Consider the following 72089-nt stretch of genomic DNA (forward strand, 5'->3'; position numbering starts at 1 on the left):
CTGATTCAGTGTTTTAAAACCTTCATGTTTTGATGAAGACCCAATTCTCAAGTCTGGTTGGTCGAAAATGGGGAGAAAGGAAGTACTTCAGTTCTGCCAGGCAGTTCTGCGCACCTCTGTTAAGAAGATCATAACTCCCTGCTCCGAACTCCGAATGAAGAACCGCTTGAAGATTTGGAAAGCTAATTCAGAGCTATAAATCTTTCATGTTATGATGGAAGTCCAGTTCTTGAGTTTTCAAGGTCAAAAATGGCGACAAAAGTCAGGTTCTACTGCTGCCAGAAATTCAGAATTGGCACCCTTTTTGTTCAAAATTCCACAAGGCATCATTTTTGCTTCCTTTTTGCACTTTAACCTGAAAATGCATAAAAACATGCAAATGGAGTTAATCTACATAAAATAATCAATTAATGGACTTTGTTAATGTAATTTAGGGCGCTTGAATATACAGTATTCAGCGCTTATCACACCCCCAAACTTACATTTTGCTAGTCCCTTAGCAAAACCAAAATGCAAAGCTCAATGGAATGAAAACATGGGAATGCTATTATAAAAATATTCACCATGGCAAAGATAAACATAAACATAGCTTAAATACAACTTGAAACAGATAAAGAGCTGGAGACGGGATCATTGGGAAGATTACCTTGCATATATGAAGCATTGATACAAAAATTGAGAAAAACCATTTCAATATGCATGCATCAACATCATAGTCCATATAAATAATTCAATTGTCATCTCTTAAATGGAAATAACTCAAACTCCAGTGAAAGTGAATTGAATTCTCAACATGCGGCTTTTACTTTCTTTTCCAATTCCAAGGCACAAGTTTTCAAATCAATGAATTCCCCTTTACATGAAGTCCCTAAGGCATGATTTTATTTTCAAGACAACTTTTATTGCTTGTTGACAATTTATTGTAACTCATAAGCGAAACATAGAATGGTTGTGCAATGCTGAAGTCCCTTAAGCTTTCTAACCAACCCTTGTAGCAAGCGTTAGGCCAACAACTCCCAAACTAGATGGCTTTAGGGTGATAAGTGTAGAGACACTCCTAGGGCTTAATAGCTTAAGTTGGAAAGGCTACGAACTCCAACGAACCATGTTTATTATAATTTTTTTGAATGACCGTGCAATGTTTAAGTCCTTTAAGCTTTCTAACCAACCCTTGTAGCAAGCGTTAGGCCAACAACTCCCAAACCAGACGGCTTTAGGGTGCTAAGTGTAGAGACACTCCTAGGGCTTAATAGCTCGAGTTGGAAAGGCTACGAACGTCAACTGGTCATTTTTTTCTTTCTTTCTCAGTTTTTTTTTTTTTTTTTCAACTTAAATCATGCCAAAGATATTCATCTATCAGGTTCATCAAATCAGATTAACTAGGCCAAGGTCAAGGTTGATCAAGTTGCATGCCTCACAGTTAAGTTTCCAATGTGCATCTGTGCATTGTGAAGCTTATAAGAGTGTAAATCCAGCAAGAATCTAATTGAGACATTTATACGGACTAATTTGAATCTACATGATCATTTCAACTCAAATTTTTCTTTATTTTCAAAAATGTCAATTGCTTCTATACACAAGATATTAAACATATGCTTCATCTCCGACAAGTGTCAAGTTATACTATCATTGCTTAGCAAAAATTATGAAACCAAAAATGCATAAATGCACCCCCAAACTTGAATGTCACATTGTCCTCAATGTGAGAAGACAAGTAAATCAAAATAAGAGCAAAAAGGGGGGAAAGGAACAATAATACCAAGTGGAGTGACAAAGGCGAAGATGTTCAGCTATGTGAGTACGCAACTGCGTCCCCCAAACTTGGACATGAAGACCTATCAAAATACAACGAATATACACAGGTAAAAGCATAGGTCTCTTAAGAAAAATCAAAACAGAAATGAAAACACTAAGATGAATGTTATTGCAAGGTAAAAATCCATACAAAATAAAAATTGGCACACATGAGTCATAAGTTTAAAATGGAAAACAAAATAATGCCAAAAGCTGTGCATTTAGAGGGATGAAGTTGGCTTAGGCAATTTGTCAAACACGTGGTGTGCAAGACAAAAAGGAAGAGGACCAAAGGTTGATATGGTTGGTGCATGGTGAGGGGCATGCATGCATGGGGCTTGGGAGTTGGTTTGGTTGATGTGGTGGTATGCAAAGATGCCAAGAGGGGATTGTTTGCTGTGAGGATTGGGTTGGCATGGTTTATGGGTGGATGCCGAAAGTGAGTGGTGTGCAGGTTGGTGGAGTTCGAGCATGGTTTGTGAGGTGGGTTGGTATGTGGAGTTGTGGGTGGTGGCTTGGTGGTGGGTTAGTTTAGTGTGTGTAAGGTGGTGTGCCGAGGGTAGGTGATGGTTTGTGGTTGATGAGAGGGTGGCCGAGAGGTGTGGCTTGGAGTGTGGGATGAGTTAAGAGGGACGGGTTAGTGGAGATTGCATGGTGGTGAGGGTTGCTAGGGCTCGGGGGTTTGTATGGTGGATGAGTTGGTAGATGCCGAGAGTGAGTTCGAGGGCTCGGGATTTGTGGGTTGAAGGCATTTCGAGCACTCGAATGGGATCTTCGAGTGCTCGAAGATCCGGCAGTGGGTGCAGCACTTGGAAGAGGACAGCTGCGAGCACTCAACATGGAGCTGAGATTGCTCGAAATTGAGGCAGAGGGTTCAAAATTTTGGGTTGGAATTTTCAAGCACTCAACTGGACTTTGGAGTGCACGAAATTGGCATCAGTAGGTGCGGAAATGAAGTTGCACACCATGGAAATTGAATGGTTGCAATGTGAAGGTAGTGAGCTTGCATGGATGCATCGTGAGCTTGCATGATTGATGGTTCACATTTAGAGCACTCCAAATGGGAGCTAGAGTGCTCTAAATGAAGGCAGTAGCTTGGGATGAGATTGGTTCACATTTAGAGCACTCTAAATGGGAGCTAGAGTGCTCTAAATGAAGGCAGTAGGCTCAGCATTGTGGGTTGAAGAATTTGGAGCAATCCAAATGGAATTTAGAGTGCTCTAAAATTAGGCACTAGTGCATGCAAGATTGGTTCACATTTAGAGCACTCTAAAATGGAATTAGAGTGCTCTAAATACAAGCAGCAGCCTCGGAATGATGGTGGAGAAGTTAGGAGCAATCTGAATGGGATTTGGAGGGCACAAAATTGGCTCAGTAGCTTGGAAATGAATTGGCACTTGGAGATTGAATGTTTCAGCCAACTTGAATGCATGGAAGATCTTGCATGGATAGATTTTGAGTGCATGGATGAAATGGATTGAAATTTTTGCATGGATGGAAATTTTTTTTCAATCTTTGCACTGCACACAATGCATGTATAAGTTTAAGAAAATTTTCAAGCTTTTTGCAACATGATGATAAATGGATAGAATTCTCAAAAATGAAAATTTTAAGCATAGAGAATTTTTGAAAATTTGCATATCAGTCCTAAATTCAAGCCACGCATGGAAAATTTGAAACTTGACACATTATTCCAATCCAATGCATGGATGGATTTTGAGAAAATTTTCAAGCCTTGGAACATCTCTTCAATGCATGGATGGGATTTGGTCTCTTCAAATGCATGGATGAATGTAGGAAATTTTTTTTTTTTAAACCTTGCACTTCATCACACAATGCATGAATTAAATTTCAGAAAATTTTTAAAACTTTACAAATTCATTCCAATGTAATGCATGGATGGAAAATTTTGAAAACTTTTCAACTTCTTTCTAATGCATGGACAATGTTTAAACTTTTGAACTTCAGTTCATTCTAATGCAAGGAGGGAAAAATTGAAATTGCGCATCATCTCAAATGCATGGAAATTTTTTTTTAAAAAAAAAACTTTGCAACTTCATTTTAATCCAATTCATGGAAAATTTTGAAAATTGTTCACAAGTTGCAATTTTTCTCTAATGCATGGAGAATATTGAAAATTTTTCAAACATTGCAAATGCATGGAAAAATTTTAAACGGTGCAAGAGTTTCAATGCATGGATGGAATTTGGGAAAAATTTTCAAAAATGCATTAAAAATGAGACATTATGCACATGAGTAGCATTCCCAAGATGCGGTGAAATTGCTAGAAAGCGATGGAAACTTCCGGGAATGAAAATTAGAGTTGAGAAGGTCTAAGAAACCAGTCTAAAATTTTGGAACACGACTGAAGAGATTTCCAGAAAAATTAAATTTTTGGCTTTTCTTAACCATTTCCCAGAAAATTTCAAGGCACGAGCAATTTGAGAAGGTAGGGAAGCTTGGAACATCGAAAGAATTTCTTCCCTTGCTTTGCTAAATTTAATGTCGATAGCTAGACGAAGTTAGAGCAGGTACTAATCCTCAAAAATCTCGATAGCTAGACACACCGAGATCAGGTTAGTCCTCCTTACCCTATACCATGTCTCTCAAGAGATTCAAGCTTCCCCAAATAGGATAATTCTTTTAAAAGCGAAGGAGGAAGAGCTTGAAGACAAAAGTGGAAAAGAGGTAGCGGAAAGACCTCAACCCACTCTTCATCCTTAATGAAGAACTTTGGATTATGGGGCTTATTTGGATTATAGGAAGATGGAGTAGGTGAGAGTGCACCTAGCAAAGGCTTTTGAAGGGTCATATTGAGCACGGGAATGCTCGACAACTTATCCTTCAAAATTTCAACATCCTCCTCACACTTATCCGGCGGTTCAGGCTCAACAACTTGAGACAACTCAAGTGAGGGAATGGGATGAGATGCAAGCTCCCAAGAAAGAGATACATTTGATGTTGATCAAGGAAGATAATGAATAGGTGGATGAATATTAAGCAAAGAATTCACCTCCGAAATGGAATTGTCAACATTAAAATCCTCACAATTGAAATGAGCCAAACAAGCTTTTAGAGGATCCTCCATTGAAAGAGGTGCATCAAGCAAAGGATTATTTAGGGGTTGTTCTGGAGTTTTAAAGGATGCAATCTCATCATCTTTTTCCTCATTTTTAACCACAAATTCTTCCATTTTATGAGTGGCAACAATTTGATCTTCAACCACCATTTTATCATTTTCACATGTAATAACCACTTGATCATTCTCATGATGAAAGTTACTAGGAGTAATCTCATCATTCATAGAATTTTCTTTTGGATTGGCCATAAATTCAAATGAAAATGTTTCCTCCTCTTCATGATTTTTAGCATTAATCCTTTGTTGAATTTGAGATATTTGGTCATCTATCATTGCACTAACTTGGGACTGGTGATATGGTACCACTTGATTGATAGACTCTACTGTGGATTGCATGCTACCAAGGGAGGCCAATAGTTGATTGTTGGAGTCCATCATTTGCGTGTGCATAGACTTCATCATTTGTTTGTTAGCAACAATTAGCCCATCCAATGGAGACGGTGGAAAAGGAGAAGAGGGCAGGAAAGAATGATCATTGGGTTGAAAAGGTTGCATATGAAATTGTGGGGTTGAATTTCCTATGTCATGCCACAAGAAGTTTTGTTGGTCTCCCCAACCCGAGTTATAACCATTGAAGTATGGATCACTACCCGGTTCAGAGAAATTTGCATTTAGTTGCTCTAGATAAAAATCCGAGAATTGTCTCGTTGGAAGACAATCTCTTGTATGATGTGTATTACTAGAGCAAAAAGCACAAAACGCATGCGGTGTGTAGAATTGAGTTGGGAGATAATTATTCTCCATCTAGGAGTTAAACATCAACAACACACAACATAATCAACATAACAATTCTTTATCATCAACTCCACATACAATGATATTCCCTTTCTCCTCAATTATCAAGACAAAAATTAAAATGGTCACGACAAGGACCGATGCTTGAACACGAAATTAAAACAATAATATAGCCTCAACAAGGGCTTGCAAATAAATTAACTACTTCTAAGCTTAACACATGCACAATATCCACAATTCGAACCTAGAAGTCACGAGACTTACCTGGGGTCTTCTAGACTTACAATTTGCTAGCAATCCCACAGCGAGCTTCAAGTCCCTAGAATCTTACAACACGAAGATGATCAAAACACACAAGAAATATTCACAAGACACAATATTAACAATCAAACTAAAATTAACCCTAGAACTTTGGTCGCTAAACCGTTTGCAGTCCCCGGCAACGGCACCAAAAATTGATCGGTTGATCAACTATACATCAACCTTCGCAATAGCATGAATCATTGTAAAATAGGGCTATTGGTCGGGTAAGTCAAACCACTGGGACTGCGCTAGTCTAAGGCAACCTAAATGTCTAGAATCATTATAGAGTGATGAGGGGTTTATAAAGGGTTTGTGTGTTTGTCACTAAACTAAGAAATTAAAATGCATAAAACAATAGATTGCAATGAAATTGAAGAAGTGAGATACAAGTAGAAAAGACTAAGGAGATGAATCCACACTACACCCTAAGTACATGCTAGATTAGGTCTAAATTTTGGGGATAAATAGCATATATGCAATGGTCAAGAAATATGAAGCAACTCCGTTGCTTAATAATCATCAAGAAGTTCACTTAATCAAAACAAGAATGATCCATCAAAAGCTACCATAGTTGAACTACTTAAACTAAGGTGTAGAATCAAATACACTATCTCAAACAAAAGACCATCAAGCTTTCAATCAAATAGTGAAGCACATGAAGGTAGGAATCAAGTATAAACCATCAAAGGAGGTACCTAAGCAATGGAATATCAAGTTTCAAAATCAACATGCCTTGAAAAACATTCATAGTCTATATTTTCATTGTCACTATGAAAATAAAAGCAATAAGATTGATCCAAGAATCATCAAAGATATGACAATGAACTTACATCAACCATTTACACATTAAAATTCATTACAAGAGGGAATATGCTCTTAGACTATGAAACTACCATACATTATACATTATAGTCCCCAAAAGTATAGCCTAATCTAGAACATGATCAAAAGAGGAGGCTTCATCACCTCCCTAGAGAAGATTTAGTTACCCATAGGAGCAATAGAAGAAGGAAGAAGCTTGAAGACCTCCTCCATTTTCATGCTCCCTTCTTCAAGCTTGAAGAACTCTCCCTCCTTGCTCTCTTCTCTCTCCTCTAATCTTGTAGAATGAAGCTTCTCAAATGTGTGGCCTTTGGTTGCCTTTTGTCCTCCAACAAAACCCTCTCTCTCCTCCAAGGAACACCTCCAACCACTTCATAAAGAAGGAAGATGGCATTGAGGAAACCAATGTGCAAGTGGCTAAAATTGAGCCATTTCCGAGTGCAATCTGCCTGATTTTCGAGCACTCGAAGAGTGGTCTCGAGCACTCTAAATTAGTGTAATGTGCAACATGCTCTTCTTGCTCAGCACTGACCTAATTTGGTAAAACTACCATAACTTTGTACCCCGAACTCCGAATGATGATCTGTTTGAAGATTTGGAGAGCTGATTCAGTGCTTTAAAAACTTCATGTTTTGATGAAGACCCAATTCTCAAGTCTGGTTGGTCGAAAATGGGGAGAAAGGCAGTATTTCAGTGCTGCCAGGCAGTTCTGCGCACCTCTGTTAAGAAGATCATAACTCCCTGCTCCGAACTCCGAATGATGAACCGCTTGAAGATTTGGAAAGCTGATTCAGAGCTCTAAATCTTTAATGTTATGATGGAAGTCCAGTTCTTGAGTTTTCAAGGTCAAAAATGGCGACAAAAGTCAGATTCTACTGCTGCCAGAAATTCAGAATTGGCACCCTTTTTGTTCAAAATTCCACAAGGCATCATTTTTGCTTCCTTTTTGCACTTTAACCTGAAAATGCATAAAAACATGCAAATGGAGTTAATCTACATAAAATAATCAATTAATGGACTTTGTTAATGTAATTTAGGGCGCTTGAATATACAGTATTCAGCGCTTATCAGCCAGTGTCTGCTGATAGGATGCAAGCCTTATTACCGCAGCATCCCCCTTTTCCTCTAACATGTCAAGGTTAAATCTCAACATTTGGTCATTCCGTTCCTGATTCCATGCTAAGCTTCGGATAGTCGGAACCAATATTTAACCGGTATGACTGCCTAGGTTCCGTAAGCTATGGCGAATGGGCTTTCCCCGGTCGGCTGTCTAAGGGTCGTTCTGTAAGCCTATAGGACGTTCGGGAGTTCGTCCAACCACTTCCTTTTATGGTCTTCCAGCTTCTTCTTGATACAAGCGAAAATTGTTCTATTCGTAATTTCTGCTTGTCCATTGGCCTGGGGATGACTTACTGCTGCCAATTTTTGGTTAATTCCATATTCTTCCAGCAATTCTCTGACTTGCTTGCTGTCGAGATTAGTCCCATTATCCATAACGATTGACCACGGGACACCAAAATGGCAAATAATATTACTCCAGATGAAGCGTCTTACATGAGTTTGCGTTACGCTTGGATATGGCTCTATTTCTACCCATTTGGTAAAGTAATCTGTTGCCAGTAATACATACTTGTTATGAGCTCTTGCAATTGGCAGAGGACCAACCACATCCATCCCCCATTGTGCGAAAGGCCATGGTGTGGCCATTACGTGCAAGTCCTCAGGTAATTGGTGGATCAGTGGTCCGAACCTTCGGCACTTATCGCACCTTCTGGAGAATTCCTCCGCATCTCATGACATGTTCGGCCAGAAGTACCCTTGCATCATTGCTTTATGTGCTAAAGATCTTCCCCCTGAATGATTTCCACACACACCTTCATGAATAGCTCGCAGTATCTGCCGAGCCTATGTAGGGGTGACGCACTTTAAGTACGGCCCAGAAAAAGACCTCCTGTATAACTGGTTATGCACTATGGCGTACTTTGCAGCATTTGATTTGATTTTCCTAACCTCATCTCTTTGCTCAGGCAGAGTACCATCCCAAATGTAAGTTATGATCGGATCAATCCAACTTGGCTCATATGGAATAACATTCACTTGCTAAGGATCTGGGCCCGAAGGTTCTTCAAAAATGGATGGCCGGTTCAGTATTCCTACTGGAATCACCCTTGCCAATGTTTCTCCAGAACCCGAGGCACTACATGCTAGCCGATCGGCATCTTCGTTATGCTCTCTCAGTATTTGGATGAATTCAATTTTTTCAAAGTTTTTGGTTTCCCGCATAACAGCAGAATGATATGCTTCCATCATTTCATCCTTAGTTTCATATTCGCCATTCACCTACCGAACAATTAACTGCGAGTCACTAAAGACAGTCAAATTCCTGACCTTCAGCTCCTTGGCAAGCTTAAGTCCTGCCAGCAGTGCCTCATACTCCGCTTTATTGTTGGTGGCTCTGAATTCAAGCCAGAGCGCTTGACTTAAGGACGTACCTTCTGGTGTCTGCAGTTTGATCCCAATGCCTGCCCCCATCTGATTTGAGGATCCATCGACAAAAAGTTTCCCCAAGCATCCACGAAGGTCTTCCTCCATGTTTTCTGAATCACATTCTAGTAAAAAATCTGCTACTGCTTGCCCTTTGACTGCCGTTCTGGGTTCATATGTTATGTCGAATGAGCTTAACTTTATGGCCCACTTCGTCATCCTTCCTGATAGATCTGGCTTGTGCAGGATTATTCTGATAGGGAAAGTGGTTAGAACGATGATATGATGGGATTCAAAATAATGCCTAAGCTTTTTTTTTTTCGCATGTACTAGCGAGAGTATCACCCGTTCGGCCTTTGAATAACGTCGTTCGGCCTCAGTCATCATTTTGCTAACATAGAACACTGGATATTGCTTCCCCTCTGTACAACGGATCAGAACGCCACTTGTCACGATGCTGGATACCCCGACGTATAAAAATAGTTTTTCTCCTGGTTCTGGTGCAGACAGGACCAGAAGGTTCTGCATATATTCTTTCAGACCAGTTAATGCTAGGCGTTATTCATCCCCCCAAACTTGTCTGCCATGGCTTCATATTGTGTCAAAAAAATGTTTGCAACGATCTGACAATTTGGAAATGAACTGGCTCAATACAGCAATCCGTCCCGTAAGTGTTTGCACTTCTTTGACTGTCATTGGCGCTGCATTCTTAGTCAGAGCTTCTGTTTGGGCAGGGCTAGTTTCTATGCCTCTATGATTAACCACTTGTCCTAGGAATTGACCAGAACTCACGCCGAATGAGCACTTGGTTGGATTGAGCTTCATTCCATATTATCTCAACACATCAAATACGTCTTGTAGATGTTTCAGATGGTCAACTTTCTTCTTGCTTTTTACTACCATGTCATCAATGTAAGCTTCCACGGTCTTCCCTATTTGACCCTTGAAAATTTTGCTAATAAGCCTTTAGTAATTTGCTCCGGCGTTCTTCAGTCCGAATAGCATAACTTTGTAGCAATAGGTCCCGCGCTCGGTAACGAAAGAAGTTTTCTCTTCAACAGCAAAGTCCATGGGGATCTGACTATAACCTGAATAAGCATCTAAAAAGGTTAAACGCTCATACCCAGTAGTAGCATCCACCATTTGATCAATTTTTGGCAGCGGAAAGCTATCTTTCGGACAGGCTTTCTTCAAATTGGTGAAATCAATACACACTCGCCATTTCCCATTCTTCTTCTGTACAACAACAATGTTTGACAACCAATCAGAATAATACACTTCTCTTATAAATCCCGCATCAAGCAGCCTGTCAACCTCCTCGGCTATGATCCGGTTACGCTTTGGAGCAAACCTTCGCTGCTTCTGCTTTACAGGTCTTGCATTGGGATTAACGTTCAAGGAGTGGCAGGATACGAAAGGATTAATTCCAGGCATGTCTTGGTGGCTCCATGCAAATACATCGGCGTTTTGAGACAAGAAATCAACTAACTCCTGTTTCTCCTCCACAGCAAGTCGTTCCCCCACTCTGATTGTTCGTTCTGGTCGGAACTGATCGATCTGTACATCAACTAGGGGTTCTTCAGTCAAGTCCACTGGCTCCTCCTCCTTATTCTGCTTGGGGGGAGGCTCCTGTAATTGCTATCTTGGGCTTGCCGAATGGATGGGTGCTTTCCCTTTTTCCAGCATACTTCAGCGTTACTGAATAACATTCCTTAGCTGCAACCTGGTCCCCATGAATGTCAATCACCTTGGCTCCGTCTGGCCCCAGGCATCTCATTACTTAATACAGAGTGGAAGGAACACCTTGAACTCTGTGGATCCACCCTTTGCCTATCAGAAGGTTGTAAAAGGGATGAATCTCGACAACTACAAAGGTCTCCATCAGAACCCTCTCTGCAGCATGTACTGCTACCTCCACCGTACCGATGGGCTCTACTCGTTTTCCATCAAACCCTAGCAAAGGATTCCCAGTGGGCTTGAGCCAATCCAGCTTGATCTCGAGCCGATCAAATGTGTCCCTCGGCATGACGTTCGCACTACTTCCAGGATCAATCAGAACTCTGCGTACCAAACATTCGGCCACTGTCACACTGACGACCAACGGGTCCTCATAAGGGATCTGAACACGCAATAGATCTGTTCTGTCAAACTTTATCTGTGTTGATGTGCTCTGTTGGTACAGAGTGTTTACACTGCCTATCCTCCTCTTCATCCGTGCCTGGCGAATGCGTGTTCGAAACAGTTCATCTGACTCCTCAGTAGGTTCAGGCCGACCGTGAATTGCATTGATTATTCGAAATGGTTGCGTATTATGAGAGTTCGACTTCTGATTCCTCTTTACGTGCTCTATCGGTCGGTTCTGTTCCAGCGCCAGGCCTTAAATATAACTTGCGAACTCCCCTTTGGCTATCAGCATCTCTACCTATCTCCTTAAGTTCCTGCATTCATTAGTCTGATGGCCAAAGTCAGAATGGAATGCACAATGCTTAGACTGATCCCTCTATTCGAGGGGTTGTCTGATTGGTAAAGAAGATCGGAACTTATCTTTATTTTCTTGGTACAGCCTTGCTAAGGTGACTTTCAATGGAGTAACCAGCTCTTCCTCCCTGGGCCTCTTCTCAGATTTCCACAAGGTCTGACGCTGTGGCTAAACCTGCTTTTGTCTGATCTTTGCTTTGGTTTTCTCTTCTGTTGATATAACGGATGTCTTCCGAGCGTTAGCTGCCTCTTTTTCTTCCAAGCGCACAAATCCATCAGCTCTTTTATTAAGTTCATCTACAGTCTTTGGCGTATTTACTACCAAGCTTGTGTGGAGTGGAGTGCCACGAGTCATGGCCAATATAAACGCTTGAACCGCCGTAGAAGGATGACATTCAATCACCATACTTTTAGTAAAGTTAAACCTGGTTAGGAAAGCTTGGAGACGTTCATCCTCATGCTGCTTCATTGTGAATAGGCTCGAAATGTCCTTTGCTAGATGTTTATTTCCATAATATTGGCTTATGAACTGATCACACAAACTTCGAAAACTATCCACTGAGCCCCTTGGCAGGTTCTTGAACCAATTGAGCACTGGTCCAGCTAGACTTGTAGGGAAGCACTTGCACATTAAGGAATCATTCTTAGTGTTCAGAGCCATTTTCAACTGGATGTGATACACATGATCAATTGGATTGGTCGTTCCATCGAACAGAATGAAAACGGGCATGGAAAATTTCCTCGGACTCGGAGCATTCAGAATTTCATAGGTGAACGGCGAATCAACCATTCGAGCTACTGAACGGAGGGCTTCATTTTCCCTCTGGAACCCCGCGATTGCTCTCTAATCTACAAATCTCCTTTCTGAGCTGTGATAGTCGAGCGTCGCCATGGAAGGCCGATAAGTCGGATCGAATGATCTTTCCTCAATAAACTCTTTGTGCCACGGCGGTATAGCTTTGTGGCAATCAAACTCCATTGCTTCTCCTTGGCTGAGCGTTTCTTGATGTGGATCGAAAGTCATGGCTTCGTTTCGCCAGATCTGTTCACGCCGTGGATCCACGTGAGTTGATCCTTCACGATCATCAACACGAAGAGGATTTGGCAGCAAACCGTTTGGCCGGACCTCCTGGCGGTGAAGATCTGTCTGATTATTCCCTACCTCTTCACCGTGATGTGCCGCATCGGTACGTACAACTTATTCTCTTGCCGGGAGCGATCGCGAAATCACCAGAACTTCTTGACGCTGCATTTCAGTCCTTAGATCTGCATTCTCTCTCCTGAGAGCTTCGATCATGCTCATCAACTCATCAAGTTTCATCTGCTAGGCATTCTCTACCGTATGGGAGTTCTCACCCCCAGTAATCATTCCAGAATGGAACAAAGGCATGAATCACAAATTCTAATTTAGATCTGAGTCTCGCTGACGCGAATCACGTTAGATCTGGACTCAAATTTTACGAGTTATGTTCTCCCTTCGATAGATCAGAGCTTTTCCAACGTCTGAGCTTGCTGGATTGAGCCGCGATAGAGTGAATCACAGCTGCGTAAACCTAACGCCAATTTCTCAAAATCAATCAAGAATCAAGAACTTCTCAAGAGCAAACCGCAATCTCTAAGATCTGGATTAAACTTCTAGAAATCAAGCTTCGTCATCACCAATCAGTCTGAATCAATATGACGTTGATCAAACAAGAATCAACCTCCAACGTTTCCCACAGACGGCTCCAATTGAAGATGCAAAGAATTTTCTCTCTCTATTTGGACAGAATCTCATTACATTTTCAATTAAAAATAAATCCCCTCTCTTTCACTCTCTTCACTGCCATTTTATAGGCAATTACAAGTGCTGCTGGACTATCAGTTTTGGGCCCTCTTTCCAATGGGCTTGGTCTTCTTTGGTGGATCCTCCGAGCTCGGCCCATTCTGTGGTGCTCTTGTATGGGCTATATTTCAATTGTTTGCCCCTGTGCCATGTCTGCGGACTATAACTGGCCCATGTCACTTATTGTATCCTCAATTAGCAATTAGTAAAGTCTCAGTTATGTCAAAGAATGATTTAATATCATTTCGGAAACCCACAGAGCATATCACATTCAATTATATTTAAGAATAATGATACAAATTCTTTTAACTTGCTAGCATTACAACATGCAGTTAAACATTCCCTATCCGTTTACGGTCTGTGATTAAATAACCAAAAATCCAGTTACTGATATATTACAAGTCAGATAACCAATAGAGTATATCATATCAAATTACCTTTAAAGTATAATTATACTGACCCCTACTACTTACTAGAACAGCAACACACCGTCAAATCCTTCCCTCTCATGGACAACATACAATTTAACCATTAAATTTTTCGAAGTTAGTTAAGTTTAACTACAGAGACTAACCATCCTGGGACTATAACAGATTAATTAAAAATGCTTAGAAGCCCATTATACTTTCAGAATCACACCACAGCCCCTGAACCTTAAAAAAAAAAAAAAAAAAAAACACAGAACTACACATACTGTGTAGTTTTTTTCATAGAGCAGGTTCCCCCACAAGAGGGAGCCGGCTCTCCCACAAGGGGAGCCGGCTCTCTTTGCCCTAGAGCCGGATTTCTCCTTTGGAGAGCCGGCTCTCACTCATTTGAAAGCCTGTTGCCCTTCTGCAACTTCCATGGCCTTCTTCTTCTTCTTTAGCCACTTCCACCTCCTCTGTTCCTTATTAAAACTGACCCTAAGTGTCTTAACTTACACCCAGTTATCATGTAAGTCCTTTGTTTACCACAATTTGCATTAACAGAACAATCAAAACCATTACCGATTCAACATGCTCAAACATCTACAGGTGAAACCAAACTTACACAAACAATTTCAGTTTAAATTTCAAAACATACATATAGTTAATTTAACCAATACAAAGCATGCATGATCTGTTTAATATCTGTTTAAGATCCTAGAGAACATCTAAGAATGCACAGATCACAAGCCAAAGGGAGAGAGAATAGAACTTGCCTCTGTAGTTTTGGTTTGAAACCTTTAACCGTCCTCTGTCCAGACTTTCCGATGACCTCTCGACTGTCGTCCACTCCTTTGTTGCCTTAGGTTCCACCCATGATCACACCCCTTCTTTCCCTCCTTGGTTCAGCCTTGGTACGTGGCTGAAACCCTAATTCTTCCTCCTCTGTTTTCCCTCTCTGTTCTCTCTATATTATACTGTACGTGTATAGTGTTCTAAACCCTTTTGAAAACCTATAACAATATATATATATAGGCACCCAATAAAACCCTAAACCCAATCCTAATCCATCATGGAAACCTAAATGAGTCTTAGTCTTAGTCGGCGTGAGATAAAACTGCCTAGAACCCTAATCACATTACAATTTAATACACTAATAATTTATACCTAATTAACTCATAAAAAATGAATTTAATTCAATTACAATATATATATATATATATAGACACACACAATTAAACACATAAATCACTCAAAAATCAAGTAACAAACCTTCCAATTCACACAACATGTAATTTAATTTCACATAAAAGAGGAAACCACCAAAACACCTAGCCACGTAACCACCTATAATACTAAAATAAATAATGAAAACAATAAAATAAATAGTAAAATTCCAATGATATCCCTTTTAAAACTAGGGGTATTACACGCCTCCATTGAAGGGTGGAGCCGCCTCCACTATTCCAGCCTCCATTTTTCCTTCTTCGGTGTGTTCCAGACCCTCTGTATTCCATTGCTAGGGTTCCTAGGTGTCTGAACTAGATCCTAACATATTCCCAACATGTATACAACACAGTATGCATCACAAATTTCAATTGAAAACATATAATTAGGTATCACAATTTAAGATTACACAATTTACATAAAACTATTGTAGTTTAAAATTGACATGAAATCTAGATCAGTTTTAAAAATAGCATGCAATCCAACTATCAGTTTTAAAAGTTGAATTAATCCCTGGAGACTATAAAGAATGCGCAGAACACAAGTTTACAGGAAAGAGATAGAATGAAACTTGCCTTTAGGTTTTGATTTGAAACCTTTCAACGTCATCTCTAAATTCTCCGACGACTGCCAACTACCGGTAATCCTCCTACTACTCGAGTTCAATCCCACAAGCCATCATTTCTTTCCTCCTTGGTACAACCTTCAGTCCACGGCCGACTTCTTAACTAGTTCTCTCAGTTTTGCTCTCAAGTTGTTCTCTGTCTCGGAATAAGGTTCTGTTGATTTCTCCCAAAACCCTAAGCCGACGTCTAGTGTTATACTTATATAGGCTTATACTAAAACCTAATTTTAACTACCTAAGGAGAAAGAAAAATAAAATCAAATATATCTAAGTCGGCTACAACGTGAACTCATAATTATATCTATATAAAACCCTAAAACTACATTATATTTATATAATGAACAGTGACCTAATTTAATCATTAATAACAATTAATTATTAAATAAACCTTATATACATATATACCCATATATATATGTATAACTATCCATGGGTATGAATTGTACTCATTTCCATAAATCCAAGTAATCCATGTGACCCCAAACGGTTGGTCTATTTCTACTGTCCATGTCCATTCTTAAATAAAATTTAAATCAAAATACAATAATTAAACAATTACACACAAACCTAAAATTAAATTAAACCAAATAAATCAAATAAAACAATAAACCAATTAATAAAAAAGGTAGATAAACAAAACCTAAAACGCACATCAAATAAATAAGCAATTAACATACACATGAAATAAACAGTCAAATAAAATGCACATTGAAACCAATTAAGCAAATAAGCACATAATTCAAAGAAAATTGAATTTAAATTCCAACTACATCCTTTTGAAAATTAGGGGTATTACATTCTTCCCCCCTAATAAAAAGAATTCCGTCCTCGGAATTCATGAATCTCTGAATTCTTTTATTTTAAATTCATTTCCGTTCTGTTGTGGACTCTGCCTCTATGTACGGGCTCCACTGAATTCCAAATCTTTATAGAAAATTTATGGTACCGTTATTTAAGAAATACCTAAAAAACTACACATATGTTGTATTACACAACAATTCATCCTTACCCAATAGCCATACCAGGGTACTAATCTATAGTCCTCCAAATGCCATAGAATATACGCACAAAAGTCCTATGCATGCAGCGCTTAACAAATTGGTAACGCTGAACTATAGGTTATGGCCTAAATTGATAAATAAAATCCGTGAAAAGTCAATTTAAAATTTTAAAACTGACCTTCTTTTTTTTTTCCAAAAAAAAACATTGTTTCCTATATGAAAGACATCCCATCCACCATTTCCTGATAAAAACTCTAATATACGAGTTCAACTATGTACAAAATTCGACTACCGCCTGCAAACCGCACAATCCTCTACAACGAATCCTAACATGGCTCTAAGTTTTAAGAGATGCAACGCGGAAGTCATATAACGAAAGACACTCCTAAGGACATTAGAAGCTGGAGTACTCTGATACCGACTGTGATACCCCTCGATTCTAGAGCCACGGGTGATCAAGTTCGAGCACAGATCCGAGGGATATCAAACAATCAATATGTAAACAAACAAGAATACAAAAGAATTAAAAGATAAAATAACAAGTTGAAAAGAATTCTAATATGAAAAATCCTCAAACGAATAAATATTAATATAACTTAATCTTTCCAATCCGTACAACTCGGGAATCCATCAAGTGGACCCCTAATAATCCCCAAATGTAAATAAAATACAAAACCAAAATCCAAAACTAAAATAAGAACGAAAATCCTTGTAGTCGGAAGAGTGAGTGTCAGTATCTGCTTCATCACGATCAAGCTCTAAGCCTGGTACTGACGAATACCTGAAAAATAAAAGTGGGTCAGGCCCACATGCAAGTTCTATCCTACTACAATCCATACATAAACCCGATACGTAGACACATCCTTGTGATACCCCTCGATTCTAAAGCCACGAGTGATCAAGTCCGAGCACAGATCCGAGGGATATCAGACAATTAATATGTAAACAAGCAGGAATAATAAAAAAAATTGAATTAAGATTTAAATAATAATAAACAGAAAGAAAACTAATATGAAAATCCTCGAACCTTAAATAATAAATTAATATAATTTAAATCCGTACAACTCGAGAATCCACCTAGTGGACCCCTAATTCCAAAACTTTAAATAAATTTACAGAATTAAAATCCAAAACCAAAATAGAAAGGAAATCCTATGTAACCGGAAGAGTGAGTGTCTGTATCTGCATCAACACGATCAAACTCTAAGCCTGGTACTGGCGAATACCTGAAAAATAGAAGTGGGTCAGGCCCACATGCAAGTTCCAATCTACTACAATCCGTACATAAACCTGATACGCAGATACATCATTGATAGCTCGGCAATATCTACAATAGTCCATATATATATATACATACTATAGGATGCTCACTAGCCTATAACATAGTTCAGCCTGAGTAGAAGGTGACATATAAAACACGCTTTTCAGCGGCCAAGTATCTAGACCTACCAGGGAACATTAGCTATATCTAGCTACCCAACCTTTGCAATATACGCACCCTAACCGTGATCAGGAGACTCAAGCTCATATCACGGTACCATAAATATATATATAAATTCCTTCCTAGTGTAGAAAGATAAAACAAATATCCATTATGTTGTTCAACTATTTTAGTTGACAGGACATGCATTCATATAGGATTTAACTGTTTTAGTTAATCCATTCCTTATGTATGAAGGGGTAGGACTTAGCTTTTTGATCTAATCCATCCCTGATATGTACCGTCCCATACCGGTACATATAATGCAAATGATCCTTGAATGATGCAACATTTTCAACAGTTCATCAAATCATACCCACGTAATCCAAATAGTTAATATACAGAGTTTAAATAGTTCATCAACTTGCAATCCAGAATCCATCCATGTAATTAACGAGACAAAGTTTAATAATTCATCAAGTTAAGATCCAGCATCCATCGATGTCATTGACAATTTAATTCATTTAATTAAATTTCAACTAACCCATAGTACAGTCCAGCAGTTGACAATATTAACAATAGTAAGAGTCAATTATAAAGCTGACAATGCCAAACTATAACTCAGAAAAATCTACAGTACTAACCAATAGTTGCTGAAACATAAAGAACAGTTTAACCATTAAAATAACAATCTCCATTTAATTAATGGAACCTAAATTATTAGTTCCTTAATTAAAATCCAACCTATGCACAAATAAGGTCTAATAAATACATGACCCTATTCTATATCTAACATAGATTTTAAAACCATCCTCCAGTCATCTAAGTTGCTAAATTAAGTTTACACAACTAGATACTTTATAATCACCAACAATGTGCGTCATTACTTAAAACTCTCACACTGTGAAAACCTTTAGCATGTTAGAATAAATTATGCATTGTGAGTCCTAATATAGCATAATATCTTATTTAGACACCATTCAACAGTCCGTTAAAATTTTAAAACAAGACTTAGCGAATTAGTCCTTTCTATTCGTTAGCAGCGTACAAAGTCGCATATTTTTTTTACCTTGTACCGTTGTATACTTCCCTACAGTTAATTCCATGAGTACTAAGACATTAATTTATTAGAAGTGGCTCTAATATAGCATGGTGTAATGTTTGGAATCCATGTTCCAACTCTTTTAATTGCTAGACACAGTTTAAGCAATTAAACCTTTACAATCCGTTATATTCGTAAACAGTCTGTGACTTGTCTTAGATTTTCCCACCGTTTAATACATTAGCATATAAATAAATTAATGCATCCTAGGGCTCTAATATTTCACGAATTAATATATAACTTCATCTGCCTAGCCCAAACATAGCTCAGAAAAATCACCAACGAGCCAAACAACGCACAAACCACTCCAGTAAATACATAGAATCACAGAGCCTGCTCTTAGAAACGTAGAGCAGGCTCTAACCTACATAGAGCTGGCTCCCATAACCTTTGGAGCCGGCTCTAATATAGGGGGAGCCGGCTCTTTGCTTCCTAGAGCTGGCTCTCTCTCTTTGAGAGCCTCATTTGCTTCAACTGCTTCGTTCTGCTTCGTCCGGTTGTCGTCTGTGATTCCGGCGAAGTCCAGTGTCCTATTCCAGACCTTTTTAAGATTATTAGGGTTCCATTAAAGCTCTTAAACCCCTAAAGACTCCTCCTATTCCAGTGTGAACCAATTGACAAAAAAACTTAAACTACACACAACAGCTTATGCAAGAATAAGTTTGAACGTTAAAAAACACAGAACAGATTACCGAAATCATCTAGCATGCATAAAGTCCATTTTTAAACGTTTAATTAAGTTCCTGGAGTCTATAAAAGATGCACAGAACACAAGTTTACAGGAGAGGAGTAGACTGAAACTTGCCTTTAGATTTCGGTGTGAAACCTTAAGCGTCGTCTCTAAATTTAAGTTTCAGAATTCTCTAAGTCTGTTTCCCCTCTGCTCTGCTCACAGTTCCCTTCCTCTATTGCTTCTTGGTTCCATCCAGAAGCAGCCCCTCTGTTCTTCCTCCAGTCTTCATCCTTTAGCCTCATATATTATATTCCGAGACTCTCTCTGTTTTCCTCTAAAAGAAACTATTTCGTGAATAGGGTTTTTTTTTCCTAACAGACGCAAAAGAACATAAATATATATAGCCGTCTATAAAATCCTAACCCTAATTCCAATCCTAACATGTGACGGCTAAAACTCACAAAAGAAAACCCTAAATTTACACTATGTATATAACCAAATAAAACAAATAATCCATTTAAACCATAAATTAATCAAATAATTAAATTAACTCACAAATAAAACAATTACAGTAAAACCATAAACTAATCAGATAATTTAAATTAAAATAATTTCAATTCAACAATTAAATTAAACACATAAATTATAATTAAGCAATTAAGCAAATACACATAAAATAATTTCACCAATTAGAACAATTAATTTAAACAACTAAGTCATATAATTAAATACAAATGAAATCAAAAATCAAAATCTAAAATTTAAATTCCCATTTTATCCTTTTGAAAACTAGGGGTATTACAATCCTAGATAGCTCGACAATAACTAAATAGTCCGTAATTATAAATATAAATATATCCACACTACAGACACTCACTCTTCTGACTACATAGGATTTCCGTTCTTATTTTAGTTTTGTATTTTATTTACATTTGGGGATTATTAGGGGTCCACTTGATGGATTCCCGAGTTGTACGGATTGAAAAGATTAAGTTATATTAATGAATATTCCTTTGAGGATTTTTCATATTAGAATTCTTTTCAGCTTGTTATTTTATCTTTTAATTTTTTTGTATTCTTACTTGTTTACATATTGATTATTTGGTATCCCTCGGATCTGTGCTCGGACTTGATCACTTGTGACTCTAGAATCGAGGGGTATCACAGTCAGGCCCACAAACAAGTTCTAATCTACTACGTCCCAAACAGAGACCCGATACATGTATATATCCTAGTTAATTCAACAATAACTAAATAGTCCATATAGATATATATACACACTAAAAGAACCTCACTAGACTATAGAGTTGCCTCAACCTGAATAGTAGGCAACATGCAAAACACATATATAGTGGGCATAGGTACCTAGACCTACCAGGGTACACAACTACACTATATCTAGCTACATATCTCTGGCAATTTACGCACCCTAACCACTGATCCTGAGACTCAAACTCATATCATGGCATAGTTATATATATAAAATCCATCATATCCAACCATCAAAATAAACTATCCAAATATTATTTTAATAATATGTCATCTAACTGTTCCGTTGACCTGACAGGAAAATATGTAGGATTTAATTTTATTAGTTAATTCATTTTCTTATATGCCCCCATCCCATAATGGTGCATTAATCCATAATATAACCACATAAAGGTTTTTATATCCATATAAAGATGCAAACAACATCTACATTTAATAATCCACACAAATATGATGTAAATCATATCTACATCATTTACATTTAATTGAGCAAAAATAACAATTCTAAATATCATGCAATTAATTTACCTCATAAGAAATTAGCATGCGTCTCAATTAATTGTACTCCTCCACAATCTGATTAAATTCATTTAAATCCAAATAATTGATTTAAATAATTTAACCCAACCCTATTTAATTAATTTAGCCTTTTAAATTAAATTTCATACTTAACATGAGTACTTTAAATCATGCAACCCAATTCTTAATGAATTTATTTAAATTAAATAAATATTTAATACAATCCATCAATCAAAAATAACAAACATTAATTTAATATTCTATCATTAAATAGATTAATATTAAAAATATTTAATGCATAACCAATTTTTTTTATTTTTTTATTTTTTATTTTTATACCAGATTCATTCCTAACCACCTAACCATATCACTTTGTTATATGTTACTTTTCCTTCCTAGTGTGGCGTGTATGCCTTAAGAAGAAAAAAAAAAAAAACAAAATGAAATGAAATTAAAATTAACAAACTAATGCAGCCTTTGACTTTATTTTTCCTTCCTTGTTCAGTGTGTATATGATATGAAGCAACCAAAATTCTAATTCCAACAATACATGCAACAAACATATTCTTTCTTGGAACTTTCCTCATTCGGCGTGCATTATGAAGCCAACAATTTATGTCTCTAACTTCATATAACAACAAACTGAACCATATCATGCTTAAAATCATGCTTTAAAAAAAATAATAATAATAAAAAATAAATAAAGAATCCAGTTCGGCAAAAGGAAAAAATATTTAAATCCATTATTAACACACATAATATATTAACACATGAAAATTCAATTTATCAAAATCTAAAAAAAAATTCATCACAAACCTATTATTAAAACACATGAACTGTAATTTCTAAGTTAATCCATGTAATTAGATTCAATTAATTTATTTAAAGAACCTAGAATTAATCTAGCATGCATAGGATATGAATCAAAGGAGAAGAAAAGAATTAAAACTTGCTTTTATGGATTTGATAAAAAACTCTAGTCTCATTCTTCTTCTTTCTCTTCCTTCTTTCTCTCTCTAAAATATATTACGTGATTTATTTTCTAACTCCTTTTACAACCCTATAGTTATATATTTATAGGCAAATAAACTAACGATAATCTTTTTCCCAATCTAATTATAATTAAAAGAAGAAAAAAAAGAAAAATATAAAAGTTAATTTAAATAAAATATAAAAAGGTAACTAATTAAATTGTATATATATACACATCAGATTATTTAATGTTATAAATAATATTAATTAATAAATGTCATTCCTTTTATACACACACACACACACACATACAATTATCCACGAGTAACTATTCGTACCCATTTAACCTTCTATCCAAGTAATCCATGGGACCTAATTGGTTGGTCCACTACTACTATCCATATCCAATTCCTTTAAAAATGAAAAATAAAAATATATAAAATTAAAGTAAAAATAAAATAATAAAATTTCTAAACAAATACACATCATCACACACAATTTAATTTAAACAAATAAATTGAATACACAAATTTTAGCACACAATTTAATTTAAGCAAATAATTCAATTAACACATAAATAATTAAATCACTTAAACAAGTAAACAATTAGCCAAGAAATCAAATAACCAATTGAAATGCAATTAAAATAATACCGAGACTATCATTTTGAATTTAGGGGTATTACATAAAGTTTGTAAATCTGTTACAGATTACTGTAATATATTAGTAATATATTCTACCATTAATCCAGCTTAAATTCTCCCACAATCAGATTCAAAAAGCAGAGCAGAAGATAGAGAGAGGAGAGTACAAATGGATCTAGCTTTGTGAGAAGAGGTAAGCTCCATGCATGTGGAAACCTATCTCTCTTTTCGTGTTTCTCTCTATATTTGCTGAATATGGTGGTGAAATTTTTGACCTTTTGATTCGTAAAACTCCAATATTAATAAACATAAATAAAAAAATTTCTCTCTACTTTTGCTAATATTTACAGAACACACTAAGTTCGGCTTCTCGGTGGGGAGGAGAATTGTGGGCTTGGTGTCAGATTCCGGCCAATAATTTGACGGATCGCTTGTCCAAGGCCAAGTTTGCCCGAACTGAGGCCGAGATCCGGCAAGGTCAAGGAGGTGGCAGTGACAGAGTTCCAACGAGGTCGAAGTTGGGGGTGGTGGTTACTGTGGTTGTGTGTGTGTGTGTGTGTGTGTGTGTGTGTGTGTGTGTGTGTGTGTGTGTGTGTGTGAAAAGGGTAATTTGGTCATTTAAATATTTTGATATTTGATAATTAAAATAAATAAAATAGTGAGGGGTAAAGTGGATTTTTCACATATTTTAAGGCTCTGTTTGGATGACAAATTTCACAAAGGGGTGTGATTGTCAAAAAATAAGCAAACTTTCCTCTATATAGCCTTTCACCAAACCTCAGGGGGTGTCTCTGTACTTTACCCTTGATAAAAAATATGAAGACTTAAATGACATAATTGTCCTTGATGCATTACTATGCAATACCTCCCTCTCTCAGCTCTCATCTCACCACCTACATCCGCGTCATCGGCGCCACCATCACCATAACTGGTGACAACCAACTCCATACTCATACCACAATCGATGATAGCCACCACCATCACCATTCTCATCCCATAACTGGTGACAGCCACCGCCATCACCATTCTCATCCCATAACTGGTGACAGCCACCGCCATCACCATTCTCATCCCATAACCACCAACACACCCTTGCCATCACAACCACAGCAGGAAACACCTCCGCTGACCCCCAAATCAAAACCCCACATCGGCGTATTAAACCCAACACAAATACGTACACTTGTAGATTCCTAATTGATCCCCAACACCGGCCATCATCACTGATTGTAATTGAAACCCACCACCACCACCATGTGATACCAATTGCAAAATCCTAATCAAACCCAACACACCTCCATTGCCGACAATGATTGTAAAGCCTTTATCGAACCCAGCACCACCACCATCACATATTCATTCTGCTTGTTTGTCGAATCAGGTTAGTACGCTTCACCGGACTGAAACGAAAGTGGAACCAAAACTTTTGGGTCTCACAGGAACGGTTCTCACTTTAATATGTAGCGGTGATTACGGCGGTAGGCTTCCGACAATGGTGGTGCCACCGCCGCCGACCTGATCCAGGCCTGTCCACCTCCGCAGACCTAATCAAGATCCCTTCTGCCTCCACAAACCTTATCAAGGCCCCTTCCGTTTCTACAAACCTGAACCTTCCACTTTAACGCAGTTGATCCGGCCAGTCACTTCACCTCAGAGCTTAACCACATCATTGCAGTGAACTACAGTTGGGGAAACTTAGACAGAGGCATGACTTTCTCTTCTATATCCTTATCCCACTCCTACCCCTCCATCTACTATCCCAACCCACTCCATTCCATTTACGAAGTACTATGAGATTTCATGGTAAGTTTGAGTATACCAACCAAGTTCAAACTGCGGCGATGATTTGGGTTGGAGAAAATACCAATCTGGGATTTCCATCTTATTTCACACACTGACCTAAGCCTAAACTGAACTTCCTTTGAATAAAGCCTATTAAAGTCCTTGCTATCCTGATTGTTGAGCATTGAAGAATTTTTGCGTTTAATTTGGGGAAGGTTTGGGGCAGTGTAGGAGTAGATTAAATTGTAATTGTATGTGTGTGTGTGTGTGTGTGTGTGTGTGTGTATATATATATACAGGCAGGCTTTCATGCAGTCCAAAAGAACAGATTTTTCAGCGGACTAAAAGTCAAATAGCCAATTAGCATTTTTTTACTTTATCAGACCTAACCATAGTTAATATTTGTTACCTTAATATTCAATTTAACATAGTTAATATTTGTTATCTTTATTCAATCTCTCTCCTCCTTAATCTTTTCCATCTTCCTTACCATCTCAACCACTTCTACCATATCCACACCATCACATCCACCATCTTTACCACTACGACCACAACACAACTACTATATTCATTCTCCAACGGTCACTCTCTCTTTCTTTCTTTTCTTTTTGCACTTTGATTTTATTTATTTTTTATTTGTTTTGCTCTCTTAATTTTTTTTCCCTTGATGGCCTGACTGTTGCTCTGTTATTATTATTTTTTTTTTTGCTTTCTTAATTTTTTCTTGGACCCATTATTCCACATTTCGTGAATAATGGAGTCTCAAATAGAAAGCATATATTGCTTAATCCTGGCATGGAAACAGTAAAAGGTTTCCAAATTTGGATTTTCTGAGACAAAAATAAGAAAAATTTCCAAATTCTGATTCTGACAATTTTCTCGTTTTCGTTTTCACGCATCATAATTTCCTTCAAATTTTATGTCACAAATACAATTAAATATTCAATCTCATCATCCCAATTTTGGAAATAGTTTATGGTATCTGAAAATCGTGCATCTGAGTGATTAGTATCTCCTCCATGCTCTTTCAAAGGATATACTGGTGTTGGAATCAATTGGCCTCCACCTACCTCCATTGACCTGGAAGTCGATCTAGGGAATGAAGCTTCGAAATTGAGGTGGCTAATGCTTCTTGTTATTTGGAAAAAGTCCAGAGTGAAGGATATATATTTTTTATATTGTGTTTAGAGGCAAAGGGTTTGTTTAATAATATTGGCAAATGAAATTCTCTCTTGAAAGAAAAAATAAAAAAATTGAAAGGACACAATGGTGAATGTAATGGTGTGGATATGGCGGTAGTGATTGAAATTGCAAGGAAGATGGAATATATTAAGGAGGAGAGAGATTGAATAAAGATAACAACTATTAACAATGGTAAATTGAATATTAAGGTAACAAATATTAACTATGGTTAGGTCTGATAAAGTAAAAAAGTGCTAATTGACTATTTGACTTTTGGTCCGCTGAAAAATCCGTTCTTTTAGACCGCATGAGAGCCTGCCTCTGTGTGTGTGTGTGTGTGTGTGTGTGTGTGTATGTATATATATAAAAGAGAGAATGAAGAGATGAAAGAAGAGGTGGTGGTGGTAGTAGTGCTAAGAGGTGGTGGCAACTTTATGGGTATGTGATTGACATGAAGAGGTTATTTTGGACAATTTAGAATGGGTAAATTGGTAATTTTATAATTCAAAAGTGTCATTTGACAAGTCAAAGGGTATTTAGGTCATTTTATCACATGTTAGAGCATTAAAGGGTGTTTTTGTCAAAGGAAGTAAATTTGAGGAGGTGTCATTGTCCAAAAAAATTCTAACTTGTATCTGGGTGTCCCTATGACAAACTTCAGGAGGTATCATTGTACTTACCCTAAAAAAAAAAAAAAAAAAAAACACAAAAATATAATTTTAGTGACTAAAAGTGTTCTAGGAAAAATCTTAGGAAATAAAAAAAAGGTGTAGCATTTTATTATAATTAAAGGGGTAAAGTGCAAAAAAAACCCCTGAACTATTGTCCTTTTGTAAATAACTTCCCTGAACTTAAGATTAGCCTCCTCAACTATTAATTTGTTGCAATTAAGGACAAACCCATCACAATAGACTATTTTACCATTTATTATTTAAATTTTCATTTCTTATTAAATTATTTTTTAATTATATTTTCTCTTATTCAAAAATTAATTATACCATTTACCTTAATTTTAAAATTAGTATCAATTTATCATAAAAATAGAAAATAATAAATAGATTAGTATCTACCATTTTCTAAAATGATTAACTTATTATAATAAAACTTATTATAATCACTTTAAAAAAAATTAGTGTAAAAAATACTCTTTTTTTTTCATACAATATTCATGAAAATTAATAAATTACGTAAATAAAAAATATCTTCTTTTTATGCAATATATTAATAAAATTTAAGAAAGTACTTTAATTATTTCAAAATTTTATACTTAAGATTTTTATTTGAATAATTAATTTCAAAATTAAAGACAAAATTATGCAAATTTAATGGAGAATATTTCATCAAATTAGTATGAATTTTTTTTAATAATTTATTTCAACAAGAAAAATAAATCAAGTGTAATACAATAGTAAAGGGTACTATGGCCATTTAATAAAAAATATTCAAGGTAATATGGCATTTTGCAATTAAATGTGATAGTTCAAGGGTTTTTAAGCACAAAAAATATTTCAGGGGTTATTTGTAATTTTGGACATAATATAGGCCCTTTTTTTTTGCACTTTACCTTAAGAAATTATTTTACGCCTAACTAATACTCGTATTTAGAAGATGATGACTATGAGACATTGATCGTTGATACTAGGGCGCAACTCGAGCTGGCCTAAAACATTCTAACCTGAGCCCAACTTCAACCTGACTTCGGGTTGAGTTAGGTTGCCCGAGGTAACTCAAATTTAGGTTTCAAATCATGAAACCCAACCCAAATATTTCGGGTTGGTTGGGTTGTCTAGGTCAACCCGTGTATATATATGTATATATATATATATTTTCTTTTCAATGGGTTAGGCCCCCCTCCTCTCTTTATCTCTCCACACAAATATCATATTGTCAATATATACTTATATATAAGTGGACAAAAAATCTAAAGTTCAAAAATAATAAAATAAGGAGAAGTTTTGGGTACCATCAAAATATAAAAGAATAAAAACTAATTGGTCTGGAAAAATCGGCAAAAAATTAGGCCTTTCATAAAAATATGGGTTATATTTACTTTTACATATATATAAATTTGGATTTTGAAAAATAACACTTAAAAGATTTCAAATTGATATTCCTCACCTACTATTAAATAGGAATTTCAAAAATTTGGGGGGCTTAATATGTATTTGATAAGTCGTAAGTCAATTTTATTTTATTTTATTTTATTATTATTATTTTTTTACAACAACTGTTGGTAGGCCTAATTTTTTTTTTTCCCTGTTTAAATTTAATTTCAAAAACATTTTAAAGATAGCATTGCAAAGTACTTGACATCTTTTCTTTTTAAATTTCTTCAGTAACTATTGAAAAGATGGTGTACACTTACCATTGAAATCTTATAAAAATATAGTAATAAAAATAATTAATACAATAAAAAATAATAAAAAAGAGAGTTCGAAATATTATTATTATTATTTTGTAAAAAAATCTCTCTCCTTACCTGCGTATTCGACCTATCTTGCAACGCTCTCATCAAACCTAGAACCAAAAAAAAAAAAAAAAAATCACTACCAAACAACCTCTCTCTCTCTCTATCAAAAATTTTGTCCCCAAATGTTCATCTCACAAACTGTGATTGCCATTATACTGGGAATCAAGGTCAAAGACCACTCACAAGACCATCATAAAAACTTTGTTTGCAATCATAGTTGTGGTTTTGGCGGCGGTGACAACAGAGAATGAAGACGGCAGCAGCGGAGGCAGAGGTGGAGGAAGACGGTGGCAAAGGAGGCAGAGGTGGAGGAAGATAGACTCGGCGGAGGAGGAGGGAGAGGGAGACGACGGCAGCGGCGGAGGAGGAGGCCAACCCGAATTAAAATACCCAATTCGGGTTGGACGGGTTGGGCTCGGGTTAGAACCTTTCTAACATGAGGTCAACCCGAATTGGGCCCGGGTGAGCATTATTCAGCCCGAGCCCAACTCGAAGCTCTAAAATTGGGAGCCCCAACTCAAAACACTTTGGGTTGGGTTAGAGTTGGGCTGGGCTAGCCCGCCCAACTTGCACCCCTACCAGGGGTTTTAAGTTTCTTATTCTCTGTTGGCTGATAAACTAAAGAAGAGCGATTCAATCCGCGAATACGAAAACCCTGCGGTTCTCTCTCCACCCATTTGCTTGCTCTCCAGTTCAGTACTTTCTCACCCTGTTGACATATAAATGTATATGTATCTATTGTAATCGTGTATGTATGAAATATTTAAAGCCTTTTTCTGACCAATTTGTTGTTAGGTGGGCCTATTCATACTTGTATAAGTTCTGAATGTTTTTCATTACAATCAGCAATGGAAAATGCATCAATGCTTATACATATATATACAAACACACACATATGTGTGTGTCCTTAGTTGTGTGTTTTGGATGAGTAGCTATCAATAAATTTGACAGCTTGCATTCAATCTTGATCCTGTTTTGGTTGTTTCTTGATAATCTCTCATTATTTGCTTTTAAAGTCCCCCGGCACTTACATTTCTTAGTATCGGTATTGTGATCGACACTTAGAATGATAAATTCCCTTTTCTGTTTTTCACATTCTTTTCTTGTTTAGGATACAAATAAAAATAAATAAAAAAAATCATATTGGCTAGTCCAATATTACTCTAATTGCTTATTTGTTTTCACATAAACCTAGAAGATTGCCTTAACCTAATGAGTAAGGAAACCTAGAAGATTGTATTAGGCTTTCCATTCTCACTTCCCTTTTCTTCCTTTCTCTAGTATCTCAGCTGGTATTAGGAGATTAATAAAATGGAATTGAGAACTAAAAAAAAGCTAGCCCAGTGCACGAGGTTCCACCATTGCGGGATTTGGGGAGGGTCAGATGTACACTGTACAAATTAAATATGTATAACCCTTTTTCCAGAATGCGTTTGTTTGTTAACAAATTGGTGCTATAAACCTTTCCTACACTGCATTGTATTCGTTTTCTTTATTTTTTATTTATTTTTGCTAACTAGGTAGTTGGACCTCCTTGAGCACCCTGCTAATCCCTGTGGCCACTTGTAGTCTCCTCGTCTAAAGAATATTGCACAATTGCTGGAGGATGGCCCAAGAGGGGACTGTACTATATTAATCTACTGTATACCTAAATATTATCCTCCATTTAGATAGCTGGATTAAGAATTAATAGATTTGCATTGGAGTATTCTGTGAAATTAGGGATACGGGTAGTTTTGAAATAATATGTGCATGAAGTATTTGGAAATTCATGCATTGTATGATTTTAATTGCAGATAAATCAAAATAAATTATACGTCCCCTAAATCCAAGGTCCTCTGCTCTTTCCTCCTCCTTGATTATTCAATCTGACTCCAAAAGCCAATCCCTATTTATATTTGTGATTTGAGCCCCAAATTCCTTATTTCTAAGCCCATTCATCCATATGGACCTTAAATTTCTTCAACATTAGTTGTTGAACATTTATATGTGACATGCTTTACTCCAATACTAGTTAAACCACAATACTGATGGCTTCATCAAAATGAAACCTCTTTTAAGTGCTTTGCGGTTCCCAGAGTTCCATGTGAGACTAGATCGAGCATGTAATCCTACAGAACCTTATATAATGTTAGTAGGAATTAGAAATATTGCATCTGTGCTCCAGTCAGGAAGTTGCTTGAAGACATGCACGAGCAATTAGATTTCCATGTACAGAAGGACTAGGCATCACTGAGCAACATATTACGAGAGGTTTATTACGAGCTCTAGATTTTCCAGTTTTCTGAGTATTTTAATTTTTTTCCTTGATTTTGTTTGTGTGATTTGAAATGGCAGAATGAATGAACTTTAAAAAAGCAGGGAATTGGTAATTACTTTTTCTAATATCATTTTTATGTGTATAAGTGGATAAAGTTTCTGTTCTTATGGTCGATCTACTTAAATTTAAATTGTGATTTAGTGGCATGTGCTGCAGCCATGTATCTTTAGGGAACAACTACATTATATATATTTCATCAAGTTTTTGAATGTTTTCAGGCGAAGCATTTCTCCTTTATTTTTATTGTGTAAATGGGGAATATATTGAACTAGCATCATCTTTGCAATTTACCAAAGGTGTTCAAGTGAAGGCATGGAAATAATTGATAAAGGCTGTTGATGAGCTATTCTTTTCTCTTGTTGAAGTGAACTTATTGTTTTACATCCAGATGGAAGAAAAGGAAAACATTACTTAAAAAAAACAAGTTGAGTAGATTAATGTGTATTTATTTTGCAACATCTGTCTTTTGGTGCCTGCTACTCAAGTACCTGCTTATATTGAGTCATTTATGTATTTCATGGATTTGCTGTTTAGCTTTCATTAACATGGCTGTGATTAGGATTCTAGTTGCATGGGCTATTTTCTTGTGATAAAGTTGACGTCTCTTTAGCTATAATGATACCTAAACATGGATTGCTGTGGCATGCAAGATAGTTTTGCATATTGCTTATTAATAAGGTAGAATGTAATAAGGTAGAATATTCAAATGCTTTAGTTTTTAAAAAAATTTTCTATTTAATATATGATAGATGGCTCTTTAGTTTAGATGCACACTATATATATTCCACTTTTAAAAGCATATTTAATATTAATCATGGAATGGCTCAGCATAGTCATTACCTATTTGTTTGTTGTTTTGTTGTGTCATGGTTGAGAGGGCCGCAATGAACCAAGATGTTCATTGGCAGCTTGAGCTTGGCTAAGTTTTGGGCTCATTTATGATTTTAGTGAACCAAGTTGAAGCATTAATGTGACTCTCTTTTAATAAGCAAGAGTCAAAAAAGGCCCAAGCCCGGATACATATGTAAGGAGGACATATCCATAACATGTCCGTGTGCAAGAATGGCACTCATTGAATTCTCGTACATACATGTCCGATACTGCCTAAATATATTTATAACATTATTACTTTATTTTGAATGTGTATATGATATTTCGTCAAGACATAAAAAAACCACCAGTTTAACAAGTATTTGAACATTAAATGTAACTTTTCGAAGTATAACATCATAATATAATTGTTAAGAAAAGTTTGGATTTTTTTTGAAAAAGAAGAATTGAGATATAATGAGAATATATCATGACTAATTTGGTCCGAAGTTTATCTATGCAATATAACTCTCAATTCTCAGCTTGTTTTTCGAATTTTCTTTTTTATAAGGAAATATAAGCACCGGATATATAGTATGACAAACAATGATTTTGAATTTATACATATATACCTATATATATTAATTTTATATGTAACTACATTAATATAGTATATATTGTTGTGTCCTTGCTGTATTCTTGTCCTATTTTTAAAGATTTTTTCATATCACCACATCCATATCATGTCAAGTCCATATTGCTTATCTGTATCCATTTTCTGTAGTCTGAGTTGAGCTTGAACTTAGATTCTAAACTCATACCAGGTCGGAGCTGAACTAACACCTAATTCAGCCAAGGCAAGCCAAGCCCAAACAGATACTTGACTACGCTCAGTGTTAGCCCATTACATGGTCCATCTTTTGTATCGTTTTACTTGTTCTTTTTTTCTAAAAGAAGAAAAATAAATTCAGGTTATTGTCATTTTTTTAAATATGCCTTGCAGAAAAAGGAAAATATAGGATTATTTTGGTGGTGCTAAATATAGTATGTTGGAATGGAAGTGTACCACATAGGATTATTTTGGGGGTGCCAAATTTAGTACCTTGGAATGGAAGTGCACCATATTCATGGTCACGTGATCCAGCAATCAGATTGCTGATCGGTAGAGTATTAGCAATAAGGCTGCTCTTCATTTAATGCTGAATTCCGGCTATGCCAATCATTACTTTCCTGTCAGTGGAAACTGTTTGGCAGGAGCAGCTCCAGTGGCTGAGAAATTCCCATGACATCATTTCCTGGAGCGAGGAACTTTTGATTTAGCATTGAACAGAGGGCATAGCTGCACATCTGGCAAAAGGGAATGCTTTTTAAAGCGAAGAAGTACACTGACAACCAACAAAAAAAAAAGTGACCAATCGAGATTAATGTGATGACATCACGTACGACCCACATGAATGTATCTGTATGCCATTTTTCTTTCATACTGCTTAGTCGGCCTATATTTCTGGCTTGAGTTGCATTACTCCTGTCAGAAATAGAGTTGATCAGGCTCCTTTTATCATTGATCAGGTAGAGAATTATTATGGGGACTTCATTCCCATTATTAGTAGTCAAGATCTGTTCAAACTGCAGAGTAAAGTTACATTCCTTCTGACAGAAGCAAAAAGGTCCTTAGATGATCTATTGCTGCTGGCATGCATCTGGCAATTGCAGAAACGGCTGAATGAAGGTGTCTCTGGTGCAGTGGTGCTCATTATTTCAGTCATTGACAGAGTGACCAAGATTTGATAAAGGCGGTTAATGAGCTATTGTTTTCTCTTGTTGAAGTAAACTTACTGTTTTACACCCAAATGGGAGGAAAGGAAAACATTACGTAAAAAACAAGTTGAGTAGATTGATGTGTATTTATTTTGCAACATCGGTTTTTTGGCTCCTGCTATTGAAGTACCTTCTTATATTGAGTCATTTATGTATTTCATGGATTTTCTGTGTAGCTTTCATTAACATGGTTGTAATTAGGATTCTAGTTGCATGTGCAATTTTCTTGTTATAAAATTGATGTTTCTTTAACCTATAATGATACCTTAATATGGATTGTTGTGGCATGCAGGATAGGAACATGGTGCACTTTTTTTCCCCAGATGTGGCACAGCAATGATGGCCTTTTATAGTTTTGCATTTTGCTTAGTAAGAAATTAGAATGTGACAAGGTATATTCAAATGCTTTAGTCTTTATTTATTTTTTATTTTTTTCCATTTAATAGATGATAGATAGATCTTTAGTTTAGATGCACACTATATCAATTCCACTTCTAAAAGCATCTTTGATATGAATTAATCATGGAATGGCACAACTATACTCATTTCCTATTTGTTTTATGTCTTGATGTGTCATGGTTGAGAGGGCTGCAATGAACGGAGTTGTTCATTAGCAGCTTGAGCTTGGCTAAGTTCGGGCTCATTTATGATTTAAGTGAACCAAGTTGAAGCTTTAATGTGAATCTCGTTTAATAAACAAGAGTAAAAAAAAAGGCCCAAGCTTGTGCTGGACACATTATTAAGCCAAAATTGAATAGCTTGGAACCACAAAAGCAACTTCTGAGTCAATCAGGATATATCCATATCATGTCTGCGTCCATGAATGGTAATACTTGAATACTCATGGATACATGTCCGATACTTCCTAAATATGTTGTTGTTATTATTAATAATATTTTTTCCTAGTTGGTACTCAAACACCCCCCCCCCCCCCCCCCCAAAGGAATTGGTTGCACCCAAGAGGAGTCCAACCTTAGACCTAATGCTTCCCGAGGCATCAGGGCCAAGTGACTTACCCACTTGAGCCAACCCTTTGGGTTATTATTATTGCTGCTGCTGCTGTTGTTGTTGCTGTTTTATTTTATTTTATTTTATTTTTAACATGTGTCCGATACTTCCCATTTTAACAATTCTTTGAATATTAAAATGTAAGAAAGTATGGAATTTCTTTGAAAAACAAGTATTGAGATAAAATAAGAATATATCATGACTGATTTGGTACGAAGTTTATCTATGCAATATAATTCTCAACTCTCAGCTTGTTTTTCATAATTTTTGTAAGGAAATATAAGCGACGATATATATATTATGACAAACAATGATTATTTTGAATTTATTCATTGATACATATATATATATATAGATTAGTTTTATATGTATCTACATTAATATGATATATTGTCATGTCCTTGCTGTATTCGTGTCCTAATTTGTAAGATTTTTTCATATCACCATATCCATCTCATGTCGAGTTCGTATCACATATCTGTATCCATCCTCTATAAGTCTGAGTTGAGCTTGAACATAGGTTCTAAGCTCATACCTGGTCAAAGCTGAGCTAACACCTGTTTCAGCCAAGCTGAGCCCATATAGATAGTTGGCTATGCTCGGCGTTAGCCCATCACATGGTCCAATTTTTGTACCTTTCTTCTTTTTACTCTTTTTATTTATTTATATTTTTATAAGGAGAAAATTAAATTCATGTTAATCATCATTTTTAAAATATTCCTTGCAGAAAAAGGAAAATAAGATGGATAGGATTACTTGGGTGTTGCCAAATATGGTATCTTGCCATCTTGGAATGGAAGTGTACTATATAGGATTATTTTGGGGGTGCCAAATTTAGTATCTTGGAATGGAAGTGCACCATATTCATTCTCAGGTGATCAACGTTGCTTGATCTGTAGGGTATTAGCAATAAGACTGCTCTTCATTTAGTGCCAATCATTACTTTCTTCAGAGGATACTGTTTCCTTTTTTTGGTGGGAGGCTGGGAGCAGCTCCAGCAGCTGTGGAATTCCTATGACATCATTTCCTGGAGTGAGGACAACTGTTGTTTTAGCATTGAGCAGAGGGCATGGCTGTACATCTGGCAAAAAGAAATGCTTTTTAAAGAGAAGAAGTTCAAAGACTAACCAAAAAAGAAAAAGAAAAGAAAAGTGACCAATAGACATTAATGTGATGACATCACGTAGGACCCACATGAATTCATCCGTTGGCCATTTTTCTTTCGTACTGTTTAGTCGGCCTATATTTCCGGCTTGAGTAGCATTACTCCTGTCAGAAAAGAGTTGGTCCAGTCACCTTTTATCATATATCGTTGAGAAAATTATTATGGGCACTTCATTCCCATTATGAGCATTCAAGATCTGTTCAAACTGCAGAGTAAAGTTCCATTCCTTCTGATCTATTGCCTGCTGTCATGCATCTGGCAATTGCAGCAGAGGCTGAATGAAGGTGCCTCTGGTGCTGGTGCTCATTCTTTCAGTCGGGCTTGAAGGATATCAAATTACAAGTGATTCAATTCTCCCTTCGCTTATCAAAGCTCCCTACATAAGTCTTCAGAAAAATCAATATACAAGTCATTCAACTTGTAAGGTACGTATCTTGTAGCTGTAAGAATTTAAATGACAGAATTTAATAAGAAACACAATCCTGCTGTGGAAATTCTGGTAAAAGCTTCAAACTTTGTTCCTTGTGCGTATTTAAACTAAACTTTTCACTAAAATTTTCTGTAGCACTTACATTTGCTTGAAAGACAGTTTTCTAAATTCTGGCATCTGATATTCTGAAACTAGTCACTTGACAATTATAACATGCTGCTGCTGCAATATGTTTTTAGCTGAACTCCGTTCGAGTGCAATATGGAACTTCTTCCAGTGCAGAAGAAAGGAGAACTCTGCTACATCAGCACAATATTGAAATACGCTTGTGTTGGGGATTCTTTTTCTTTTTCCTTTTTTATTTCGAAAATTTTCTTTTCTAGTTTATATGCATATATGTAGAGCTTCCATGTGAATCACAAATGGCACGTAACAGCACATGACAATATCTGCTCAATCATCATTCCCTTATTGTCCTTTATAGAGTAAATACTCGTGTTTGTTATTATGGTTTCTCAATCTGATGTAGAATTTAGCGATCTAAATCTACATTTTTGGACTAGATTGTACAACGTATACATGTGTCCATCATTTATGTGACTAAATACATGCATGTGGCGTTCATGCACACGTGTACTTGTATATGACTAGTTGACTTGTATTTCCTCCAGTTTCCTTTTGGAACTCCTACTTTAATTACTCATTAATATCAAATGCCCTGGTTGACACCTTGACGGTGCATGTGAATCACGAATGACACATAACAGCACATGTAGAGCTTCCATGTGAATCACGAATGGCACGTAACAGCACATGATAATATCCGCTCAATCATCATTCACTTTCTGTCCTTTATATAGCAAATACATGTGTTTATCATTATGGTTTCTCAATCTGATGTAGCCAATCTACATTTTTTGGACTGGATTGTACAAAGTACGCATGTATCCATCATCTACGTGACTAAATGCATGCATGTGGTGCTCATGCACACGTGTACTTGTATATGACTAGTTGTAGTTAACCTGTATTTCCTCCAGTTTCCTTTTGGAACTCCTACTTTAATTACCCATTAATATCAAATGTCCTAGTTGGCACCATGACGGTGCATTGGATGGGTTCACATGGTAAAATGCAAGGACATTTTCATGGATCAACGGTTTCACCGTCCCAACTGTTCAACAACAGCTCTGACTTACCAAAGCTCTAACCCATCTCTTTTAGCACTCATCCCTGCACTGCATCACTGTGCTACTATAGGTTTTGACAAGTGCACAAAAATGACTGTACGGAAGCTATTATAACTCTTTACAAGCTTAGTCACACACTTTGTTAGTATGGTTTTAGAATTGTTCTCGTCAATGAAGCAGACTTTTCTTTGCAGAACTTATAATTTTGTTAATTCTAACAGAGAGTTCACTGCTGTTTGGAGTTTGGACATATATCAGTTGGTTTTTTTTTTTTTCTTCTTCTTCTTCTTTTTCTTTTATTTATTTATTTCCTTTTTTTGGTAAGAAAGGTTGGGACAACATTTTGTTTTGGTGATGGTGATACAGAAAGTCAGGAACTGGATGTCATAATATTGATAGGTGGATCCTGGTTCTTGTTTGATCGAAAAGCACTGAGATATTTTCGTAAGACAAGGAATGTCCATTGTGGAGGAAAGGGAACATATGGAAAATCAGTTTGTGAAGCTAATGAGAAAATAAAGGCGTGCTGTTGTATATATCATCTAAAAATCGTGCTTTCTGGTTGATTTGAGTTACGGAGCTGTTTAAAATTTTTATTTCCTGTGGACTTTCTTTATTAAAAAATAAATTTAGTTTGGTAAATATGTTTTATCTTAATTATCTTTCAAATTGCTTGGCGACTGGATGCTAATGGAAAAAGATAAAAGGCTCTCTTATGTAAATCCCAAGATCCAAATCAAGTGCCAAATCTTATTTTTAATATGAAATTTTACTGTCATCTTCATTTGGGATTTGAAACACCATTATGGAACTTCCTAATGCTTCTAGTCATGGATGTTCTCTACTTGAATTAGTTTTGTTTGTATTGGAAGAATATCATAGGAGTGATTTTTACTGTATAGTAGAATATTGATTGGAGTGATTTATGGGATTGATTTTACGAATTTTCCATCAATGTATTTCCATATTTATCACTTGTATTCTTTCACCTATAGAAAGAGGTGATCATTGTAAACAATATGAAGAGAGAATGTAATGAAAGCTTAGGGCTTTGTGTGTCATGGATGTAAGCCCTAATGGCTTAATAACGTTACATTCTTGAGTTCTTCATGTTTAATTTCTCTCTTCAACTTTTATATCTTTCATCAGTTTGTAACATCCTTTCTATATGCTATTTATGGAAATGTAGAACCTGAAGTTGGAAAGACGATGAGCATGAATTTCTGCTTGGCCAGAGACAGAAAATTGCAGGAGATGGAAATGCTCCAACAAAGTTCAATCCGTGTTCCATTATTTTGAGGCTTGTGATCAGTATATAATGCTGATAGTGAAAACCCACATATCAAAGGTATTTATACAATTCAAGAAGTACTATTTTATACCTATATACTGCTGACTAACAATTGCTATCTTCTCCTCATGTGTCTGGATTAGACTTCTTAACATCGTCCACAATTTAGAACCCGACCCATTTTTTTTATTTTTTTTTATTTTTTATCCTTTTCTTCTCTACCAAGAATAAGATCAGAAGAGAGAGTAGAGGAAAGAACATGGTAAAGGTCTCATGATAAGGCATAGTTATTCAATTCCACATATCAAAGGTATTTATACAATTCAAGAAGTACTATTTTATACCTATGCCTTGATATATACTGCTGACTAACAATTGCTATCTTCTCCTCATGTGTCTCGATTAGACTTCTTAACATCGTCCACAATTTAAAACCAGACCATTTTTTTTTTATCCTGTTCTTCTCTACCAAGAATAAGATCAGAAGAGAGAGTAGAGGAAAGAACATGGTAAAAGGTCTCATGATATGTAAGCATAGCCTTAAGCATGCCAATTGCCAAAAGTGTTGTAGAAAGCTTTGAGGAAATAATCATATTGCCTTCTAGGGTTATTCTATTAGTTAAAAACTCCCATTGTTGTTTCAAGAAGTCAAAATGCAATAGTTGCAATCTGGGAAATCCTTGTACATTCTTAATCATAGTTAACCTTCTGCTTATGGAATGCTGTTTTATTTATTTATTTTTGTCAAGTAAGATACCAAATCTCGAACTCTGTCCAAAAGGGTTGAAGTACAAATAGACTCCAAACCCTAACTGGCTTGCAAGGATTGGTGATTCTTATTTTAATGCTGCTTCTTTCTTTTCACCTTTTTTTGTAGTTTATATCTAATGATTGTTTAAATATCCATCTTTGTTTTTTTTTTTTTTTTTTTTTGATAAGTAAATATCCATCTTATCTTTTTCATTATCATTGCTTTGTTTCTTATATTTTCTCTTCTAGTATTTCTGTGTCTTAGTTTAAATTGCAGAGACCAGGGTGAAGTGGATTATTGCAAGTTAAAGTTTCAGCAAGGAAGTCAAGTTGAAGAATTTCTGCTTGCCTCAGTGGCTTACTAATCATTAAAATCTCATACTTGCGAGAAAATTTTACCTAGTTCCGGCCAATTACAATTCGACACGCAAGTAAATGTGTCAGTTTTATTTAAATTTTTGCTCAAGTGTCGAGTTGTATATCCAGACTATAAAACAATTTTTTATATTTTTCACTGGACTGAAAATTCTCTTCGATAAGTTCCATCTAGTCAGTGATGTTCGGTTACTCACGAAGGATTACGATCATCACTAACTCGACGAAATAGCACGGGAACTCTTTGGAAGGATTTTTGTCCACTTACCAGTTACCACTCATGTCATGTGATAGATTGGAAGTCTGTACATTTTGCTATGTGTAATGGCTTTATGAATAATTACAGACAAAATAAGGGTACATAGGGTATAATAAAATAGGGGGGAGAGATACAAGACGTATTGCAGATATATGTATATACAGTAAGACGATCTTGTAATTCTACAACTGCTTTTAACTTTTCATGGACACAAGTTTTGAAGATTGAAAAGCTGCTTACAATGAAACAGGTGTGAAAGTTTGTGTTGCTGGTGGATTTTCTCTCTCACTACAGTATATTTCTTGAAAGTTTTCACACAATTTAGATGAAATAATGCACATTATTAAGTTATTAAAGTAAAATTAGAAGGTTTTCTTTGAGAGTACTTGTATCAAAAACAACATATTATAAATACTAATAATCTGTCTATAAGTATATACACACGCACATTATGATCCATATGAAATAAAAGTCGAATTGTCCTTCCTTGGTCATTAACTTTTTCATAAAAAAAAAAAATTAAAAGAAAAGATCTAAGATGCTAAATCGGGAAATAATGATATTAAGATATATGATTTCCCGCCATTTTTAGAGAGACTAAAAACAATAGGACTGTTTCCCGCCATTTTTGCTGCAAGGGTTAATCATAACGCGAAAACGACGTCGTGACGATGGTGTTTCCACCACTGAATCCACCAGCCGACGCCGTTTACAGCAAACGGAATGTGAGAATTTGACCTCGCAAAATGGGTTTCCAAATTTGTCCTCTATTTTTGATAAAATTCCACCTACCCCTATATGAATTTATTAAAATGCCCCTTAGAGAAGTCAACAGCGACCACCGTTCACCGCAACTTGTGAACATTTTAAATTTAAAAAGTAAAAAAAAAAAAAAAAACAAATTCCACTTTTTATTTATTTTACTGCCTAAAAATTTAAAAATTTAAAAGAGGTATGTCAAATAAGGTCATCGGCTATCATTAAATTGAAGAAAATAATTGTTAATTTTGGTTCTTAAAAAATAGAGAATAGTGTTAACACCATCTGTCCTGACGAATGGCCTTTTTTTGTCCTTTCACGCATAGTTGAGAAGGTTTTAGTAATCTTATAACACAATTTGAGTGGCATATTCAGTAATATTCACCAACATCTGGTCTTGTTCCGCAACCGCCTCTGTTTTAAAAGCACAGCTTCCGGGGCAATCGAAATCAAATTGCTAATTCACTCCCTCGCTTCTCTTTCTCTCTCTTCAACCGCTTTCTCTCTCTAAAAATCTCTCGCTCTCGCATTCTCTCTTCGCGTTCAATCTCTCTTTCTGTTTATGAATTCGTTCTCTTCTTCGATGTTTCTCTCCTATTCCTTTAAATATTCACCGCTTTATGAATTCTGATTTTTTCATTGCTCAACATATACTTCACCTCAATCTCTCCCTATCCTTAAAGTTCTTGAAACCCTAACCCTAGTTTCCTTACTTAGAAGAACTCTGTGTGAGCCGTAACATCAACCCTAACCCTAATTGGCTTCACAAATAAGTTTTTTTGATCCAAAAGTGACTTCGAGACACAAGAAATGTAAGTGTTTTTCCTTCAATTTCCTTTAAATTTGCGCGTTTGTTTTTAGTTATCGAACTTCGAGAAACCCTAATTATGCTTGAGATTTAAAAGTTGCGGAAATTATGCGATTTTTTACTGCTTTTGTTTGGGAAAACATGAATGTTGTCTATGAGTGCTCTAGGTTTTGTGCTTATGTTCTTGTTTGTTTGTTTGTTTTGTAAGTTGCAGAGACTTGAACTCGAACCCTAGCTTCTTATGTTCGTACTGGTGGTTTGAGGACACTTACAGATTATTAGAAGTAAGTGTTTCGCACTTCCTTGTTTTTATTTCGTTTACAGATTTCATATACCTTGCTCCTGCAACAGAAGTAGGAATTAAGAAATAAATAAATAAATGAAAAAGATAAATTAGATTAATAAAAAAATTAAATAAAAAAAATAAAAAATAAATTATTTCAGCTAGGTTTCTCTTTTGATAATCTTCGGTAGTGTGGTTTAATTTGAAAGTTGAGTATATTAAACAAACATGAAAAAAAAAGGAATATAAATAAAATAAAATAAAGAAAGAAATTAACTAAATTTAGTTTCTGTTGTGATAGTCTTCTGTAATATGGTTTAAGTTAGACCTTGAATATCTGATTCATTTGTAAAAGATTATTGTATAATTCAATCAAATTTCTATACCTTTGTTTTTTCTTTCTTTTAGCATAACCCTAAGTTCAGTATAAATGTAGCCTTGAGGAAAACAATTATTTGAAACAAACTTCAACCACTGCCTGTAAATTTAAAAGATTTCCTATAAATAGGAGTTGAGAAATTATTTGTTGTGGTGTGTAGTTGTGCAGACTACAATGGCAGAAAGCCGAAATGGAAATGGTCCGCCAGCAAATGGGAGGCCCACTGGAGCAGGAAATGCTTATACCATTGATCTGGATAGCTTCAGCAGGCGATTGAAGGCACTTTACACACATTGGAATGATCACAAATCTGAACTCTGGGGTTCATCGGATGTTTTTGCAATAGCTACTCCTCCTGCTTCTGAGGATCTGCGGTATCTGAAATCCTCGGCTCTGAACATTTGGTTGCTTGGTTATGAATTCCCAGAGACAATAATGGTTTTCATGAACAAGCAGATCCATTTCTTGTGTAGCCAGAAGAAGACCTCTCTGCTTGACGTAGTAAAAAGATCTGCCAAGGAGGCTGTTGGAGTGGAAGTTGTCATGCACGTGAAAGCAAAGAACGATGATGGGACTACCCAAATGGATGCTATATTTCGTGCTATACGTGCTCAGACAAAGTCTGATGGTCATGATAATCCTGTTGTTGGATACATTGCAAGAGAGACTCCAGAGGGGAATCTTTTGGAGACATGGGCTGAGAAGCTAAAGAACTCAAGTCTCCAACTTATTGATATAACCAATGGATTGTCAGACCTTTTTGCTGTTAAGGACAGCAGTGAGATCACAAATGTGAAGAAGGCTGCATTTTTGACAGCTTCTGCAATGAAGAATTTTGTGGTTCCAAAGCTTGAGAAGGTTATTGATGAGGAAAAGAAAGTCTCCCATTCTTCATTAATGGATGACACTGAGAAGGCCATACTGGAGCCAGCAAAAGTTAAGGTGAAGCTTAAGGCTGAGAATGTCGATATCTGTTATCCTCCTATCTTTCAGAGTGGTGGTAATTTTGATCTCAGACCTAGCGCTTCGAGCAATGATGAACACCTATACTACGATTCAGCCAGCGTGATTATATGTGCAGTTGGATCCCGATATAACAGTTATTGTTCAAATGTTGCCAGAACTTTCTTAATTGATTCCACTACAACACAGAGCAAGGCTTATGAGGTTCTACTCAAGGCCCATGATGCAGCAATTGGGGCATTGAAGCCTGGGAACAAGGTCAGTGCTGTGTATCAAGCAGCCCTATCTTTGGTTGAGAAGGATGCTCCAGATTTAGTAAACAACCTGACAAAATCTGCTGGAACAGGCATTGGTCTTGAGTTCCGTGAGTCAGGCTTGAGTCTGAACATCAAGAATGAACGAGTGTTGAAAGCAGGCATGGTTTTTAATGTGACTCTTGGTTTTCAGAATTTGCAGACGCAAATCAAGAAGGCAAAGAGCCAGAATTTCTCTCTTTTACTTGCAGATACTGTTATTGTCACTGATAAGGGCCATGATGTGGTGACTTCAGTGAGCTCTAAAGCAGTTAAGGATGTGGCTTATTCATTTAATGATGACGAGGAGGAAGAAGAAGAGCAGCCGAAAGTGAAAGCTGAGGCTAATGGTGCAGAGTCCTTATATTCCAAGGCAACACTCAGGTCAGACAACCAGGAGATGTCAAAAGAAGAACTCCGAAGGCAGCACCAGGCTGAACTTGCTCGCCAGAAGAATGAAGAAACTGCCCGACGACTTGCTGGTGGGGGTTCTGCAGCGGGAGATAACCGTGGTGCTGCGAAGTCCTCGAGTGAACTAATTGCATATAAGAATGTCAATGATTTACCCCCTCCGAGAGAAATGATGATTCAGGTTGACCAGAAAAATGAAGCCATCCTCTTACCCATTTATGGAACCATGGTTCCTTTCCATGTTGCTACAGTGAAGACTGTCTCCAGCCAACAGGATACCAATCGAAATTGCTATGTCCGAATAATCTTCAATGTTCCTGGCACACCTTTCAGTCCTCATGATGCCAATTCCTTGAAATATCAGGGTTCTATATATTTGAAGGAGGTTTCATTTCGCTCTAAAGACCCAAGGCACATAAGTGAAGTGGTACAGCAGATTAAAACACTCCGAAAGAATGTTATGGCCAGGGAGTCGGAGAGAGCTGAACGAGCAACTTTGGTTACTCAGGAGAAACTTGTACTTGCAGGTAACAAGTTTAAGCCAATAAGATTGCCTGACCTTTGGATTCGTCCCACTTTTGGTGGTCGTGCAAGAAAACAGTCTGGTACACTGGAAGCTCACACAAATGGGTTCCGGTACTCAACCTCAAGGCAAGATGAGCGTGTGGAAGTCATGTATGGGAATGTCAAGCACGCATTCTTCCAGCCAGCAGAGAAGGAAATGATCACTCTTCTGCACTTTCATCTGCACAACCACATAATGGTGGGAAACAAGAAAACTAAAGATGTTCAATTCTATGTTGAAGTGATGGATGTGGTCCAGACGCTTGGAGGTGGAAAGAGATCTGCTTATGACCCAGATGAGATTGAAGAAGAACAACGGGAGAGGGACCGGAAGAACAAAATCAATATGGATTTCCAGAACTTTGTGAACCGGGTTAATGATCTCTGGGGACAGCCCCAATTCAAGGGGCTTGACCTTGAGTTTGATCAGCCTTTAAGGGAACTTGGCTTTCATGGCGTTCCCTATAAAGCTTCAGCTTTTATTGTCCCGACTTCAAGCTGTTTGGTTGAGCTAGTAGAGACTCCTTTTCTTGTCATTACCCTAAGTGAAATTGAGATAGTGAACTTAGAGAGAGTTGGTCTTGGACAGAAGAACTTTGACATGACAATTGTATTCAAGGATTTCAAGCGAGATGTGCTTCGAATCGATTCTATTCCTTCAACATCACTTGATGGCATCAAGGAATGGCTGGACACAACGGACCTCAAGTATTACGAGAGCAGACTGAACCTGAATTGGCGTCCAATATTGAAGACTATCACTGATGATCCACAAAGGTTCTTAGAGGATGGGGGTTGGGAATTTTTGAATTTGGAAGCTAGCGACTCTGATTCTGACAACACAGAGGATTCTGACCAAGGCTATGTGCCATCAGATGCTGAGCCTGAGTCAGACTCGGATGACGATGTTTCTGGCAGTGAATCGCTGGTGGAATCGGAGGACGATGAAGAGGAGGAGTCAGAGGAGGACTCAGAGGAAGAGAGAGGAAAAACATGGGAGGAGTTGGAGAGGGAAGCAAGTAATGCAGACAGGGAGAAAGGCGGTGAATCGGATAGCGAGGAGGAGAGGAGGAGAAGGAAGATGAAGGGACTAAGCAAATCTCGGGCTCCTCCCAGTAGCAGTTTACCCAAGCGACAAAAGTTTAGGTAGATGTGGATGTATCTCAGTTATTCTCCCACCTCTGTGTTGGAGTCTATTATGCAGCAATAGCAGCAACAGATGCTTTAGTTTTAGTTTTTTCAACTCAGTTTGGAAGAATCTTGCTTAGAATATCCTTTTTTTCTTTTAAAACTTTATGTCCCTTGCTTTGGGCTCTTGGCAGGTTGCTTAGCTGATGGATTTTGCTTGTAAATTATTGGCATTAGCTCAACTGGGAAAAAGTATTTTCTGTTTTCTATTTGTTGGTTTTTGTCTTTCTTATCTCATGGTTTTTTCAATTTGTAGGAGTTTTAGGAGTGAGTTTGAATGTTTCTATTGTTCGTGGTCCTTTGGCTCATGTGTTATTATGGCTCATGTGTTATTATGTCGTGGTCTATGGATTGGTAGAATAAGTTTACTTTTATTCTGGTTCTTGAAGTTGCTTTCGTTAGCATAAAATGAAGTAAATTTACATATGGAAGAGTATTAATTCGGTATTAATAAATTTTGCCCTGCTCCGATAATCCTGTGGTGGCTCGGTTGTAGAATTATGGGGTGTGAAACTCTGGTATTTTTTAGGAGAACCAGTATTATTTTGTGGGAGAATCTTATACATTGAGTTTTAGTTTTAACTTATCTAAACAGAAATTCATTGAGTTTTGTGTTCACCCCTTCCTATCATATCATGATAAGAACAGAATCCATATTATGACGTTTTTTCCATACCTTGACCCCTCTCTAAAACCAACCAAGAAAAGAAAAGTTCTAAGTTATAAGATTTAAAGAAGTCCGAGAAATTAAGGACTAATGGAAGGAAATAAAATCTCTTGTTGCTAGCTATTAGTTTCAGTATATTGCTTAAACAAATTAAATTGCCCGAAGATGTACTTTAGCTGTTTGACACACTGCCATCCTCGGATGTGTTGCTAAAGCAACATTCATTGCCCGAAGATGTACTTCTTTACATGTTCAACGCACTGCCATCCTCAGAAGTTGCAGGTACGTGTTCAATGCACTGCCATTCTTAGAAGTTGCAAGTTTCTATTTTGTCTACTCAGTGCTTGTAGTTTTGTCCAATCCTCTATTTGCCCCTGTTACCGTCTATGAAACTTTCATAGTCTGAGTGAGTGAAAATTTTCATATTCTGTGTGATTATAATTTATAACGTTTATGGAAGGTAAAGCTGTTAAATATGATCGGGGGAGAGTCTTGTAAGGTTTCTGACATATGATGATTTTAAATGCTACTTAATATTACAAAGTCATGGTCTTTTCCTCTATCCTATTATTAATTTTTTGTACATAATTACTTGAACAATGCGTGTAGAATTATGTAGGTGGTTATTCTTTATTGTCCTGCTTATGCGTTTTCTTTCAGGTTTGTTTATTAGATATCAAGTTCAAAAATACTGTAATATGGTAATTTGGTCTTTGAGTAGTATGAAGAATGCTGTTGCGTGACATGGAAGTAAGCCTGATTTGACAAATTTGGGCTCAAAAGGTAGCAGGATGAGTGGAACATGATCTTGGAAGTATTGTCGTCGTTTCATAATATTGGTCAGAATTGATGTTTGCTGGTGACCCAGAAATGGGAGCTAATTATCCCTTTTCTTAAGTAGTGATGGGATACGTCATTGATCTGGTAGATACTCGACCTTTGGTATAGCTACTATCTACGGAAGATAATTTGTTCAACTTTCAGTTATTGTCCTGCCATGTATGGACATGGACATGCAAAATTAGGATGGGCAATATTTTGAGAAGTGCAGCACTTGGAGATGAGTACACAACAGGAATACAGCATATGCCAACTCGTTTTTTTCCCTTCCTTTGTCGTCCTCCTTAATTGACACCCTTGTGGCCTTATCTCGTATCTTTTTATTCGTTGTTAAGGATTGTTCTAAAATTTTAATATCATTTTTTTTTTTGGTTATCAAGAATGATTATAAAATTTTAGTACCTTTTTATATAAATGCTTGTTATGTGTTCTCTTCAGAACTGGAGTGGCACGCATGTCATCTTTCGTTAGCTTTTCCTTTTATCCTTCGATCTACTCGCTCATTACAAAAGGTTGGTACATAATGGGATGTCTTATTTGTTGTATTTTATGTTTTACCTTTTGTTGAGCTATGGGTGTTGCAGAAAAGTAAGAGAGACCGAAAAAGAATTGGGTTAAAAAATAGTATGTATTGAAATAAATCATTTTTATTACGGAAGGTGTGCCAGAAACTTATTTAGAATGTTACTTGCATGCATGGGTGGCTAATGATTAACATCTTGACTATTTGTTTCTATTTTGGGCTGCTAGGCAATAATGTGGCCGGTGGTATTAGCAGGTGAAGAGACGCTACCTATACAGCTAGTTGACAGCTTCATCATAATGTCTTATTTTAGCTTAAAGATTTTCAGTTGCGCAAGTAGTCTGCTCTGCATAAAGATTTTTGCCATTTCTGGAAATGGAAATGTTACTGTACTTGATCTACAGCGTGAGATGAAACATTTTTTTCTGATCATTTTTTTTTTTTTTTTTTTTTTTTTGTTTCCCTTCAAGATGAAGTGTAAATAATCTCAGCCTGGTGAAATTTTCTGCTCTGGTAACGAGCAAGGCATATGGAACATGCCCCCATTTTCTGATTTAGAATGTGTTTTCATCAAAATTGTGATGATGTATGCCCGTTAGGAGTGGTATGCAGTTCTAGTTATTATGATTTATCTGATGGTACACATTATTTTGTTGTAAGAAGAGAAATGTAGATATTGAAGAAGCAAACATTATATGGTTGATTCATTGCCATCTTACACTCTGCGGAATGCTGGTTATTAAACTTGCTGCTGCTACATGGGGTATAATCAGGTATGTGACATCCTGCTAGCCATCCTGTAAGAGCCATGTTTTTTTCTTTGATCCATTGTTTCAAATCTATTGCTTCACATGTTAAGGATCTTTAAATGCTGCCTTCCCTATCGATTATGAAGTGCAGAGATGGCACAAAATAACTAAAGATTGGTTGGATAGGTTTTGTATGACAGAGGTGGTCTTACGGCCATGAGGCAAAGATTGGCCACCTGGTGTTGGTTAGATTCTTCATCTGATGAATCTTCATTAGTATCTTCCCAAGTTGGGCTTTGAAAGCTCCTCTGCTTTGCTACCCTCCTTCCGCAGAAATGGTATCTCTGTTAATGGTGCTATGTTTTATTCTTTGATCCATTTTTTAAACGCCTTCCCTATTGATTATGAAATGCAGAGATAACACAAAACAACGTAGATTGGGTGGATAATATCGGAAGAGGTTTTGTATGACAGGTCTTATGGTTACTCTTTTCTTTTTTTCCATCTTGTGCAGATTTCCAAGTATGAAATTCTCCAAGATAGCTTTCATTTCACGTTGCAGATCAAAGAGAAGGATAGTCTTTAGCACATTAAAAAGGTGAAGAACCTATCCTTTTTTGTCTTTCTTTAAGTTTGAGTGGTATACTATGAACTCTGGTCAGCATGATTCAAGAACAACATATGGAGCTTATTTTGTTGGAACACGAGTTGTTGATTTTATGACCAATTTGTTCAAGCTTTGGATCGAGTCATTTTTGTCTATACTCAATGGATAAATTTCCACAAATTTTGATAGTAGAAATTCTTTGTGAATCTTGGTGATTGAAATGCTCAAAGCACCCACGAGTTAAATTGATGCCATTGTTGTCAAAATCCAGATAAAGACAATAATAATATAGGCTTGCTTGGTTACAAGACCTAAAAAACAGAAAGGATGTTTTCAGAGAACTATTAAAGTCCGTCGTCTGAACATAAGCCTTAAATATGTGCAAAGATTTTTAGTTCTCAAAAAGTCAGAAAACCCTTAAATAGGTGTGGATCTGAAAACCCAGATAAAGGTTCAACTGGATTATTATGTCGTCAAGTGCTTGGTCTCTTACTTGCAAATATATATGCCAAAATCATCTCACTCAAATCTTTAAATCTTTTTTGTCATGTTAATCATGAATTGAGAAGATAATGTAAGAAAACAAAAGTTTTCTAAGTGTTAGGTCCAACAAATATAAAAGCACTCCAGTATAATTTTACAAGTATCACTTCCAGTTGAAGTGCTCCAGAACTACACTAAAAACACTGATCCCTAAATAAATAAACAAATAAAAGAATAAACCTAAATTTAGTTACTTAGATTATGAGATTTAAAAATAAAATAAAGGGTTAATTGTTTAGGCCTTTGTTTTTTTAACAATGAGATCCGGTCAGAATTTTGATTCAAAAAGACCTTTCAAATGTTTAAAAAGGCGAAATTACCGGAATTGCCCATGAATATTTTATTCATTTTCATTGTGAAAAAATGAGAACTCCTGAAAAGTTGTTTTTGCCCTTGAACCTTACCCTATTCATTCCTTCCTTCCTTCCGTCGTACCCCCTCTCTAAGTTCTGCAAAAACGAAATCCTAATTCTATCCCAGCATCTCTCTTTCTTTCACCAACACCATGGTTGATCTGTGCTCCAGGGTAAGCTGTTGTGAGAGTGAGAAAGAGGTTCGTTACTGCTGGGTGGTATGAGAATGAAGTGGATCTCAGCGATGGAAGTTGCATTCGACTAGGGTTTGTAGAATTTTGTGAAGGAATTGGATTGATTTGTGGCTTCGTGGACCGCGGCGGAGGGGGCGACCCGAAGGTTGCTTCTCTGTTTGTTCTTTTTGCTCCTCTGTTTCTTCAAAGTTGGGCCTGTGGAGCTTTCCCGGCATTTAAGATTCGTAATTGATGATTGTCAGCCCTTCATTGTATATGTATATTTGTGTATTGATTCTTTATGTATGTGTGTTTCCAATCGGAGTGGTTGTAGAGAAGGGAAAAAAGGAATTTATTTAGAATAGGAAAGTTTAAAAACTTGGTATGTGTTTGCCTGTGCATATATATGTGATTGTATATTATCTCTATATATAGAAAATCATGATTTTCTCTCTCTATATATATACACATCAATACACATATTACACTCAGACCGATTGCAATCAAACACAATTCAACTTTCCTTTTCTGAACACCCGAATTCGAATCATAAACAGATACATACTATCAAAATACATATATACATAAACACACGAAACCAATTCCTTAATCAATTACATGATTTTTAGTGTTACTGTATATGTTAAAATATATAAATTCAATTACATGATTTTTAATGTTACTGTATATGTTAAAATATATATATACATATTATATATATACACACATCTGTGTGTGATTCATTCTCTCTTAATATGGGTTGTGAAGTGGTCGTGGTGGATGTGAAGGTTAAAAATGTAATTTTACTATTTAAATAGTTTAAATAATAAGCCAAAGGGTAATAAAGTCATTTCACTATATGTAATGTGGCAGCTGACCTAGCGTTTATGTTAACTTTATCAAATGTGAGGGTGTTATTGTTCAAAATATCTCAATTTGTGTATGGATGTTATTATGATAAATCTTAGGATTGTCATTGTAATTACTTCTAAAATAAAATAAAAAAACACTAACACAACAAATTTTTCAAATTTTAGCAATTGTAGTTATATAAGGGATCAAGTGCAGAACACCTCAGCAAAAAATATTCCTAAAGTTTCAATTTGTGTAGCTTCATCTATCAAATTTAAATTTTAAGTTGACTAAATTATCTTATTGAATTATTTTATAAAATATATAAAAATAAATAATTTTGTAAAATGATTGAAAATGACACTATTGGAGGATGCTCCTCCCGTGTAAAAAAATTCCTAAAGTTTCAATATAGTGCAAATAGGTCCCTCTAACAAATTTAAACCTTAAATTGACTAAATTATCTTGAACAATTTTATAAAATATATAAAAATAAATAATTTTATAAAATGACAATATTGGAGAACACAGACAATGAACAAGTAAACATAAAAATATAAAATAAAATAAAATAAAAAAAAAAACAAAAACAAAAATACAGTGCAAACTAAAGATAAAAATCGTGCACACTGATATTGGAATTTTTTTTTTGTTCAACAGTGTCGGTATGAAAAAAATAAATAAATAAAGAAAAAAAAATAATAAAAAGAGTAAATTGAAATTTCAAAAAATTCGAATTCTTATTTTGTAAATTTTTAAAATTTTAAAAAAAAAATGTATAAAGATATATATAGAGAAAAAAAACTTTTTTTTTTTTTTTAAAGAAAAAAAAAAAAAATATATATATATATATATATAAAAAGTAATATGCACATAACACACTATACTATAGTATGAGATTACTATCATATATATACCCTTTACTCAATATATTTTAGTGAAGGGTTTGTAACCGCACGATCACATTGTTACAACTGTTCCGATTAATAATTTCTCCATATATAGATAGCGCGAAAACCAGGTCCGCGATCTATATCCAGTTTAACTACGGAGACATTCTAAATAGAGAATCAAGCATATACTCCGTACATACGCACATAGCGAGAGAGAGAGATTGCGAACTGCGATTTCCGGCTGCTCTGATATAGAGTTTTGGCAATATGTACATATTACAGAGACGTTCTGGAGAGAGAAGCAAGTAGATATATATACATAGAGAGAAAGAGAGAGTTTGCAACCTGCGAATTTCAGCTGTTCTGATACAGAGTTTCAGCAATATATTCATTCTCGTTCTAATTCTATAGGTAAATCTTTCAATTTTTTTAATTTCTTGCTTGATGTTGTCTCCTTTTTAGGTTTAGTGAAGTTTTGATCCATTGTATGCGCAATAGAGGAAAGAGCTAAATAATTTTTGATCGCTGTGGTTATGTCCTTATAATTGCTTCTTCGTTCCTTTATCTCTGTCCAAACATAGTAGGTAATAGTAACAGCTAATGCTTATTTGCACATATCAAGAATAAAGCTTTCAAAAACCCTAATTTTCTGTTTTGAGCCATCAGGATCACCTTTACAAAACAACAGAGAATATATATGTGCACACTTATATATATATTCAGAGATCAAAGAATGGTATTTTTGCAAGTCCTTCAAAATTTTATCAACCAATTTTAGCTTTGTAATCATTTATCTATTTGTTTTGGCAGAATACAGAGAAATAATTTCAAGGAAAAAGTTAGAAGTCTGTTTCAAGAATTTAATTAAAGGCACACAATTAAATTTCCCTGAGCTTTAGTAAACATTATTGTTTGGAATAAGTTAATTTTTCAGTAACATTTTTTCCTTTTTTGATAAATATGAGTACCATTAGGAAGCATCTAAAGGCGCATCCTTGGTTAACCAACTAACTTAAAAAAAATGCCGTCAGAAGATTGTATAGGGAGCTCGGGCCTTCTATGCTTATAAGAAGCTAGATGAAAATTTAACCCCATCAAAACAGTGTATCATTTCTTTCTCCAGAATGCCCTACCACCACCACCACCACAAAAACAACTGTGACAGTTACACCAAACTGTTTTAGCAAATCTGAATCTTTGCTTCAGAATAACTTCTCAAATGACAAAAGATAATGCAATCGCTATAAAAAGATGCCATCCCAAGGTCCAACTTTCTCTCCTTGAAGGCATTCAATCCAAAAACCAGCTATTTGCTGCCGGATCGTTGATGTCTCGAAGTGGCTACCAAGATGTTGTGAGTCGTGACTGAACGATCAATTGCCGACATGTGTGGCTATCCTCTCTGCTGCAATTCTTTACCTGATGCTCTAGGTTTTGTGCTTATGTTCTTGTTTGTTTGTAAGTTGCAGAGGCTTGAACTCGAACCCTAGCTTAAGTTCGTACTGGTGGCTTGAGGACTCTTACAGATTATTAGAAGTAAGTGTTTCGCACTTCCTTGTTTTTATTTCGTTTACAATTTTCATATATCTTGCTCCTGCAACAGAAGTTAGGAATCAAGAAATAAATAAATAAATGAAAAACATAAATTAGATAAATGATTTTTTTTTAAAAAAAAAAAAACAAATTGAACAATAAGAAATTATTTCAGCTAGGTTTCTCTTTTGATAATCTTTGGTAGTGTGGTTTAAGTTGAAAGTTGAGTATATTAAACAAACATAAAAATAAAAAATAAAAATGGAATATAAATAAAATAAAATAAAGAAAAGAATTAACTAAATTTAGTTTCTGTTGTGATAGTCTTCTGTAGTATGGTTTAGGTTAGACCTTGAACAGCATAAATGTAACCTTGAGGAAAACAATTACTTGAAACAACCTTCAACCACTGCCTGTAAATTTATAAGATTTCCTATAAATAGGAGTTGATAAATTATTTGTTGTGGTCCATTTATGTGTAGATACTGTTGTGTGATTGTGCAGACTACAATGGCAGAAAGCCGAAATGGAAATGTTCCACCTGCAAATGGGAGGCCCACTGGAGCAGGAAATGCTTATACCATTGATCTGGATAACTTCAGCAGGCGATTAAAGACACTTTACACACATTGGAATGATCACAAATCTGAACTCTGGGGTTCTTCGGATGTTTTTGCAATAGCTACACCTCCTGCTTCTGAGGATCTGCGGTATCTGAAATCCTCGGCTCTGAACATTTGGTTGCTTGGTTATGAATTCCCAGAGACAATAATGGTTTTCATGAACAATCAGATCCATTTCTTGTGTAGCCAAAAGAAGGCCTCTCTGCTTGACGTAGTAAAAAGATCTGCCAAGGAGGCTGTTGGAGTGGAAGTTACCATGCACGTGAAAGCAAAGAACGATGATGGGACTACCCAAATGGATGCTATATTTCGTGCTATACGTGCTCAGACAAAGTCCGATGGTCATGATAATCCTGTTGTTGGATACATTGCAAGAGAGACTCCGGAGGGGAATCTTTTGGAGACATGGGCTGAGAAGCTAAAGAACTCAAGTCTCCAACTTATTGATATAACCAATGGATTGTCAGATCTTTTTGCTGTTAAGGACAGCAGTGAGATCACAAATGTGAAGAAGGCTGCATTTTTGACAGCTTCTGCAATGAAGAATTTTGTGGTTCCAAAGCTTGAGAAGGCTATTGATGAGGAAAAGAAAGTCTCCCATTCTTCATTAATGGATGATACTGAGAAGGCCATATTGGAGCCAGCAAAAGTTAAGGTGAAGCTTAAGGCTGAGAATGTCGATATCTGTTATCCTCCTATCTTTCAGAGTGGTGGTAATTTTGATCTGAGACCTAGTGCTTCGAGCAATGATGAACACCTATACTACGATTCAGCCAGTGTGATTATATGTGCAATTGGATCCCGATATAACAGTTACTGTTCAAATGTTGCCAGAACTTTCTTAATTGATTCCACTACAACACAGAGCAAGGCTTATGAGGTTCTACTCAAGGCCCATGATGCAGCAATTGGGGCATTGAAGCCTGGGAACAAGGTCAGTGCTGTGTACCAAGCAGCCCTATCTTTGGTTGAGAAGGATGCTCCAGATTTAGTAAACAACCTGACAAAATCTGCTGGAACAGGCATTGGTCTTGAGTTCCGTGAGTCAGGCTTGAGTCTGAACATCAAGAATGAACGAGTGTTGAAAGCAGGCATGGTTTTTAATGTGACTCTTGGTTTTCAGAATTTGCAGACGCAAATCAAGAAGCCAAAGAGCCAGAATTTCTCCCTTTTACTGGCGGATACTGTTATTGTCACTGATAAGGGCCATGATGTGGTGACTTCAGTGAGCTCTAAAGCCGTTACAGATGTGGCTTATTCATTTAATGATGACGAGGAAGAAGAAGAAGAAGAGCAGCCGAAAGTGAAAGCTGAGCCTAATGGTGCAGAGGCCTTATTTTCCAAGGCAACCCTCAGGTCAGACAACCAGGAGTCGAAAGAAGAACTCCGAAGGCAGCACCAGGCTGAACTGGCTCGCCAGAAGAATGAAGAAACTGCCCGACGACTTGCTGGTGGGGGTTCTGCAACGGGAGATAACCGTGGTGCTGCGAAGTCTTCTAGTGAACTAATTGCATATAAGAATGTCAATGATTTACCCCCTCCTAGAGAAATGATGATTCAGGTTGACCAGAAGAATGAAGCCATCCTCTTACCCATTTATGGAACCATGGTTCCTTTCCATGTTGCTACAGTGAAGACTGTCTCCAGCCAACAGGATACCAATCGAAATTGCTATGTCCGAATAATCTTCAATGTTCCTGGCACTCCTTTCAGTCCTCATGATGCCAATTCCTTGAAATATCAGGGTTCTATATATTTGAAGGAGGTTTCATTTCGCTCTAAAGACCCAAGGCACATAAGTGAAGTGGTACAGCAGATTAAAACACTCCGAAAGAATGTTATGGCCAGGGAGTCGGAGAGAGCTGAGCGAGCAACTTTGGTTACTCAGGAGAAACTTGTACTTGCAGGTAACAAGTTTAAGCCAATACGGTTGCCTGACCTTTGGATTCGTCCCACTTTTGGTGGTCGTGCAAGAAAACAGTCTGGTACACTAGAAGCCCACACGAATGGGTTCCGGTACTCAACCTCAAGGCAAGATGAGCGTGTGGAAGTCATGTATGGGAATGTCAAGCACGCATTCTTCCAGCCAGCAGAGAAGGAAATGATCACTCTTCTGCATTTTCATCTGCACAATCACATAATGGTGGGAAACAAGAAAACTAAAGATGTTCAATTTTATGTTGAAGTGATGGATGTGGTCCAGACACTTGGAGGTGGAAAGAGATCTGCTTATGACCCAGATGAGATTGAAGAAGAACAACGGGAAAGGGACCGAAAGAACAAAATCAACATGGATTTCCAGAACTTTGTGAACCGGGTTAATGATCTCTGGGGACAGCCCCAATTCAAAGGGCTTGACCTTGAGTTTGATCAGCCTTTAAGGGAACTTGGCTTTCATGGCGTTCCCTATAAAGCTTCCGCTTTTATTGTTCCAAGTTCAAGCTGTTTGGTTGAGCTAGTAGAGACTCCTTTTCTTGTCATCACCCTAAGTGAAATTGAGATAGTGAACTTAGAGAGAGTTGGTCTTGGACAGAAGAACTTTGACATGACAATCGTATTCAAGGATTTCAAGCGAGATGTGCTTCGAATCGATTCTATTCCTTCAACATCACTTGATGGCATCAAGGAATGGCTGGACACAACAGACCTCAAGTATTACGAGAGCAGACTGAACCTGAATTGGCGTCCAATATTGAAAACTATCAATGATGATCCACAAAGGTTCTTAGAGGATGGAGGTTGGGAATTTTTGAATTTGGAAGCTAGCGACTCTGATTCTGATAACACAGAGGATTCAGACCAAGGCTATGTGCCATCAGATGCTGAACCTGAGTCAGACTCGGATGACGATGTTTCTGACAGTGAATCGCTGGTGGAATCTGAGGACGACGAAGAGGAATCGGAGGAGGAGTCAGAGGAAGAGAGAGGAAAAGCATGGGAGGAGTTGGAGAGGGAAGCAAGTAATGCAGACAGGGAGAAAGGCAGTGAATCGGATAGCGAGGAGGAGAGGAGGAGAAGGAAGATGAAGGGAATAGGCAAATCTCGGGCTCGTCCCAGTAGCAGTTTACCCAAGCGACAAAAGTTTAGGTAGATGCGGATGTATGTCAGTTATTCCCCTACCTCTGTGTTGGAATCTATTATGCTGCAATAACAGCACCAGATGCTTTAGATTTAGTTTTTCAACTCAGTTTGGAAGAATCTTGTTTAGAATTTCTTTTTCTTCTTTTAAAACTGTATGTCCCTCGCTTTGGGCTCTTGGCAGGTTGCTTAGCTGATGGATTTTGCTTGTAAATTATTGGTATATGAGTGTGAAAGTGACAATATATATATATATATATATATATATGTATCAAATCTAATAGTTCCTTTCATCATGAGTTGATGTTTTTGTCTCTGTGAGAGAGAGACAAACAAAGATAAGTGTTTGAAATGAATATCAATAATTTATATATATGGTTTCAATGTTTGATGCCAGAAGTTGCTCCATTTTATTGAATACAGAGAGGCACAATGTTGAAGACTGAAGTGCGTGTGGAGTGCATGGCAAGCACAAGCGAAAGGTAGGCTTGCTTCATCTTATCTCATGAATTTTTCAATTTGTAGGAGTTTTAGGAGTGAGTTTGAATGTTTTTATTGTTCATGGTCCTTTGGCTCATGTGGTATTATGACCTCTCAAATGGTTATATCACATGTCCTGGTCTTGCATGCATGGGTGGCTATAGATTAACATCTTGACTATTTGTTTCTATTTTTGGCTTCTAGGCAATGTAAAGGTAGTATGGTTGTGATTAGCTCAAGAAAAACTTACATTTGTCTTTCTACGACCTTTAAGAGACGTTACGTATACAGCTGGTTGAAAGCTTCATCATAATATAATATTATTTTAGCTTAAAGTCTTTCAATTGCACAACTAGTCTGCTCTGCATAATGATTTTTGCTATTTCTGGAAATGAAAATGTTACAGTACTTGATCTACGGTGCAAGATGAAACATTGTTTTATGAAGTGCAAATAATCTCAGCCTGGTGAAATTTTTTGCTCTGGTTACGAGTAAGGCATTTGGAACGAGCCCCCATTTTCTGATTTAGAATGTGTTTTTATCAAAATTGTGATGGTGTATGTCCGTTAGGAGTGGTATGCAATTCTAGTTATTATGATTTATCTGATTGTGCACATTATTTTGTTGTAGGAAGAGAAATGTAGATATTGAAGAAGCAAACATTATGTGGTTGATTCATTGCCATATATCTTACTATCTAGTAAGTGCACTGATCTTACTCTCTGCGGAATGCTGGTTATTAAACTTACTGCTGCTACATCGGGGATAATTAAGTATGTGACATCCTGCTAGCCATCCTGTAAGTTTGTAATCAATATCTGGTCTGGAAAGCATTCGTATTTTGTTGGAGGCAGTATCTGTGTTGATGGCGCCATGTTCTATTCTTTGATCCATTGTTTCAAATCTATTGCTTCACATGCTTAGGATCTTTATATGCTGCCATCCCTATCGATTATGAAGTGCAGAGATAGCACAAAATAACTACTGGTTTGGTAGTCGGGGAAGAGGTTTTGTATGGCAGAGGTGGTCTTACGGCCATGAGGCAAAGATTGACTATCTGGTCTTGGTTAGATTCTTCATCTGATGAATCTTCATCGATATCTTTCCAAGTTGCTTTGAAAGCTCCTCCGTTCTTCTTCTTCTCCTTTGCTTTGCTGTCCTCCTTCCACAGAAATGGTATTTCTATTAATGGCACTGTGGTTTATTCTTCTTGATCTATTGTTTCAAACCTATTGCTTCACATGTTCAGGATCTTTATCTTCCCTATCGATTATGAAGTGCAGAGATAACACAAAACAACTTATGTATTGTTTGGGAGCACTGAATTGGTGCCTTGGATTTGGAATTGGAGGAAGGTTAACTCAATATTTGTACTAAATTTTCTCTAATTCCAAATACTAGGCGCCAATTCAGCCCTGCCAAACATAGCATTAGATTGGTTGGATAGCCGGGGAAGAGGCTTTGTATGACAGAGGTCTTACGGTTACTCCTACTCTTACTCTTTCTTTTTCTTTTTCTCCATCTTGTGCAGATTTCCAAGTATGAAATTCTCCAAGATAGCTTTCGTTTAATGCTGCGGATCAAAGAGAAGGATAGACCTTAGCACCTTAAAAAAGTCTTAGCAGTTAGATTTTCCTTATTTTTCTTTCTTCAAGTTTGAGTGGTATACTATGAACTGGTCAGCATGATTCAAGAACAACATATGGAGCTTTTTTTGTCGGATGAATCTTGGTGATTGCGCCCACGAGTTCAATTAATGCCATGTGAAGCAATAATTAAGGCTTGCTTGGTTCAGTTTCCTTAAAACAGTTGTCAAGACTCGAAAAACAGGAGAAATGTTTTCAGAGAACTATTGAAGTAAATAGGCCTTTTTATAACAGTTTTTAGAAAACTGCAACAAAAAAGGTACAAAGATTTCCAATTCTCAAAAAATCAGAAAACTAAACCGACCGTGCCCTCTATCCCTAGGTAGCATTCAGTTTTTAACTGTGCAATCACATTTGGATCTGAGAACCCAGAAAAAGGTTCTATGATTATTATTTTGTCAAAGGAAGTGACTGGTTTCAACAGTAGCAAATTACCATATGCCAAGCCTGACTCATAGGATAAAAAAAGACAAAAATAAGCAAACACCCTCTCAACAGTTTGGTCTCTGACTTGCAAATGTACATGCCAAAATAATCTCACACAAATGATTAATATGTTATATTAATCATGAATTGAGCTGATAATGTAAGAAAACAAAAGTTTTCTAGTCATCCTTCAATTTTACGACAAATATTCAGATATCGGTTCCTGTTGAAGTGCTACAGAACTAAACTATGCACACTGATCCCTAAATAAATAAACAAATAAAAGGATTAACCAAACTTTAGATACTTAGATGATGAGATTTAAAAAATAAAACACTAGCGCAACAAATGCTTACCAAGGGCCCTGTAGACTCTCTCTTCCTCTACAGAAAATTTTGCTATCAATACCCTCATAATGGTGAGGGTTCGAATCTCCAAATTGGCAAAATGAGTGTGTTTTTTGTGAAAAAAAAAAAAAAAAAAAAAAAAAAAAAAAAAAAAAAAACCTTCAAATTTTAGTGATATAAGTTATTGGTTCTCTAACCTCTATGCTTGCTCAAAGTGTCAAAACTTCCTCATTTTTTCTTTTTAAGAAAATATGTCGCTAAAATTAACAATTTATTATCAACCATCCTTAAAAAAATAATAATAATAATAATAAATAAATAAAATAAATAAATAAAATCACACACACACTCTCCAACACAGTTTGTGCTGTCTCAATTAACAAGTGAAATCAGGACCTTTAACTGAAAAAAAAAAAAAAAAAAGTGAAATCAGGACCAACTAAAACAAGAGTTTTTTATTGATCATTTTTTTTTTTTTTTTTGGCAAGAAACTCACAAATCCACATCCCCTCACGTGGACTTGAACCTCTACCTTCCAAGGAACAATGCTCTTGCTTTTAAAATATTTTTCACACAGAAACTTTCAAACACCAAAATTAGCCTTCTAAGTTATGACAGACTGTGATATCCCCTAGTTTTTAAGTTATGGATTGATCAAGTCCACACTAAAAAATAGGAAAACTAAATAATAATTAATAAATCCCGACTATAAATAATTCTTCAATAAATTCCATCATTATAATAAATCTCTAATGATGCACAACTCGAGAATCCAATAAATCAAGGACCCAAACAACATAATCGAATATTATTCTGATAATTTAATAAATAATACCATGACTAAAGAATATCAATAAATAAACATCCTACTTTGAATAAAAAAGAGAGTAGATGATAGTCTCCAAGTTGTGGATCATCAGTCTCGAGACTGGAACCTCTAGGAACCTAAAAAATATAAACAACGGCTGTAATGTCCCGAAATTTTCTGGATTTTTTCCAAATTTTTATTTATTTATTTTTTTCGCGCCTCGTTTTGCGCGTCACAAGGGTCCCATGGGTTGTTTTAGTCATTTTCTGGAGCCGAGAATTTTAGAAATGTAATTTTTATTATTGTAAGTCATTTTTAAGTGACGGGATGGATTTTAAAATTTTTAGGAGTTGAGACGACTTCCAGACTCGGGAACTTCTCCTGGTCTTGACATTTCCATTGAAGGGCATTGTGGACATTTTACACATATATATATACACATATATATGCATGTATCTAATTATTAGAGAATATATTTTATTAGATAAGTAGGGCATTGTGGTGAAAGGAGAAAGGCAATGAAGTAATTTAGCAAAAAGGGGAGACCACCCAAATTGTGACAAGTAGCAAACTATAGACCACAAGTCAAATTTGACCAAACCATTTCCTTCATTCTTCCTTCTTTTCGGCAGAACTCTCACTCACTTTACAATTTATATTTTCTCTCTATATATCTACACACACACACACTTGTGAGCTATATTTGAGAGGGTTAGGGTGTGATTTTGAAGAAGGTCAAGGAGGGAGTCTTGTTCTACACGACGAGGTCTATCTTTTGAGACTGGTCTTGCTAGGGTTTGGTGGAACTCGAAAATTAGGGACTTCTTAAGGCCTTGTTTGGCTTACTTTCTTGAGGTAGGGGGGTCTAACCCACTATGCTTTGCCTTCTTTTTGAGTTCCATATCTTGATTTCATGAAAAACGTGATCTATAATCTTATGTGATGTTGATTGTGTATTTGAATGAAAATTGTTGAGAAGCATGATATGTGTATAAGTGTTTTCTTGAGAACATGTTTGTGAAAATGTTGAGTATATGTTTAAATGATGAAAGCATGTTCAAAGATGATGTTGGTTGTATATATACTTGGTTGTAAAGTTGTTTAAAGAGCATGCCTTGTGTTAGATTGTTTCTTGAGATTTCATATATACACATGATGATGATGAGTATGTATAATTAAATTGATAAGAATTGCAAAGCATGTGTATATTGATTTTATTCATGCATGATTTCATTTATGGCATGGGCATGGTAAGGGAAGCGAGGTGAAATGGTTTTATAGAAATGGGTTTAATTTAGTTATACCCCTTGTGGTTTGTCCAATCTTCAAGGAGACCCCCCCACATTTGCAAAAATTCAGTCAGACTTCCTACTTTTTCTGACACACCTCAGTCTCCCCCCTCAGTTAATAGTCAAAGCTGGTCAGAGACACTTTTTGCCAACATCAGCAAAAAATTAAATTTTAATGCCCAAATTGCCCCTGGTTATGTTTTGTGGTTGGAAAGAGAGAAGCCAAGCCATTTTTAGTTTTAGAGAGAGAAAGAGATGGCCAGACCAATTGGCGTAGGTCAACTTCACGCAACGGCCGAACTTGTCCACCACCCATCTTGAGCTTGTTGACAGAGGCCATGAATGGGAGAAAGTTACAAACAGGAAGAGAAAAGTTAGGAGCATGCTTGGAGCTCACCGATCAAGAATGGCCAAATTACATGGCCTCGCAGATCACTAAACCACCGTTCTCTTCGTTCATGAAATCCTTTGTGGAGGCAATTTCAGTCGAACCTTGCTTCCTTATTGTTTAGTCTAGGTATATAGGACTCTACCCTTTGCCGGTGTTTTACTGGGTTTGCTTCATTCGGCTTAGGAACCTGGGTTTATATTTTTGGGTTCAAAGCCCTTATTATGATTATGATAAAAAAAATAAAAAAAAAAGAGTAATTATAGATCTGCACAATGAATATCACATGGATTTCGGCTCAATTTACAAATTACTAAACCAAGTCTTTTTGCAGTAAAGCATAAGAGGAGTTTTACAAAACAAGAGTCTTTTTGCAGTAAACATTAAGATAACATAGTATTCATCGATAGTTGTAAAACCAGATAAACATAAGAGGAGTTTTACAAAACAAGCTTCCTTACTACTATGGACATAAAAGTGTGCAGCATTTATCTGAATACACTCAGATATTTTAGTATTTTACTATGTACTACCAATATGCCACACTATATTACGGCAGTTCTTCAAATGTCCCCTATTCTTCCATTTTTGGAAGAAAAAAAAATAAAGAAGACCCAGTTGTGTGTTAGGGTGGGTAATATTAAATCGCAACTTAACATTAACGGCCAAATTACAGACCAAATCTACACCCAATTTACAACCAAATCGCAACTTATGTGTGTGTGTGTGTGTGTGTATATATTTGCACATTTTTCTTTTCTACACTTTCCACTCATACACGCACAACCAAGAAACGATGGCGATGAATCGGCGGGTCACGGACTCTACATTGGTGCCGACCTTGTTTTCTCCATGAATGCCGGTGAGAGCTTGGAACTGAGCTTCGAAAAGGGTTCGCCGGTTAGAGCTCAAAACTAAGCTTCGAAGTGGGTTCGCTCCGAGTTGAATCAAAACCCATCAAAGAACAGATCGTTTAGGCATCGCCGCGTCAACGAAGCTCTGGCATCTGGGATCAACCCGTGTCGTCTTTTTGACGCAATCGTCGTCGTGAAGCTCGCCGAACCTATTCATAAAACTCACCAGAAATAGGTTTTCGTTTGGTCACCAATTGGGTCTGTGGGAAAATGAAAAAAAGGGTAAATTAGTCATTTTATTAAATTATTTTGCTTTGTCAGCTGACAATGTGTGACAGGGGTCTGACAAAATTTTTGCAAATGTAGGGGGGCCTCCTTGAAGATTGGACAAACCACAGGGGTATTATTGAATTAAACCCTATAAAAATTAAAGGTTTTGTGAAAAGAAAGTATGCTTTGATGTTTTTAAAGGGAAATGTTTTGTGAAAGAAATGGTTTTTATGAAGTAAACCGGGTTTCGCGAGCCTAGGGCTAATTCGACCTAAAGGGAGCGCGTGTCAGTTTTGGACGTAAAAAAGTTGATACTAGGCCCCAAATGGTTGCCGGATTTGGAACCAGAGATAGTTATCAATCTCGCCTCAGTAAAGTCGGCTAGCGATTTTAACTGTGTAGTGTTGGGCCGAGATTATGGTCGGGAAAGTATTGCATTTCAGGGCATATTTGCATTCATGTTGATGGTTAATTAAATGATGATGATCTTTTAACATGAATGGCGTAGATTAAGATTTTGATGATTCCCCGCATATGACCCCGACTTCTTTTTTTTTCATTCCTTGGTTATTGACTCAAGGGAGTCTAAAGCTGGTGTTTTAGGCATTTCCTATTGAGCCATTGTGCTCACCCCTTATTTATTATTTTCAAGACATGGCAATGAAGTTGTAGAAGACGCACCCCGCAAGTTTAGAAGTAGTGTAACAGACTTTTGATATCTTTTGTATTAGACTAGCATAATCAATGGTTATATGTAACAGACTATATCCTTTTGTGAGCTTCAAGTGAAGCATTGTAATCATGGCCATGGATGCCTTTTTATTTTGTAAAAATAATTATTTGGTTTAAAACGTTTTATTATTTTTGGGATATGTACGTGTTAAATGATGAGGGTTTAAAAATCTTGAATGTTGATTCACGTGTTTATTTTAGTGATTTAATGTGTTGTTGATGAATTATAAATGATGTGGGGTTTTATTTTCCCGTTCACACACGTTAATAACAGTGGAATGGGGCAAAGGGTGTGTTTTCATCATCACATGGTTTTTGGTCAACATCTAACCGGTTAGATTCCCGATCTAATTGATTAAATGAGATTAGCAGTGGTGTAATAAACTTTTAACCAATGATTTGTGCGCACAAATCACTCAAGTGTGTGCACAGATCATCATCTGTGCGCACAGATGGAGGATTTGGGAAATTGTACGTCTACTGAAAATGTCATCTAATCGATTAGATGAACCATATATCACCGTTTAACCTCAAACTTTTGTATAATTGCACATTTGATCCCATAATTTAACCAAAGTACAGAATGACCCTACAAAATGACAAAAATACCCCTGAAGGGTATAAATGTTATATTTTACCCAGAAAATGACTATTTTGCCCTCGAGTCTTTTATATCTCTATTTACCACGGTAAAAGCCTATTTTACCCTTTTGAATTTAATATTATGATTTGACCACGTAAAAAGACCATTATACCCCTATGAACTCTAGGAGCATTATAATGATGTGGGACGACCATGAAGCCCCTAAATATCATTTAAATCATTGAATGACTCTAATAAATGACAATTTTAACCTTAGTGGACCTTAAAGCATTAAATTAATATGAAATGACCATAGTACCCTTGTGTCACCTCGGGTCCGAGTAAGGACCCGGTTAGCGATCTGGATCCTTGGACATGGGTCGTTACAATAGCAGGTTAAAACCACGAACAAATCCTCTCTACTAAAGCCCTGAAAATCAATAAACAATCCATTTCTAACTAAAACTCATGCAATAACTGTTGTGGAACATAATTTACAGAAAAATACAAAGATTATACATCAATAAATAATTTAGTAATATAATATTAATATTAACTAAATAATATAAATTAAGAAGTAAAACAATAATAGTAAAATAAATAAGAAATGTTGGCCTGATTGTTGAGGCATGTATAAATAGATTGACCTAAAATTGATAGTTCTTCCATTCATGTGGGTATTGGTGAAACTAGTTAGCTCCAAGATACAACCCAATCAGGTCGTAACGGTGTCTCCAAGTCTATATGGGTCTCGTTGCCCATAAACACAATATGTAAAATACTCTATAACATTATATTCTCAAAGAAGGATAAGAATAGAAAAATATTTTTATAAGAATAGGCTGACAACCTTATACGGTTATATCCAGAAGTGTCACTCTCAAATTATGGTACGTATAAGAGATCATTTTGATACTTTATATATGTAGTATATACATAGAGTAAAGTTGTAACAGCCAGGGTAATATAATGATTGAAATAATATTACCCATAAATATTATTTAAGTCTCTATTTGCTATTACCAAGGATAGCAATGCAATTGATTGCTTAACATGAGTAATAACTACTTCTGAGTTTAAACAATTTATTTATTTTTTCATCTCGAAAACAATATATCCTTTTATTATTAAAAAAAACAAAAAAGAATGAGAAGTTGATTTAAATTACGTATTTCTAGCACTCCTTTCTCTATAGAAGCGGAGATGCCTGCAAAAAATGGATGAAAATAAATTCTATTTGTCTGCAAGCACAGAACTCAAAAAGCCAAAAGTAACATTTCTGTATCTTATCTGGTTCACTCATCCCCTCTTAAAACTGCTAACCATGGGATGGAACTGTATCTTGAAATTCAGAGAACAAATATGAGAATTAAAAACTCTATTCGATAATATTCACGATGGTGTTACATTCAATTTATAGAGTAATATCTAGCTAAAATAGGTAACTAAATATACAATAATCGGGCAACTAATTACCTACCAATTAGCCCTAAATTAAGGAGAAATAATTCAATCCTACAACTGTACAATAGGTAAAATCTCAACACTGCCCCTCAAGTTGGTGCAAAGATGTCACACATGCCCAACTTATCTAAAAATTTTGAAAACACTTGATTTGAGATTGCTTTGGTGAGAATGCCGGCTAGTTGATACTCAGATCGAATTTTAGGCAACTCCATAATTTTTCCATCTAACTTCTCCTTAATGAAGAATCTGTCTATTTCGACATGCTTCGTACGATCATGTTGGACTGGATTATGGGTAATATCACATGCTGCTTTATTGTCACAATATAGTCGAATCGGTTCCCCAGGTAGATAACCCAAATCCCGCAAGAGAAGTCTTAACCACAAAGTTTCACAAAGTCTAAGCGTCATACCTCTGAATTCAGCTTCTGCACTCGAGCGAGCAACAACATTTTGTTTCTTACTTCTCCATGTAACAAGACTACCTCCTATAAAAGTGAAGTAACCAAAAGTAGATCACTTATCATCTATAGCTCTAGCCCAGTTAGCATCAGTATATGCATCTATGTTTTGATAACCAGCATTTTTAGTAAACAAAATTCCTTTTTCTAGGAGCAGATTTCCACGTCACCGCACCATGGAAAAGACGAACCGGCGGTGAGCTAGATTCGGCGATTTAGAGAAGATCCGGTTCGGTGAGCTAGATACGGCAATTTGGAAAAGTTCCTGTTCGGTTTGGCAGCGTCGTCGTCGACGGTTGGAGACAGTGACTGTGAGCTCGGTTTGAAAATGGTGGTGAGATCGGCGGTTGTGGAGTAGTGGCAGCAGCAAGCTTGGGGATGGAGAGCTCGCGGCGGCGGATGGCAGGGATCAGAGTGGCAGCAGCGGTGGCGTTCCGGCATGGGCTGCAGATCCGGTGACTGATTTGGCGACGGCGATTAATCCGGTGACTGATTCGGCGCGGGCTGCAGATCCGGTGACTGATTCGGGCTGTGGCTTGTAATAGCAGCGGGCATGGGTTTGTATATGGGTATGGGTCTGTGTATGTGTATAGGTATATGAATTTTAAAGATAAATTCAAAAGATTCAAAAAGAGGATAAATTCAAAGAGATTCAAAAGTACGGTTTAGGATGGCTCTGATACCATCTTGAAATTCAGAAAACAAATATGAGAATTAAAAACTCTATTCGATAATATTCACGATAATGTTACATTCAATTTATAGAGTAATATCTAGTTAAAATAGGTAACTAAATATACAATAATCGAGAAACTAATTACCTACCAATTAGCCCTAAATCAAGGAGAAAATAATTCAATCCCACAACTGTACAATAGGTAAAATCTCAACACTGTATCCATAATATAAATAATATCTTGCTAACCATGGGATGGAACTATATCCATAAATATAAATCTCTCCCCCTCCTATGCGAGAGGAACAAGTAAAAGATATCCACTGCTGAGACTAAAAATAACTCTCAAACAGTTGTCTAAGCAAGAGTATAATGTGCTTTCTGTGATCAATATTTGTAGAATTGTATGTGTTCTTTGGTTGTCTTTCTGTGTTCAGTTAGTGTTGTAAAATGGTGAGAAGTAAGTGATATAGAAAAGTTTTTCACATACCTCTTGGCTATATTATTTGGTGACTAAATATTTGGATAGGTAATCAATACGGTGCTTGGGATAGTCTTGTCATGTGTGAAAATTATTTTAGAAGCAAGAGCACTGTTCCTTGGAGAGTTTCTTGCCGAAGAAAAAAAAAAATTCAATAGAAAACTCTTGTTTTAGTTGGTACCTGATTTCACTTGTTAATTGAGATAGAGCACAAACTGTGTTGGATAGTGTGTGTGTGTTTTTTTTTCTTTTCATTTTAAGGGGTTGATAATAAATTGTTAATTTAAGGGACAAATTTTCTTAAAAAGAAAAAATGAGGAAGTTTTAACACTTTGAGCAAGCATAGAGGTTAGAGAACCAATAACTTATATCACTACAGCTGCTAAAATTTGAAGCATATTTTTCTTCTCATCGGCGAGAAACACACACCACTTACACACTCATTTTACCCTTTGAAGATTTGAACCCTCACCATTCCTAGGGTACCGATTGCAGAATTTCTGTAGAGGAGGAGAAAATCTACAGGGCCCTTGGTAAGCATTTGTTGAGCTAGTGTTTTGTTTTTTAAATCTCATAATCCAAGTATCTAAAGTTAGGTTAATCCTGTTATTTGTTTATTTATTTAGGGAACAGTGTGCATAATTTAGTTCTGTAGCACTTCAACAGGAACCGATTATTGAATATGAATATTTGTTTTAACATTGATGGATGACTAGAAAACTTTTGTTTTGTACATTATCATCTCAATTCGTGATTAATATAACATATTAAAGATTTGTGTGAGATTATTGGCATGTACATTTGCAAGTTACAGACGAAACTGGTGAGAGGGTGTTTGCTTATTTTTGCCTTTTTTTATCCTATGATTCAGTCTTTGCATATGGTAATTAGCTACTGTTGAAACCAGTCATTTTCTGGGTTTTCAGATCTAAATGTGATTGCACAGTTAAAAACTGAATGTTACCTAGGGATATACCTTTTTTATCGCAGTTTTCCGAAGACTTTTATAAAAAGACCTATGTACTTCAATAGTTCTCTGAAAATACACTCTGTTTTTTGAGTCCTTGTTGGAAACGAGGCATTAAAAACATAAACTTTGGATGAGATTTAGAATAGATTCCGCTAATAATTTTTTACGGATCTATAGATGAGAGCCTTTCTTTCTACAAGGAGATGAACGTGGTATATTTACTTTCTCAAATTCGTTTCCGAGTGAATGAGAAATTAGCTCCAAAGTATGGTGTTTTGATAAGCCTAAATGGGTATGCAAAATGTGAGAAGTGTTTGTTCCACATTAAAAAAATGTTGAAACAAATTGAAATTTAAATAAGCTGAGTTTAGGATTTGGGCTTGGGCTTGGGCCTAATTGTAAAGTCCAGATTATTCTTTTTTGGAATTTTGGATTGTGCCTAATTTTGGGCTGGGTTTATTTAAATGGGTTTCACAAATGGGTGGGTTTTTTGGGTGGTTGGTTTTTTGAATTAAAAAACTATTTTTTAGTTTTTCTAAAAGGTTACACCTTTTAAATTAAAAAAAAACCATATTTTAGTTTTTCTAAAGGGTTACACCTTTTAAATTAAAAAACCACTTTTTAGTTTTTTCAAAGGGTTACACCTTTTTCCGAACCATCATAACCCATGGTTGCACCCACTCGAAAAGGCACATTGCAACCTATTGGAATGGATGTGTCTATTGGTGAACAGACACCATATGAACCATTGCAACCTATTGGAATAGATGTGTCTAGTGGTAAACAGACACCATGTGAACCATTGCAACCTATTGCAATGGTTGTGTCCAATAATGAAGAGATACACCCAATCCGAAAAGGCATTTCTGTTTCTATAAATACCCCCCTTTCGATCATTTACAGGTTATTTCATTTTTCAATTTTTTCTATCTCCCTCTCTAGACTTGAACCCAACCCAAGTGGGTTCAAACCATAGGTTAAGTGGTCCGAACCACTTAAACCCTAATTCAATTTTATCGAGCCATATTAAGATTGGTCCAAACTATTTGGTTCGGATTGCACCAATTCAGCATTTATATAGTATAGATGCATTTTTGAGTCAGAGAGAGTATTACACGGAGGAAGTTCGCCGAATCCATGAGTTTGAAGTGCTGCTACTGGTAGATGTAGACCGTTGTATCCTGAGAGATAAATGCCACTGAGTCCGTAAGCACCATAGCGGGGCGAATCTGTCTTAAGGACATAATATCCAATACTAGCCTCAGTTCAGGTTCTTTATTTATTATTATTATTTTATTACTTTATTTTGCATATTTAATTAAATATAGAGTTACATATTTAATTAATGATTTCTTAACATATTGTTAATTATCTCATGACATATTAATATAAGGTTTGTTATATCTTAAATGTCACATGAAGCATATATATTTTCCAATAATCTTAAGACAGAATCACTCCTTGCGTAAATTTTATCATATGCTTCTATTTAAGATATAAACAAGTAGATATTATACTAATAGTTGAGATATAATAAAATAATGTTATATGCATTATTAAATGATAATATGTTAAATATTAATGTGTTCAATATTATGTGAAATTAAAGCATGTTATATAAGTAGACTATTGAATTATTTTAATTTTATAATATGAATCTATATCTATTACGAAGCAAAGATAAAGCCTTAGAAATGTTTAAACATTATAAAAATGAGGTTAAGAATCAACTTGACAAGGTGTTAAGAAATGATAGAGTTCGTGAATACGAATCATCATTTGCTGATATTTATTCAGAACATGGTATCATTCACGAAGAAATGATGAATGTTATGTTGACAAGTTCTGGTTTAACTCAGAATTTGTGGGGGGAAGTTTGTTTTCCGCAAATTATGTTTTCAATTAAATACCTCAAAAGAAACTAATGTGACATCATATGAATTATGGAAAGGTCAAAAAACCTTCCTATAAATTCTAGAAGTGTGGGGGTGTCTAACTAAGTTTGCAATTCCTACTCCTAAGAAAGTTAAAGTGGGACCTATAATGTGGCAACCTTGTGGGTGGGTGTGTCGTAGGCGGGTGCAAGAGGCACTGACATGCTATCACACTGAGTAAGTTACAGGTGCACAGTCCCACACCACCTACGTAAGGGAAAGGTAAAGTGATTTTATATAGTGGTGTTAGCTCCAATTGGTATGAGGCCTTTTGAGATAAAACCCAATAACAAAATCGTGTGGGCTTGATCCCCAAGTAGACAATATCATACTATGTGGTGGAGTGGATCGTTACATAAAACCTTTGATAGGTTATGCCTATAACATCTGTATATATCATTTTCTTGTGGGCTAGAACGTCTACATCTTTTGGTCCTGATTTTCTAACATGTTTATTGGAGAATGAGGCACAAAGCTTTGAGAAAACAAAGTTTTCTCCTGAATATTATTATTTCTTAGATTAGTTATGTGATATAATTAATCATGTGGTATAATATTATTTATGTGAGTTCAATATTATTTATATAATGTACATAGTAATTTAATTTTACAATATAGTTGATCTAATGTGTGATATTATTAATTTTGTATAAGTTCATGATTGGTTTGTATATTTAATACAACAGACAAAATTTGACTAGTCTAACTATGTCAATTCTCCTGATAGTCAAGGGAAAAAGATCTATACTAGTGCTTAAAGACACGTATAGCTGTGAATGGGCTGAATAAGATAAGATTTTCCGATAACTTTAAAGTGTTTAATGGGAAATGTTATGAATACAGTAAGCAAGTACACTGAGACAAGTTAAATCAAGCTAGTTAGCTATAATGTACAATTTAGCTGAAA

The 72089-nt window shown here is 36.2% G+C and overlaps 2 protein-coding genes and 1 long non-coding RNA gene across 9 annotated transcripts; all 3 read left to right on the forward strand.

Annotated features, from left to right (window-relative positions):
• Window positions 1–28576: 28576 nt before the first annotated feature.
• On the forward strand, window positions 28577–41332 carry LOC132294513 (uncharacterized). 4 transcript variants are annotated; one of them, XR_009478107.1, is made up of 4 exons: window positions 28577–33887; window positions 34114–34213; window positions 35557–38962; window positions 39921–41332. It is a non-coding gene; the product is annotated as an uncharacterized LOC132294513 (long non-coding RNA). The 4 variants fall into 4 exon arrangements; XR_009478105.1 differs by lacking the exon at window positions 39921–41332 and having other exon boundaries at window positions 35557–36419; window positions 38804–39104; XR_009478104.1 differs by lacking the exon at window positions 39921–41332 and having other exon boundaries at window positions 35557–39104.
• Window positions 41333–41512: 180 nt separating this feature from the next.
• Window positions 41513–46146, forward strand: LOC132294514 (FACT complex subunit SPT16-like). Of its 3 annotated transcripts, none has more exons than XM_059792397.1 (3): window positions 41513–41860; window positions 42065–42140; window positions 42679–46146. In XM_059792397.1, the coding sequence occupies exon 3, from the start codon at window positions 42693–42695 to the stop codon at window positions 45897–45899; it is 3207 nt and encodes a 1068-aa protein (XP_059648380.1). In that variant the 5' UTR covers window positions 41513–41860; window positions 42065–42140; window positions 42679–42692; the 3' UTR covers window positions 45900–46146. The 3 variants fall into 3 exon arrangements, with proteins under 3 accessions (XP_059648380.1, XP_059648382.1, XP_059648383.1); XM_059792399.1 differs by having other exon boundaries at window positions 42071–42140; XM_059792400.1 differs by lacking the exon at window positions 42065–42140.
• Window positions 46147–52211: 6065 nt separating this feature from the next.
• Window positions 52212–57667, forward strand: LOC132294515 (FACT complex subunit SPT16-like). 2 transcript variants are annotated; one of them, XM_059792402.1, is made up of 3 exons: window positions 52212–52548; window positions 53601–53673; window positions 54175–57667. In XM_059792402.1, the coding sequence occupies exon 3, from the start codon at window positions 54181–54183 to the stop codon at window positions 57382–57384; it is 3204 nt and encodes a 1067-aa protein (XP_059648385.1). In that variant the 5' UTR covers window positions 52212–52548; window positions 53601–53673; window positions 54175–54180; the 3' UTR covers window positions 57385–57667. The 2 variants fall into 2 exon arrangements, with proteins under 2 accessions (XP_059648385.1, XP_059648384.1); XM_059792401.1 differs by having other exon boundaries at window positions 53607–53673.
• Window positions 57668–72089: the final 14422 nt, after the last annotated feature.

Source organism: Cornus florida, unplaced genomic scaffold (assembly GCF_030987335.1).
Source record: "Cornus florida cultivar Cherokee Brave unplaced genomic scaffold, ASM3098733v1 CherokeeBrave_3.0.0_Hap2_Chr02, whole genome shotgun sequence".
NCBI lineage: Eukaryota > Viridiplantae > Streptophyta > Magnoliopsida > Cornales > Cornaceae > Cornus > Cornus florida.

What these genes read in the sequence shown, in the direction of transcription:
- LOC132294515 (XM_059792402.1), top strand. Translation starts at nt 54,181, where the DNA reads ATGGCAGAAAGCCGAAATGGAAATGTTCCACCTGCAAATGGGAGGCCC.
- LOC132294514 (XM_059792397.1), top strand. Translation starts at nt 42,693, where the DNA reads ATGGCAGAAAGCCGAAATGGAAATGGTCCGCCAGCAAATGGGAGGCCC.